Consider the following 53,255-nt stretch of genomic DNA (forward strand, 5'->3'; position numbering starts at 1 on the left):
TTATCGGAGAAACAAGAGAAGAATCGGCAAGCCCGTGCCGATGGTGCATGCCCCGAAGAGGCAGTAGCCGATCCGCGCGATCCGGCTGGTATTTAACGTTTGCTTCTCTTCTTGTCTGTGTTCGCAGGGAAGTTGAGACAAAATCAACATCACACTCACATCCTTCCTGGCGGGATAATCAGCCAGGTGGCATGCCCGCACAACACCGGAGCCAAGCAGGCGACTTGCTGATGACCCGAAACTCAGCCGGTCGCGAGCCGCCCACAGGAGGAGCGGTCCGTCGGCCCACATACACCTCCCGGCTCTCATTGTGTTGGCCGCAGGGGTACGATCAACCGCATCCCAGCGACAACACCACCCTTTGAATCTTTAGCTTGTGGCTAGTTAACTTAATTTTTGTTTTTAGATAATCACAATCACACCTTTTCCACCTTGCATTTGCTACCATTCATGTTGCTAATTTCATGCATAAACCACCTTTTGCATTTAAATTAGATCACATATTTGCATTATAATTGGCTTGGTTGTTTATTTAACTTCATGATGTATGCTTTCATGTTTATGTTAACATATCTATAGAATGTTTTCCTTAGCAATTTTGTGTAAGCATGGTGCTTAAATTAAATTGTTGATCATCATGATGAAGTTAATTAACCTTGCTAGTTATCCATAATTTCATTTGATTAGTTTATAAGCTTTGCATGTGCTTTGCTTTTCTTGTGCTGTTATGAGTTAATGATCTTGATAAAAACATAGTGTTTTAATCTTGGTTAATTATAATCTTGATGGCTATAGAGAGACTTAGCAATCATATTGTAAACATGGTGTTTAGAACTTGATTTAATCATTGTCTTTGTTTATATGCTTATCTCTTGCATAATTATACACTTGCATTCACATACACCCTTTAGTTTTGTTTTTCTTTTAAGATTAATTAGGCCACAAGTTAAAAGTCTTTGGGAATATTATTAGGTCACGGTAAAATTGCTTCTACTCTCGACCGTTACCCCGAGAGTAGTATGTACACTTGAATTATTTTGCAAGCAAATATTTAATGACAAGAAAATTGAAGGAATTTCTAGTAACATATTTCTAACACCTTCCCTTTTCATTTTGAGTTCTGCAATTATTTACCTATATCTATCAATTTGGTGTTCTCTTTGTGTTTCTCTTGTTTTTAGTGTGCTAGTTTAGATTTATTGTGTGATTAATGCTACAACCATGATCTATGCTTAATTGATTAATGATAACAATATTTTAAAGAAATGATGAAAGTTGCCGCTTTATCTTTATTGTGCTTTAATTTTGATTAGTCATATTAGCAGGCTCTCATAATACATGTTTAATTGGAACTAGCCAGCAAATTTGTGATTGATTATGATTTTTCATAAAGACCCATATGATTTTTCATAAAGACCCATATGATTTAAGTTTTGCAAGGTTTAATCCTTATCATGATCATCTCCTTGTTTGTTTTTACTACTTATAAATGTCATGATCAACTTTATGAGATTATCTTGCAATAGCCATTCCTACCAAAGCCATATATATTTTGAACTTTAGATTTATCAAATTTGTTTTTTAAATGAGTTGGATCAAGACTGTGATATAGGGCATGAGACTAAGAAGTTGGTCATTCATTCACGTATCTTATCTTTGGTAGCCTTTTCTATCCATGCATTGTGTCTCTCTACATTGAAGAGGTTGCAAACTTCGCTGGATATCCATCGTTAAACCAAGATTATCTTTTTGTGTATCTTCCTTGACCACAACCTATTATTTTCTTGAGTATTTAAAGGATTAATCATTATTCTTTCTATTAGACAGCTCCATCCCCTAAGTTAATTGTTTTAGAAATATATACTCTAGGGTGAGGGCACTACAAGAGATTTGGCCTTCTGTGACAAATATCTTGTGACAATGGAGCAATTCGTCACTAAATTGCTCCATTTATGACGTTTTCTAGAGGGAAGCATCTGTTTGCGATGAAAAAAAATACGTGTGTCACTAAATTCGTCACAAATAATAATGTTGCTAGCTTAGTGACGATTGCTATTTTGCACAATGACGAATGTGATTTGTCATAGATCGATTCTATAAGATTATGACATTATTTTTGTCATAAGTGTTTTAAGAAACATCCTAGCCACATGTTAGGTGGGTCCTACTTGCGACCTGATTAAATAATTATCAGTCTTAAGAAACGCTCAAAAAATTTAATGAGCTGGTTCGGTTTTTTCTTGATTTATTTGACCGAGTTAGAATGTAATTCAAATTGGTTTTCAGTTTTAAGGAATGAAATAAATAGATAAATCTTTTTTCTAATATGAATTATGTAACATCCTGTAATTTTACGAAATGTTATGATCTTCAAAAATACGAAATTTCAAAAACTTTTTGCGTGGAAGTGTTAGTAGCTAGGAACTTAAGGGATAATGCTATTCTTTCCCAAATTCTTAGAATTTAAACTATAATTCTAACACAAGGACCTAAATGTTAGTATGCCACATTTGGATTTGGAGTTTATTCGCCTCTACTTGTTTCAAATTCGTTTGAATGAACTTTGATTGAATTGGGTGGTTTTTAATTTGAATTAGCCATTCAAATTAAAAACAAAAGCTAACCTAACCTACTAACTACGCCGGGCCTCAACCCACCAAGCCAGCTAAACCCACCGGCCCGACCAGCCTGCTCCGCCCGGCCCGAAGCCGTGCCGCAGCCCAACCCACCGCGCGCGCCCACACGCGCGGGCGAGCCCGAGACGGCCCAGCTGGCCCAGTCCGCGCCGAGCCACACCCCGCCGGCCTGCCTTAGCCCGCGTCGCCCGTCCGCCGCCTTGGGTCGCTGACAGGCGGGCCCCGCCTGTCAGCTTTACCTTTCTCCTCCCGCAGCCGCGCCTCCCCTGCTTTTTCCCCCGCGGCGCAACGCGATAACGCGCGGAGTGCCTCGCCGCGAGACGCACTGCCGCGCTGACGCCACCACCTATCGCAGCTGTCGGCTTGACCACCTGCGCGCGCGCGATCCTGCCTGATCCCGCGCCCAAAACCCTAGCGCGGAGCCCTCCTGATGTCGCCACGCTTCCACCTGCCGCGGCCATCACATCCGCGCCGTTCCTCGATGTCCGGGTCACCCAAACCCTAGAGCATCGCCTATAAAACCCCCACGGCCCCGACGCCTAAACCCTAGCCGCCGCCAAGAGAGAGGAAAATAGAGGAGGCAAGGGTGAGAGGAAGGAAGAAGGGAGAAGGAGGTGACGTCGTCACCGCCGGAGCTTCCCCACGCTGGTGACCCGTACCTCGACATCACCGTAGCCGCGCTGCACGGCACTGCCTCGGCCCGCCTGCACCGAATCGCCACCGCTCCGAGCCCTTCGTCCACGAGCCCGCTAGGTGAGCGCCGCCGATCCGCCTCGCCTACCCTCCCCTTGTGCCGGCGATGCCTTGGCACTGCTGAGCCGACCCTAGACAGCCCTAAGGAGCCCCTTTTCCCCTTGTGTGTGCATGCCTGCAGGAGCCCGACGAGCCGCGCCGCCGTTCACCCCGCAACCCGCCGAACCCTTAGCGCCGTTGTGCGAAGCGCGGCCATGCCGCGGCCCTGGGACCTCAGGTGCCCGCGCGCGTGCGTTTTCCCACGCCTGGACCGCCAAGGTCGAGCCCCGGCCCTCTTATCGCCTGTACCTCGCCGCCGTAGCCTTTTTGTGGAGGATCGCGTCGCCGCCGGTGCGCCATGGCCTTGCCGGCGAGCGTGCCTGCGTGCTGGCCTAAGGCCGCGCCTTTGGCCCTAGCTGGCGCTCGCGCGTGCGTGCCAACACCCAAGGATGGACCTTTACCCGCTAGAACGCTGAGCCAAGCCGCCATCACCGTGGAACGTCGCCGCCGCCTCGCCGTTGCGCCATGGTGACCTCGCCCGTGCCGCAACGTCGTGTTCGCGGCGTGACCGGGCGCGCACCCTGTGCACTGGCAGCCAACACACACACACGCACACACACGCGCTGGAGTTCGCATCGGATCAAGAAGGAGCCGCACGGGATCCAAGAGTCGCCAACAAGTGGGCCGGAGACGTCAGCCGTAGAAGAGAAAAGAAGAAAAAGAAAAGAAGGGAGATGGGCCGGATCTGGACCAAGAAGCCCAAGAGGAGGAGGAGTCCGGCGTCTCTTTCGGCCTGTTAACACGTTTTCCTTTTTCTTTTTCCTTTACACGGCACTGACACGCGGGTCCCACCTGTCGGTGAGACCAGTGGACCCCCGCGACCGTTGACCGGGTCAGCATTGACCGGGTCAACGCTGACGTCAGCATGGGCCATGCTGACGTCAGCACAGCCGGCCTCCGGGGTGATGTCATACTGATGTCAGCATGCCACGTGGCACGCCCAGAGGCTGCCACGTGTCACTGATTTTCTTTTATGTTTTCCGATAACCTTTTATTAATTCCAAAAATGCTTTTAGGCTTAGAAAATTGATAATAAATCAACCTTAGCTCCGAAAATTATGAAACCAGTTTCATAATTCTTCTAAAATCATGACCTACGCGTTAGAGTAGGAGTTGCTGTGATTTGGATCTTCTTTTGGGGAGTTTTGTGCATTTTTGCACCTGGACCCTTATGCTTTCCCGTAATTACGAATAGGACCTGACGCCGAGGAGCAGACCGGAGGCTACGACTACCCCGACTTCCAGGAGCACTACGAGGAGGCCCCAGGTTCACGCCCATCCATGTTTTGAATACCTATTAGGCATTGCTTGCTAGACACGCTACGCCCCCAAATTGAGTGTTGAGAGGAGCTTGCATAGCCATTTACTACCGTATTCCTTGTTTCCCATGTTTATCATTGATGATGTATGCTATTGCTACTATGTGTGTGAGATTGGGGGTATGGGAATACATACATGATATAGTCCTTGCTTGCTGGAAGGTGCCTCCACATATATAGGAGTTGGGGATAGGTTACAGCGGGGCGAGCGGACCTTTTCTCCGACCTTAGGGTCGGGAGTTGGGGGTTGTGTGTTGGGCACGACCCTGTGAGCACCTGTGATGGGTGACGAGCACCTGTGGCGGGTGCAAGGCTGTTCGCGTGGGAACATGAGTTGAGGAGTTGAGGTGGCGATACCTGTAATGGGTGCCGATCGCGAACCGTGTTTACGGAACGTAAATTGTGGACGAAGACGCTCGCCTTTGCTGGGTTAAGGACTTGACTTTGTGGCCCTAGTGACGGAACTATGTCAAACGTGCACACCGCTTATCCTTTATGAGGGGGGGCCAGCCCGAGCTAGCTATGCGCAGCACCATTACTGCAGGAGGATAGTGTTTCAGTGTCAGGAGGAGAGGGCAGGACCCTATCGCTCCCGATCGCAGGATCCATGGAGATTCCATTCTAGATAGCTTCATAGCCCCGGGCGACCTACTGCGGGAGGACACGCCCCAGACCGGGAGTAGGATGATGCCATAGCCGTTAATTTCGTTGACTGGTGCCTCGGAGATAGTCGAAGTTGCTTGCCGGCTGGATTCGGGGCGAGTGGGTACAGGTGTACAACCCCTGCAGGGTGAAAACTATACGTATAGCCGCATACTCGATCATGTACAACTCTTGACCTGGCACCACACTGTAGGTAGATCCACATATATACTCTTCTACCTTGCTCTAGTCCACTTTCCTGCTCGGATAGCAGCTGAGGCGCGGGGAGAGGGAGTTCCCGCACCGAACTTGAGTAGTTGTTGTAGTGGAAGTTAGTTGACCGGGAGTCCGGAGTGCCGGAGCTGCCCGCGTCTGGAGGAGACTGGATGGCTTTATCTATAAATGCTTGCATAGGAAACCATAGCCTTTCCTTGGCATTATTTTTACCTTACTGCATCCACATATTGCTTCATGTGGATGGTGACGTGGACCTATCACATCCTTGGGGATAGATTGGGTAGATGCAGGGTATGACTCGGAGTACGATAACAACGACGACGGGTGTTACGATTGAAGGCGTGCTACACTCAAGGATGCCTGTGGAGAAGAAGATTCCTGGAGGAGGACCAGCATGAAGTCTTAGTTACCGTTACGCTTTCTATTTGCACCTCATTTAGCCCATCGGGCTTGTACTCGGAGATTATTGCTGTTATCCCGAATGCTGTAATAAGTTAAACTCATGAATGTTCTGTAATCGCTGGTATGACTGTGATTTCTGTCTGAAATGAGTTCTGTATGTGATAGCGACTGATTCAGTGACTATCACGACGATACAGAGAGTCGGGTTGGGAACCCGATTTGTTTCAAATTATCTTTGAGTCATATCCTCTCCCGGTCAGCCCACCACTACCTCGTTCCCGAGATGGGCCATGGCCCAAGATCTCCCTGCAGGAATCAGTATCTAAGAAAAAAAAATTAGAAATAGAAAAAACCACCAACAGCAATTGAAGGGAATCGAACCCGTGACGCATGGAATCAAGCAACAATGCTTAAACCACCACGCTACAGCCATGCTACTACCAGGTTATATAAGCCTCTATAATCTTATATTTTCATCTACATTGAAAAATTCCAAAAGCCGAAGCAAGTGCAAATATAACTTTTTGTTATTACTCGAAGTTTGAAGCTGTTGACACATAAAATTTGGATTTTTAAACACTAATGCAATATTTTATGACTTCACAAGTGACCCACGCTACGAGTGTAAGCTATATACAAGAAAAACCGGCACCAGGTGGAGTTTTTTGTTCAAGCTTTTTTGAGGAGGCTACGTGGACATATGTTAACCCTCCGCCAAATATCTTCAATTTTTTAGGCTATTTGTGTATTATTAATTTTTTTTGTAGTGAATCATCAAAATGCAATTAAATTCATAAATTATTGTAGTGTGACAAAAATGTCAAATAAGTTACCTAGACTAACAAACATGTTGTGCAAATGTAACCTCAAGCTCCCACATGAAAAAGATAATGTGAACTATCGATCGTGTTGAAACTTGGATGGTTAGAGTAACTACACATGTAACCCACACTATGGGCTGAATCCATATGAAGAAACACCGACACCAAGTGGAGTTTTTTGTTCAAACTTTTTTTCAGGAGGCTACATGGACATATGTTGCCCCTATGCCAAATATCATGAATTTTTTAGGTTATTTGTGTATTATTAATTTTTTTATGTAGTAAATCATCAAAATGCAATTAAATTCATAAAATATTGTAGTGCTGACCAAAAATTTCAAATAAGTTATCTAGACTAACAAACATGTGTACAAATGTAACCTCAAGCTTCCACATGAAAAATATAATGTGAACTATCGATCGTGTTGAAATTTGGATGGTTAGAGTGACTTCACAGGTAACCCACACTACTTGTGAAAGCCATATGAAAGAAACACCGGCACCAAGTGGAGTTTTTTGTCCAAATTTTTTTGAGGAGGCTATATGGACATATGTTTCCCCTCCGCCAAATACCTTAATTTTTTTTAGGCTATTTGTTCATTATTAATTTCTTTCTGCAGTAAATCATCAAAATAGTGCAGACCAAAAAATTCAAATAAGTTATCTAGACTAACAAACATGTTGTACAAATGTAACCTCAAGCTTCCACATGAAAAAGATAATGTGAACTATCGATCGTGTTGAAACTTGGATGGTTAGAGTGACTTCACGAGTAACCCACACTGCTTGCGAAAGCCATATGAAAGAAACACCGGCACCAAGTGGAGTTTTTTGTCCAAACTGTTTTGAGGAGGCTATATGGACATATGTTGCCCCTCCGCCAAATACCTTGAATTTTTTAGGATATTTGTGTATTATTAATTTCTTTTTTCAGTAAATCATCAAAATGCAATTAAATTCATAAAATGTTGTAGTGCGTACCAAAAATTGCAAATAAGTTATCTAGGCTAACAGACATGTTGTACAAATGTAACCTCAAGCTCGCACATGAAAATGATAATGTGACCTATCGATCGTGTTGAAACTTGGATAGTTAGAGTGGCTTCACATGTAACCCACGCTACGGGTGGAAGCCATATGAAAGAAACACCGCCACCAAGTGGAATTTTTTGTCCAAACTTTTTTGAAGAGGATACAAAGACATATGTTGCCCCTCCGCCAAATATCTTGAATTTCTGAGACTATTTGTGTATTTTTAATTTCTTTCTACAGTATATCATCAAAATGGAACTAAATCATATAAATAATATAGTGTTGTTTAATAAATTGGGGGAACTTGAGGTGACCTTGATATATTTCTTAATAGTCTTTGAATTTTTTTTATAATTTTTATTAGGTAGCCATGCATCATTTTTAGTATTTTACTATAGTTTTGATGACTTTCTAATATACAAAATCCGCAATACCTAGACATTCTATGAAAATCTGCGGATCTTGTAGGGAAAATATAATAAAAAAATATATAAAATTACCTAAAAGGTTTCAATGTATTACTCTTGTTTTTTAAAATGTAATTATATTTAATTATCAATAGAAAAAGACTATGGAATGAAGTCAGCCCAACAGCGGCCCAAATATAGGTCAATCTCAGCCATTGGTTGGAGATTGGGTGGCTAGGGACCACCGATGCCCTTGTTAAATTCGGTGAGCGCGGAGCAAACCCTATCCATCCCTTTCTCACTCTTCCTCCCCTCCTGCGCCGCCTCGTCCTGTCCTCTCCGGCCTGCCACTTCAAGCCGCCGCAGGGGCCTCTCCACCTCCCGCGTTGACGGCCGCCGGCCTTCTCCACAAAGCGCCAGATCCGCGCCGCCGCGGGCTTCTTGCCGGTGCAGCTACTCGCGCCCTCCCGTTCGGCGTCCATGGAGGAAGAGCACTTGGAGCCCCGCAAGCATGCTAGATCCGGCAGTCGGGCATGGCGGCCGCGCCGGCCACCACCCGCCGACGGCCTCCTCTCTCTCCCCACATGCCGCGGTCGGTCATTCGCCCACCCGCCCCGAGGCCACTAGTTGGCCAGGCTCCTGTTGGGGGTCCCACTGCCCCGGATCCATGGAGGAGGATGACCACAGCTGGGGGTGGAAGGCAACTCTGGCTCCACCTTTACTTGCAGGGGCGACGCGGATCTAGGGGGTCCTTCTTCCTTCTTGGCTCTCCTTCTTTTTCCTTGGTTCTTGGTGTCCGGCTAACTGCTGTTCCTTTGGGCGCAGGAAACGCTTGTCTGGAAGGAGACCAAGGAGGACGCAGTGCCATCCTTCGAGGTTGGGTGACTAGTCTCCTTGCTCCTTGTGTTTCTGTGTTCTTGGATTGATTCTTGGTTCCGTACTTGCTGGTGATGTGCTAATATGGTCTTTCTGTGCACCGTATCCTTCAATGCTTCCCCGACGTACTTATCTAACTGCCTGTGTTTCCATTATCTACTCAACTCCCATGTACTCCGTACATATTAAAAGGTTTAGGTTTTAAAAATCATAAGCTATAGCAGACATAGATTGTGATATATTGGCTTGGATGAATACGTTGAATGGATAAATGTCGTCCTTTAGTGAGAATTGATGCATGAGTAATTTCTTGGCTTGGATCACAGAAAATTGTTTACATTAATTTAGTTTACTGATGTTAAATTAGCCTCACATTATCGATAGTGTGCAACTGTTCTGGATGTCACATGTATGGATGTCCTCGTGTACATGAATTTATGCAATCTTGAATAAAAATCTTGGTGCAATGCCTGTCACTCTATTTAGGTAGAATCTAGTTGCTTCTTACAACTAAACACTAGGCTCCATTGGTGTGGATAATTAGGAAATATTTGATCTTTGATCCCTGCAAAGTGCTGTCAGAATTAATAACTAATGCGTGAAGTGATGAGATAGGATTAATTACTATCATAACGCTGCTCTTCTTTGGTCCAATTATCTACTGCAGTAAAATCAGCATCACTTCTGGTTGGTAGCTTAACCCTAGAGCGATTGTGAAAATCAAAATTACATGTCATCTCATTCATTAAATTGTTGTCTTGCATTATAGGAAATCAGAAAACACTAACTGCTTCCAATTTTCTTTGTGCAGGACTTTGAAAATTCGAAGAACTATTGCACTTATGGCCTGCGAAGGGTTATTCTTGCTTCTGTTTTGAGATACTTATTCTCGTATTTCGATGTATATATGGCTCATGTAATATTTTATATGTATGAGATTGGTTTAAAATGTGGTGTGCTATTTCTTTAAGAAATTTGTTTTAACTCTGATGATTGGTGAAATGGGCTTGGGCCATCAGTAATTGGGCCTCATTTTATGCATGCAATAAGATAGGCCCAAAAGGGTGAAAAATATGGGCTAGGCCAAATATTTGGGCTGTGAAAAATCAGCCCGGAATAAGTTTATGACTGATTAAATTCGTCACAAAATTTGTTCATGTCAACTGCCACGTCATTTTCCATGTCAGCATTAGACACTAGGTAGCCTAATGCAAACAAATGAGTGGTCAATCATAGGTAAATTACTTGACTCATACATGCATTAAGTCTCCCATCTGGCGGTTCATATTCATACTAACAAGCTTGCAAACTAGCTATTACTACAAATTTATAAAATGACAACTAGCAGAGGAAGAAGTACTAGGTATACTAGTAGCTGCTGGTTGGAGCTCTGGATCGCAGACGCCATCGAGATCGATTCAGATAGCAAATTTAAGCCAGAGTATGAACTCGAGTGTAGGAGACTAGGAGTTAATTAGGACGTACAGTACTTGCTTAGTTTAGGGTTTTTTTTCGCAGTCCTAGGATTGGTACCGTACCATAGAAGACCCCATAGTGAAGTTGACTATCAGTAGGTATATGTTTAATAAACACACAATCAGATTACTCAATTTATCTGTATGTGTGTTTATATTTACGAAAATTAATTAGCATGGTGTTATCAAAATTGTCTTTAGAACAACAAAGGACAGTTTCACTAGAACACTCAAGCTTATAAAGCTGTAAAGGTGAGTAGCAGCAGGTCCAGTTGATGCCATCCTGAAAACGGTTAAAGAAGATCGACCAATAATGAAGGAAAAAGAAGGAAAGCTGAATAGCTGATGGCAACAGTGTGTTGAGGCTAGATGATTCAGACTCAACTATGTAAAAGAAGGAAAGCGCCTAGAAGGAAAGCGCCTAGCAGCTTAGGCCATGTTTGGATAAAACCATCAAAACTTTTGCACAAAAAGACGAATGCATGCATGAAGTACTAAACGAAGTTTATTTGCAAAACCCTTTTAGGAATGGGTGTAATTTTTCGAGACGAATCTAATGAGCCAAGTTTCATCATTATTGGCTACAGTGATGCTACAGTAACCGCGCTCAATCATCCTCTAATCATGCGGTCAAAGACCTCATTAGTTAGAGCAACTGCTACAGTACCACAGTTGTGGAGGTAATTTTATAATTAGACTTTATTTAATACCATTAATTAGTAGTCAAAGCATCGTTTCTCTCTCATCAAAACTTTTCCACCCTTCATCCAAACACGGCCTTAACTGGTTGGAGGCGAGAGATGTGACGTGCGGTGCATCCTGATTAGGGGTGGTAATGGGCCATGGCCCTAATGGTCTCTTCACAAATAAAGCCCTTAAAATTTTTAGTTCAAAAATACATATGTTTAGAGCCCGGCCCTTTTAGGGCCCGATCCTTAGATTTTCTAGTTCAAAATGTTGGCCCCTTTACCACCCCTAATCCTGATCAGCATATATATGGTTCGTGCAAGCCCCTTTCAACTTGGATTTGGTGTCCATTTTTTTCTAATAAAATGGGAAACTGCATATATATAGTTGCAAGCATGGAGATACACACATACGCGCCTGATACAGTATACATCATCAGACTTTATGTCAGTTCCCCTCTGATATATACAGCACATCACAGGACCCTGTTTGTTGGTTTCTAATTTGCAGCTTGCTAGCCAGCACAGCATGCATACAAGTATACTCTAGTATCCTCTTCTATACATCTTATTACAGAGATCTAGCTGGCTACAAACCTACAAGCACATCCGATCCGATCCATGGTGATGGCGGCGAAGAAGGCTTACCTGATCGCCGTCGTCATCCTGCTCATCTACACAGGCATGTTCGTCTTCTCCAAGGCGGCCTTCGACCATGGCATCAACACCTACGTCTTCATCTTCTACCGAATGGCCGCCGCGTCGCTGTTCCTCCTGCCTATTGCCATTGCCCTCCAAAGGTAGGTACTATATATACTGCAGACTGCAGACACACCTGAAACTTTATCATCTGATCATGATCTCATTTCAATAGAGGCCAAGCTAAGGGATTACTCATCAGCTGCAGAGAGATACGTATTATTATTTGCACGTACGCGCAGGAAGAATGTGCGGTCCATGTCCGTGGTGCTCCTTCTCCGGCTCTTCTTCTACGCCTTGGTCGGGAACACGTTCAGCCTGAACCTGTACAACGTCAGCATGAAGATGACAACGGCGACCGTGGCGTCGGCGTCGAGCAACTCCATGCCCGTCATCACCTTCTGCCTGGCGCTGCTGCTGAGGATGGAGGCCGTCAGGCTGAGGACCACCCCCGGCGTGGCCAAGGCCACCGGCGTCGCGCTCTGCCTCGCCGGAGTCTTGGTGCTCGCGTTCTACGCCGGGCCGGCGCTGAGCCCCGTCAACCACCACCGCGCCTTCGCCGTCTCCGGCGAGACAACGACTCCGAGCAGGGTGACGTGGATCAAGGGCACGTTGCTCATGGTCCTCGTCAACGCCACATGGGCCCTCTGGATCGTCGTGCAGGTAAAGGTCGGTACCATCTCGGATCGATTCACTGGAATAGTACAGGACTTAGTTTACTCTAGCTCGTCGATACACATCATCAGGACGACGATCGTCGAGCTACTACGTACTATATATATATATGAGTAAATTTCACTGGCGGTCCCCAAACTTGTCCCGAGATTTCAAGTAGGTCCCAGTATTTTGAAAATGCACAAGCGCAGCACTAAACTTGGTTTATTGTGTCAATCCAATCCAAAGTTGATTCGTGAGCGCTAGAACGCCGATGTGGCATGTCCAGCTGGACTAGGCGTTACTGTAGCCACGTTCCCCCTCCTGGTCCCTTGGAAATATGCAGAAAACCCCCTCCTCTTCCCACTCTCGTTCACTCATTTTCTTACCGTCTCTTCTTGCTGGCTTTCTCTCAAATGTTACACAAAATTGACATGAAAATGTATTCACATAATTTCATAGATAATTTTATAGACAAAGATGTCATCTAGTAGACTAATATTACGACATAATGCAATCACAGTAGCTGAAACTGCATTTGAAACTGCACATATCTTACATCATTTAGTGAGGTGCTGAGCTGATTTCTAGTTCTGCCTACAGCTCAAAGCACAAAAGATGTATGCATCCATATTATTTTTGGTGCAAATTACATCACAAAAGTTGCCTTTCTATCATTCACAAAAGAGGTCAGACAGATCTTAAGTTCACAAAAGCGGTCAGCCTACATCCAAAAGCTTCCTTTCACATCATCCATCAAGTCACTGTTTGTTCCCAGATGTCTTGGTCTTCTTTACTGTTTTGTTCCTTGCTGTTCCTTGCAGCTGGTGTACGTTTGGCAGTAGCCTTGCCCTTCTTAGTTGCAGTTGTGAGAGGAGCAGGTCTTGGTACAGGTTGGTTGCTTGCAATGAAGGAGCAGTCAGGTAAAGGTCCATGATTGGTGTCACAAGCAGTACTAGCAATTGATACCTATATGTTGGTGTTACAATTATTATTAAACACATAAACACATGTAAAAGAAATTGTTGATGCTATTAAATTGAGTTGAACATGAGTCACCTCATCAAGCATTTGTGACCACATAAGGTCCCCAAAATCTTCAGCCTGCATGCCTTCTGCTGCACCATGTTCCTGCATGACTATCCATTAGTAAATTGTAATACAAGACATAGTTTGCTTGTATTAGTGAAGACGGGATTCCACCTGGGTAATCACAGGTTCTTGTACTGGGCTATCATCGACATTGTAGACTTCAACAGGTGGAGCTGGATTGGTTCTGATACCTGGCCTCAAACCGAGCTTCCTAAATGGACAGCGTGCCCTATTGTGATTCTCACCCTTGCACCAACTGCAAGTGATTATGGTGCATGTCTGGAGAGTTTGGGCCCATGTTTCCCTTGCACTTCCTGAGGTTGCTTCCTCCTAGACTTGGGTGGCCTGCCAACCTTCTTCTCATAAATAGGTGGCAAAACAGTTGGTCCATTGGTCTTCTCATATATATATATATATATATCTCAAATCTCTGCATCTGCAGTCTACATTGTTGAAGGAGTACCCGAACAAGATGCTTGTGACGGTGACACAGTGCGTGTTTAGCACCGTACAATGCTTCGTTGTGGCAGTGGTGGCTGAGAGGGACTTCTCCAAGTGGAAGCTCCGACTCGACGTCAGCTTGCTCGGCATCGTTTACACGGTAAGGTAATTATTTAGTACTTACATAATCATCTGAATGCTCTGTTCTTTTACCTGACGTCGCTACGAGCAAAGCTAAAGCTTATACCGTGGAGATGTGTGGAGATGAAGGCTTTTGCCAATTACTCCGTGGAGTATTTGTTAACAGTATAATAATGAAATGGTTTTTGCATATATGGTGCATGCACTGATGGACGAAATCTGTTGTCGCCTGACAGGGGTTTGTGGTGACGGGGGTGTCCTACTATCTTCAAGCATGGTGTATGGAGATGAAGGGCCCTGTGTTTCTAGCAATGTCGAACCCGCTCTGTTTCGTCTTCACTATCTTCTGCTCCTCTTTCTTTCTCGGAGAGATTGTCCACCTCGGCAGGTACTAACTAGTAACTGTTATTAATTGCATAGATGTATCTATGTATGTATGTTCAGTCTTATTGGTCTTCGTTTACAAGAGTTCTTGTTTTCCATGTCTGTATTATTGCATTTGATTTGATGATGGCAGCATTCTGGGTGGAGCCCTGTTGGTTGCCGGCCTTTACAGCGTCCTCTGGGCTAAAAGCAGGGAGGCTATAAAATTGGAGGAATCACAGGAGGAGGGAAATAAAGAAGAGAACAAGGAAGCAGCAGCAGCAGCACCGTTCGCGGTTGAACAAGTGTGATCATCGTGCGCTTGTATATTCTGAGTAGGCTGGGTTTGGGCTTTCAAGTAGGTGTAAGATAGTAAATGGCTAGCATCAATCAACCTTGTGACTTGGACTAAAACAGAGAATCAGAGATTAGGATGGTGATAGATCTCCATGAATAACGGGATTTCATTGCTATGCAAAATCACAGAAGAGTAGCAGGTGGACTGCCATTGTTTCTACACATCTGTAGTCACCAAGAGCCAAGTTCTTTTTCCCTCAAAACATTTCGTGTGCTAATAAATTGGTCACCGCCAATATGAAGACCTTGCGCTTTGGTTGGCAACAAGAAGAGTTGCAGTTCCACAAAGAGCCAACTGAATGATTTCTGAATATTGTAGTGCCGCTAGTCAAGAAGGCAAGATAGATTGGCATACAAAAGTCTAGCTGTGCAGCGCAAGTACGTGTTTTGAATGATATGATCCTTTAAATACAATGTTAATTAGGACTGACTAGACTAGACTAGACCAAACAACAGTGTGGTCAAGCATAGGCAAATTAATTACTTGACTCGTATATGCATCGAGGTCGTCGGTCCTGGGCGGTGGTTCATATTATATTCATAATTAATACTACTAAGCTTGCAAACTATAGCAGTTACTAGTACGTAGCAGTTAGTACAAAATAACTAGAATGACAACTATAACAGGTAGCAGTGAATATACTAGTAGTAGGTAGCTGCTGGTTGGATCGCAGACGCCATCGATCGAGATCGATTCAGACAGCAAATTTAAGTCAGAGTAAGTAGTACTGCTTGAGTGTAGGATCCATGGAGATTGGGGCGAAGAAGGCTTACCCGATCGCCGTCGTCATCCAGCTCATCTACACCGGCATGTTCGTCTTCTCCAAGGCGGCCTTCGACCATGGCATCAACACCTACGTTTACATCTTCTTGTAAGGATCGGGTGCTCTAGCCTAAGAGGGGGAAGGGGTGAATTAGGCACTAATAAAAACTTAGACTTATGCTCCAACTAAATTGCACAAAACTTAAACTAAAACATTCTATCTAGATGTGCAACTAGGTTGTTCTAGTGTAAAAACCTCTATCCCAAAAGAGTTTAGCAACCTATAGTCTTTCCTATCAAGAAACTATTCTATGAAAGTAAAGGCACACAAATTGTTAGAATGAAATGCGGAAGCTTAAAGAGCGGGATAGGAGATAGCAAACTCTTGACACGGGTGTTTATCCCGTGGTTCGGTTAGTCACAAAGGCACACCTACATCCACGTTGTTGTACCACTCACTAAGAGTATTGCTACTCGGCCACCAAGTCTCTTCCGTGAACACAATCACGGTCACCTTGGCCCCGGGTTCCACTAAGAAGCTTCTCCACAAAGGATGTGGGTCTCCACGTCCCCCGCACAAAGATATCGTCGCCGCTCCACACCAAGTCGGAGGGTCGATGACGTTGCCGGCGAGCTTCACGCTTCAAGGTGCCGGCGCACCAAGCTCTTGTTTTGGTTCGCTAATGAACCACATCACAAAGGCTTGAAGCCTTGCAAACTCACTCACTAAGAGCTAATCCTTTACACAACACTCTCAAAGTGTGCTAAGGGCTAAGGATATGATCTTGACGCTTTTGTATGGTTTGGAGATGTTCTTGGGTGTGTGTGGGATGTCCAGCAACTCCAGCAATCTTCAAATGGCCGGGGTGAGGCGTATATATAGGCCACCAAGTCTTGTAGCCGTTGCTCCAACGGTCAGCAGAAATCTGCGTATCATCGGATGAACCAATGCCTCTGCCTGGGGTAGCGTCGGTTCATCCGGTCACTCTTAGACCCGAAGTAGCCGTTGAGTTTCTGACAGCTGACACAGTGACCACCGGTTGAACCGATGCTTTCCCGTCGGTTAAACCGGTCACTCATAGTATTTTCCTCTTCTGCTGACGTCATTACACCGATGGTATGCACCGATACTTCACCGGTTCAACCGGTGCTGAAGACTTGGCACTTGCGCGACTTGCATCGTCTCTGGAACACAGTACGCCCAATGTACCGATGCCCTTTCTTGGACTGTCGGTTCAACCGGTGCCTATAGGCTGACTTGGCTTCGATTTCCTTCAGCACCAAACTTAGGGCGGCCCTTCGGGCCTTACTACGCCTATCTTCTCTTTCTCTTTGTCATTACTTGAACCTAAAAGACTGAGAATGGTCATCTTAACAAATATATTAGTCCAAGTGTTGTCATTCGATCACCAAAATCACTCGAAATGACATAAATGATGCCATATTCGTTTCACTTCTACCGAATGGCCGCCACGTTGCTGTTCCTCCTGCCTATCGCCATTGCCCACCAAAGGTACGTAGGTACTATACTGCAGACAGCAGACAGCACCTTACCTGAAATTTTTTATCATCGGATCGGAGGGTCATGACGTAACTGCATGCAGGAAGAATGTGCGGTCCATGTCTTGGTGCTTCTTCTCAAGCTCTTCTTCTACGCCTTGGTCGGGTGGGTGTGTGTGTGTATATATATATATATATATATATATATATATATATATATATATATATATATATATAGTACCTACCAATACCAATTCCATGCATGCTCCATTCCGCATTCATCTTCAGAGATCAGCAGCATATAACATAATAATAATAATAATAATCGATCTCGATTCGATGTATGACCAACAATCAGGAATACGTTTAGCGTGAACGCTTACAATGTAAGCATCAAGCTGACAACGGCGACCTTGGCGTCGGCGTCGAGCAACTCCCTGCCCGTCATCACCTTCTGCCTGGCGCTGCTGCTGAGGATGGAGGCCGTCAGGCTGAGGACCACCGTCGGCGTGGCCAAGGTCGCCGGCGTCGCGCTCTGCCTCGCCGGTGTCTTGGTCCTTGCGTTCTACGCTGGACCGGCGCTGAGCCCCGTCAACCACCACCGAGCCTTCGCTGTCACCGCCGGCGGGACGACTCCGAGCAGGGTGACGTGGATCAAGGGCACGTTGCTCATGGTCCTCGCCAACGTCACATGGGCTCTATGGATCGTCATGCAGGTAAGATATTATATATGCTGTATATGTATATATTCTGATGATTGATGATAAAACAATGGAACAACGCAGACATAAACCCCAAAATTAAGTATTCACCTTTGTATATATGTATATGATATATATATCTTTGCAGTCTGCATTGCTCGAGGAGTACCCGAATAAGATGCTTGTGACGGTGACACAGTGCGTGTTTAGCACTGTACAATGCTTCGTTGTGGCAGTGGTGGCTGAGAGGGACTTCTCCAAGTGGAAGCTCCGACTTGACATCAGCTTGCTCGGCGTCGTTTACACGGTAATTAGTTAATACAAGTACGTCAACCCGTGCACAACACGTGCTAGTATAATTATAAAACATAAATGTTACAAATTTATATAATTTTGAGACACACAATTAAATAAAATTATTATCACTCAATATCTCTTTTAATAGAAAATCTATATTTATTTATTTATTTATTGACCATATCTATATAACATATAAAAGCATGCTCTAGTTAATCTTTGTATTTCATAGTGGTATATTAGATACATCATATACACATTTAGAGATTTACTTTAAATCATACAAAATTTGGGGATATATTCATCAATCATAATGGCATGGTGGGTAATTTATATGCAAATTTAGAGGTTATTTTAATTTATCTTTCATAAGACATGGTGCATAATTTCCATGCAAATTTAATAGGTTAGTTATTTTAATTCATCTTTTAATAAGAGCATCTAATTATGTTAATTATATAGAAAACAGACCTAATGTCTATTAAGATTTCAATCTGCAATTGATGATAGGATGTTTCTGATTATCATAAGAATTTCTATGATTTTATCTTCATTTAGCACATCTTGTGAGGATTAATAAGGATGCTGCAAAAGGAGTCTTCAATTAATAATAGCAAGATTAATCATAAAATATCTGCTTCATAAAAAGGTTTCTAGCATCTTTATGAAAAAAAGTTCAGGATCATTTAGTAGTGTAAATTTGTAAATGGGAAAGTTTGACAAAAAAAAACTATGAGTAAATTTGAAAATGTGAAACATTTGCCCAAAAAAGAAGAAATTTTCTTTTTTGGAGAGTTGAACTCAAAACTTTTATAATGACAGAGGTGGGTAATTACTTAGAAAATAAATTGAAAACGAAAAAATCTGCCAAAAAAGATGAAATTTGTTTCCGTTGAGAGTTGGACTCAAAACCTTTTATAACGATAGAGGTGGGTAATTACTAAGAAAATAAATTGAAAATAGAAAAATTTGCATAAAAGAGAAGAAATTTGCTTTTGTTGAGAGTTGAACTCAAAACCTTTCATAATGGCAGCGGTGGGTGGCATGGTGGGTAATTTTTTAGAAAAATATAATAGATCTAATGACTATTATTATTAGTTGAGTCACCTGATGGATGGCCAGGTGTTTCTTTTTTTTAGAATGTCTAGGATTTCTCTTTTTTTCTTCTAGCGTATCCGGTGAGAATTAACGTGGAGCCTCTAAAAAGAACCTCCAATTAGTAATAGTAAGTATGCCAGAGTACATCTAATCATATGTCTACTCTGTTTTTTTTTGTTATTACCTGATGTACGACTACTCGCTAAGCTAGTAAGATCAAAGCTGAAGCTTACGCTGTGGTGATAGATGAAGGCTAGCCTTTTGCATCTGTTTATCGTCTGACAGGGGTTTGTGGTGAGCGGGGTGTCCTACTATCTTCAAGCATGGTGTATGATGAAGGGCCCTGTGTTTCTAGCAATGTCCAACCCGCTCTGTTTCGTCTTCACCATCTTCTGCTCCTCCTTCTTCCTCGGAGAGATTGTCCACCTCGGCAGGTACTAACTGCTAATTGCATACATGTATGTTCAGTTTATTAGAACAGCTTCCTATATCTGTATTATTCCATTTTGATGGCAGCATTCTGGGTGGAGCTCTGTTGGTTGCCGGCCTTTACAGCATCCTCTGGACTAAAAGCAGGGAGGCTATAAAACCGGAGTCAGAGGAACAACCGGGAAATAAAGAGCACAAGAAGGCGGCGGTGGCAGAGGCAGCAACAGCAGCACCGTTCGCCTTTGAACAAGTGTGATCATCAAGGTTAGTTGTGGCGCGTGCTTGTATATATGTTGTGCACGTCCCAACATTTGCTCAAACTGATTCAGTAATTTATATATCAAATTCAGATTTGAGTAGACTGGGTTTGAGTTATCAAGTAGGTGTAAGATAGTAAATGGCGAGCATCAATCAACCTTGTGACTTGGACTAAAATGCTTAGCATCAGCCTTTGAAACGGCTGATTAGCCCAAGGCTGGTTGAATGATTTTATTTCCTTTTTCACTTAAAAATAATTTCTAAAAATAATATTTATGTTATTAAAGTTACTTATTAGGTACGAAACTTTTCAAGAAAACTCCAAAGCGTATTTTAAGGAGCAAGACATATAAATTGCAATGAAAATATCTTCAAACATAATTTGGGAACTATTATTACTTTTGCTTCATAATACTTTGCATTTGCATTGCATGCATTATAAAAATATCTTTGATTTACAAACAAGTAAATATGTGAGTACAATCATGCATTTTGAGATGACACATGCGGATTTTTAGATGTTTCTATTCTTTACACTCTAGTTTCTTAGTCATTTTTGTAGTTTAACAACTTAGACAACCATTTGTTGAATAGATTTTTTTCTTGTAAATCTAGGTTATGCATGACCAATTGTTATTGATCTTTTGGTTGAAAAAATATCTCTTGTTTGGCAATGTAATATTTCTTCTTGTGTTGGTCTTTTTGTTAAAAGTAAATCTTTATTAAACTATTCTATCTTCTAGAGCACTCTAGACCTTATATAAGGACATAATGAACAATAGCACACTAGTCAATCTTGATTTATTTATACCAATCTAACACCTACAGAGAGTAACTTCTTTTTCACCCCCTTGATCTCTTTTCCAACATTTCTTTATCCATATTTCAATAAGTATTACTCATCAGCTTTCTAAAATGCATAGGGATTCCTATATATATACAAGGAAATGAGACTAGCTCGCCGCCCTCTCGGTTTTCGCTAGTTGCTCTAGAATGTATGTCATGTGTCTGTTGATGCCCACAAGATCTGTGTTGATGGTGGATGGGTCGGATAATGAGTAGAAAGATTGAGCAATCACATGAGCCGCCACATACGAGACTTGCTGCCTAGATTATTGTATAATCATTAACATTTCTTTAGCCATATTTCAGTAAGTATTACTCATCATCTTTCTAAAATGCATATGGATTCCTAGATATGTACAAGGAAATGAGACTAGCTCGCCGCCCTCTCGGCTTTCGCTAGCTGCTCCAGAATGTATCTCATGTGTCTATTGATGCCCACAAGATCTGTGTTGATGGTGGATGGGGCGGATACCAGGTAAGAAGATTGAGCAGTCACATGAGCCGCCACAGGCGAGGCCTGCTGCCTAGGTTGTTGTAGAATCATTAAGTTTTGGAGCGATAACTATGATTATGTGAGCCTTGGCATTTAAAAAATGTGCATATTTGCTGCAACTAAGACATTTGAAGAAATCATATCATATTGTTGTAATATTTCCATCTAAGATACAAACATTAAGATTCTTAAAAACATTAGAAATAAAAGATGTAGAAGTGTCAATTGTTTCCATTGATATTTTTTTATCTCTTAGGCTTGTTGCGAGTATTCCAAATGGATCAAAGCTACCCGTTAGAATTGGGTGCATGTTTTGACTTACGCAACAACTCAAAAGACTTGATGAGCTAAAAAATTTGCAGAATCTTCATATCACCTGTTTCTTTGCTCTATCTGATCATTATGTAAAGAGGAAACTAGTTGTTTTATCCTCTTTTCTTGAGAAGCTTTCTAACCTCATCTCTTATGATGTAGATCTTTTGTGGTAAGGAGATACATACACATTGATCCAATCCAAGTGATATGTGCAATCCTCTCCTACATCTTCAGAGGCTTGAGCCGTCGGTGACTAGTTTTATCTTTTCCAGGCTCCAATGTAGATCGGAGAGCTCCAAAAGCTCCAAATTTTGAAAATTGCCATCAAAGTATTGTTGAGCAGAGACATTGACGACTAAAACAAAAATAACATACTAAACGAATATATGAGTCTATATATGCATATACAATTATTATATATGTAGTCCATATATAGTACATGTGTTTGAGCGTTTTGAGCGTGCGTTCAGCATGGGTGCCCATCTAAGTTCTTACATGATGTACCAGTGCTCCCGGTGTAAATTTTTTAAAAAGTACATGTGTCGAATATGAAAATTAACATCTTTGCTGGCTACGGCACACCGTTGGATCAAAATTGTGGGGCCCGCTATGCACCCTCCTTTTCTCTCCTCTCTGTACTGTACAACTCTCTTCCTCTTCTCCCTAGGGTTTACTTTTTCATTTTGAAACAATTTCCCGTATCCCGCTTTCAACTAGAATTTTGTTCTGAATTTTCTGACCGGAAGGAGAATTCAAATTCAATTTTGGATTTTCCGGTCGGAATTCTGAACTTTCCGGTCCGAATTCCAGATTTCCTACCGAAAAATGACATTTTTTGACTGAAAAATGCTTCAAATATATGAAAAAATCAAAGAATTTGATAGAACATTGTTTGTATATCTTGTATATTGCAATTACAATGCATATTAAATATATTACATAAATTATCCATAACAAATGCATATTGTCACATGACATCACAAATAAATGTATGAAAACTAAATTTATCACAATAACACGAGTACATAGTTACAATCCATAGACCATAATACATGTTTATTGTAAATAAATTGCATAGTCCACATGAAAAGCCCAATTAAGTTCAATCTAATAACCAATGTCTATAGATATCATGCAGTACTATAAGTAATGAAGATAGTATGAAAGTGCAAGGAGAAAGAAAGGAGACATCTCATTCCATTCAAAAGGTAGGTTCTTTCAACCCCTTGCTAGTGCGGATACTAAAAAGCTATAAACCGAATACTAAAAAGCTATAAACCCTAACTCATTAGACTACAAATAATTTTGTCTTTTAAAAATGTAATTTTAACCAAGTAAATGGTCTTAGATTTGAACGTATTCTAATCCTAACGGCTTAGGAAAACATCTGGTTTTTATCATATTTTCCCAATTTTTTTACATTTTTTTGAATTTCGTACCAAAAAAAATCCCAAAAAAAGGTCGAAATTCTTGTTCCATGTACTACCAGAAACGAAAAGTTTCACCGAAATTCACTAATTTCGTTAGGAATTTGAAAGCCTTCTCCCGCGAGCCGGTGCGCCGCTGGCGCTGCCGGGCAAGGGAAGGCTTGAGGGGCGGAGATGCGCCCAGGCTTGGGGGCCCGGGTCGTGGCCCAATAACCTATTTATACCCTATGTATTTTGCAGCCCAACAATCAAACATTTAGCCCAACAAAAGCAGCCCAATAAGCCCCCAGTTGCCCTCACGCACGGTCGGTCTGTCTCTCCCTGGCGGCCTGCTCTATCTCGGCTTCTCGACCTCTCCTTCTCGCCGTTTAGCCGGCCTCCTCTCCGGCTCTCCCGACGACCGGACTCCGGAGCCCCAGCGGCCAGCGCGGCGCTCAAGCCACCCAGCCGGCAGGATCTAGGAGGCTGAGGCCGGCAGGCAGCCCGCCCGTGCGGCCGCGAGCCGGCTCTCCCTCAGTCCCTCTCGCTGAGTCTCCGCCGGCCGCCGCATCCGTCTCTCCCTCTCGCTCGCTGCTCAAGGTATGTTGCTAGGAGACTATTATGAGTTGTTCCTTTTCATACATTTGCTAAATGAACCCTATAGTTTTATACTAGAAACTACCAACTGAATTTGATTTCTAGGCCTTTGTTATCATCAGCCCCCTTTGATCCATTTCTGGCTCCGCCACTGCAGGGAAACGATGCGGCGAGCAGCAGCGGCCGCCTGTTGGGGCGCCGCCGTGTGGGCGGCATCTTCCTTCCACTCCTCCGCCGCAGCGCTCTCCAAATCCACGGTAACCGCACTTCCCACCGCTCTCTCTCTCTCTCTCTCTCTCTCTCTCTCTCTCTCTCTCTCAACCTTTGCACGATCTGGCCCTTCCTTCCATCGCACTAGATGGCAAGTGAGTGGGATTTGACCTACCAGCACACCATCCCGTCCCCGGGATTTCAGACTTCTTTTCTGCTATAAGGCTGCACGCTACCACTCCGCAAGCTGCTGGTTCAGATAAAATTTTGCAACTTCTTGTCAACAGAGCAGTTGAATTTGAATACATTTCGCCTTGTGCACCAGAAAATAGAATTGTTGTTCCACGAGACCCAATGCAGCAACCCAAAGCTAAAAACATTGCTCCTGAGCCACTTGCAGCGCACCATAGCATCGGTGTCTCTTAAACCATTTGGAATCTAACACTTGTTTCGGGCAGCCTCGTATCCGGTTCTCCGTCCATGAAAAGCGTGGGGATGCAAAGAGCGCCCTTAAAAGCCTTCTGCTCAATGGCACCCCATATCAGGTATTGGTACTGACCATTTCCCTACTCCTGGATTCTCTCTAGTCTCTACTTCCTAATTTGTGACCTTGTCGCTAAACAGTACCCAAAAATGACCTGGCTTTTGGAGGCACATTTTCCCTCCCATTTTCAATGTGTTAGCTTGGTCAAAAAATAACTGCACCATGTGAATTCTTCTGACTCTTATAGTTGTACAAGATGCTTTTTGGTGCTCATGGGTAAAATAGATGAGCACTTCACAGTTCAGTCCATACATGTCACTGGAATTTTCTTTTAAATTCATTCAGAAACATACTTCCCTGTGAAAAAAAAGGTTCCTTGAAAATATGTTTCCATGTTCTCTACAGGAAAGCAGCAACAAACAATTGAGAAATCAGAAAGGTAGTGGTAGATCAAAGGTCCAGGGCTCTTCTCCTGGAAAAAGTCCATATGGGAAAAATAAGCGTAAGCTCTTTCAAATCACTTATCTTGAATGGTGTTTGAATTGAGCTACTTGGATTCTTTTGTACAATTCTACAATCATCTAGAGCACTAGACTGATGAATGAATTTTTGAATATACAAACATCAGTACTCTGCCAAACCTATTGACATGGTTGCATTTATTCAGTGTAGATATGCCCTGAGATTCTGAGGACATTGGCTTCTAATAATTTTTGCTCCATTATTTCCTTCAAATCTGAATTTTACATGTCACAATGACATTAATACACGTCACAATGGCATTTCAAATGTAAATGTGAATTTCTAGCTTCCTCACTGTGTAATCATTGCATTGTGTATAAGTTTACGATTCACAATCAGATGTTACCTCCAGATTTTATTTTCTGTATGAGTGTTTGGATGACAAGGGTGCACATTGATGTTTAACACACTACACAGGTGGACATAAGTGGAAAGGCTTTGATGATGATGAATGCGCAGACACACCATATGGTACCTTCGGTGGCAAGAGATCTTTTACATGGTACTGGCCCGGGGAGAATGACGGCCTTGGTAGTTCACCCAGTGGTTTTCAATGGAGGGATGAATCTCAGTCTTCCAAATCAAGGGAAAAGTTCTGGAATGAAAGTGATATTGATGAGGAAGAGGAGTTGGGCCATGATGATCTGCGAAGCTATAGGGCCTCTCTTGGATTGCCGGTTTTAGGCCCCTTACAGTTAGATCAAATTAAGGCTGCGTGAGTCATCTGAACACTTCTTGCAATGCCATGTTAGATTTGAGGGCTTCAATGCCATAATGTTACTAATTGGTTGTTTTCCTGAACGGTATTTTTGTAGTTTTCGTGCATCTGCACTCAAGTGGCACCCGGATAAGCATCAAGGACCTTCACAGGTTAGTGTCATAGGATGTATTGTTCTTGCATTGTATCTTCTGTTTCACATGCGCCTCTTTCAAGGATTTCGTGATATGGTGTCTGGTGGCTGGCACTGAAGCTTGCTGGACGTTTCGATAGTTTTCGATTCTTACACCCACCAGTGAATTATCACCATGTTTTGCATCTAGCTATTCTCAAGGAATTGTTTAGCCATGCATAACCAAGTCGAAGCGCACAGTCGTTATAGATAGGTTGCATTGATTTGTTGAAATTTTGTGGATTGACATGAAAAATAATAGCCAAAATGACAACTCAGTTTCTTTTGTTGATTTGTCTGAGTATATGCCGTGTTTATTGAGGTGTCAAATCTGAAACATCTGTATTCTCCAGGGTCAAGCAGAGGAAAAATTCAGACGCTGTGTGGAAGCGTATAATGCATTAAGTCGTGCCTTCAAGTCAAGTGACTAGTGAATTTTTGGAAGGTTATTTTTTCTGGACTTCTAACGATTGCGTCGAGCTGTTGAAGTTTCAGAAAACAGAGAAACTATTAGAAGAAAGTGAAGCTGAGTTTTGGCTTCATGTTCATAACGAAATGTAAAGAATAATATGCATCAAAAAACAGAGATTGGGTCGGTCCTGTCAAACCAACTGAGGCAAAGCAAATGCAAAATTTCAGGGACCATTTCTATGTTTGCTTCCATCGTCACTGTAGGAGTAAATACTGCTCCACAGATAGTTTGTTGTAACAAAAAAATAACGTTGCAAGCTGTGGTAGTGTCGGCAAATACGTTGCTTGACCTCAAAGAGAGCAGATCATACTGACATTGTAAAAATCAGAGGAGTTTAGTGGTGAAACAGATGAACAGAAATCAAGATTCACTGGCTGTATTATCTTCAGTTTGTTGGTTTAATATATCTACGTTATCCTAATTTATAATTAAAGTCTTGAGTCTTGACAAAATGAAGTTTGCAAATGGGACTAGACATGGCTCCAACCCAAGCATATTGTAGCAGATTTTGTTGATCTTGCCAACGCAAAAGCTACTTGCAGTTCATACTTGCACGGATGCTCACAGCACAATGGTTTCAGATACGAGTTCAGGCTATAGATAGCAGCAGCATAGTCCACGCAATTTTTATAACTATCAGCTCTTCTTGACCATCAGGTAGCTCATGGCTCTTTTCAACTGGAGCTGTTCTTGGCAGTTTCCAACTCGTGTTAGCTCATAGTCAAGGGTAATATACGCAAGCTTCTCCTTGATGTCCCTTAACGATTTCTCTCTCAGCAGAGGTTATTGTGAAGGAGTAACCCGGGCCCGGCCGTCTCACTGAGGATTTCCATGAGGGAGTCTGAGGCTGAGGTCCCAAGTCCCGACCAGCACGATCGAAACGAATAACGGTATGAGGAGACTCAAGAACAGTACCGCCTGTAGGTTCAGCAAAACAGAAACTTCGGCCACGCACTAAGCAAACCAACAGTCTGTTCCAACTTCCAACCTCCACTCTCTGTTCTCGTTTACTTTATTAGCTGCTGATACTTATTTTGTCTGAATTCATACGACCGTACAGACAGTAGCTATGCGGTAAAATCGCATACAGTGTATCTGAATTATGCAATCTCAGAAGCATGCATACAGAAGACAAAGATGTCCAATAGATTAATTATGAAAATTTTCAGATAAACGCTGGATAACCGAATCAACACTGAATGTCCTCACCATCAGCCATTTCTACAGAATTGCTAGCTGCAGGTGGCATAGTTAGAGAATGAATTAGCGATGAAAGGTTTTTAGTTCAAAACATGATTGAAAGGAACATTGGATTCTACAGGTCCGCGCACTAGAGAGTCCCAAGTGACAACGAACAAATCGGTGACTTCTCCTCTGGGTAAGGCACAGAGAACCCACCTCTGAGCCATTCAATACTGTCAGTGCCAAGAAAGAGGCATACCCTAGAGATGCTGAAGCAGTTCCTGGATCGGCACAAGTGCCTACTCAATCACCAAAGGGACCAAACAGTAACCTACTAACTAGAGCTAGCAGATCACAGCATGCATGAAGTGCCTGGAGGGAAATGAAGCACAGAAAGACACGATTTTTGGTTTCCCCTGCACGTTCTCAAAAAAATTATATGTTCTCGATCAGGGCGGGAATGCCGTCCTGATTCGTCTTCAACCTCACTCATTCAGACACCTATAAGCATGATACAGCACAAGCATCCTTCTCTTTTCTCTTGGCGTTTTCTTGCCAATGGAATAATCACATGGGATCGACAGATCGGATATATGTATGCATGGGCATCGTCAAATTATTGTGTGCGAAGCCCGATCCTTGGTTAACTAACTACGACACAAAGTAAGTTCGCGTCAGAAACTACGTACCACATACCAAGCCAGCTGGCACAACTAATAATAATCTCTCCTGTTCATCGTCACACATCATATGGTTCAATCGACGTGACCAAGAAAATGACACTTGTATAGGTCAGCTGTATATATCGATGATCTCAAAGAAATGAACCCCGCCAATTGATTAATTCTCAAAAAAGATCGCGATCAGTCGATCACTTTTCCCCAATTCCCATACTTGCTCCGTCGACGTCGCTGCCCATGCATGAACACATCTCTCTCTCTCTCTCTCTCTGCATGCATAACTTTTCTCTTTTTTATATAGGTATACATGCACTACTCAAATAATAACATGTGAATTTTCATCGTGACATGTGGTAAACATTAACATATTTTTTGGCGCACCACTGCTGCCAGTGCACTACTGTAACTAAGACGGCGCCCTTGCTTCTCACCATTTTACAAGCAGATACAATTTCTTGTCCTTCCACACAATTTTTCCACCTTAGGCCTTGTCCGATTGTACATGTATCAGAGGGAATTGGAGGAGATCCAATCCTTTGCTAGGTAAATTTGAATATGAAAGGATTTAATCTTGTGCCGACGGAAATTACCTAATTTCAATTTGCGTACGTGTTTCTTGTAGTGAATCCGCCTCAAACTGATCAATAAGCCCTTAGTGAGATCCGACCGCCTCTACTCCATCACCGGGTGCATCGAGGACTTTAGAGATTAGGGAGAGAAAGAGAAAGAGACTTTGATCATTTGAAGGTGCTATAGCCTTTACGACACACCCACGACAATCGTGTGGACTTGCAGCTTACGACTGTGTGTACATTCAAGATTATCCCAACATGTGTTCGTTCTAGGCAAGATTATCCCAAGATTTGTTCAAGATTATCGAAAGAGGAAGAGAGCAATGCTTACAAAGAAACTAATAGGTGGCATGACGTGTTTTGGCAGTTAGGCACGTGAATAGCTGTTTCAATAACTTCTATATATCCAAAAACAACTCTCTCTATATGTTCTCATTTCAAGTTCACCTTGATTTGCAATTATTGTCACATCTTAATTAAGATGTCCTATATGTACTGGTGCATCTAGAGGTCTCCCTATATGTACTGGTGCATCTAGAGGTCTCCATTACGTGCGGGTGTTATACAAGTTAGTCTTAGACTAAGTGTGATATAAAAGTAACTTCAATAGTGGCCACCTGAAACTCCCTCAACCTTCTATCTTCTCATATGAACCATTTATAAATAAATGACCTCGAGAACTACTGTGTACCTCGCTTGGACTTCACTCCTATCCCTTTCACGCGTGATATATCAAATACCTTGGCACATTGTGTTTGCGGATTTGGCAATCAACATTCAGTCTCACGTGCCAAGACAATAAATCCATAAAATGGCAGAAAGAGTGTGTCCCAGCTTTGCCCATTTTCCCTTAGCATCACCTGAGGTCGACCTATAATCCTACATTGAGGCCACTAGCTACTCCTTCCGTCCCAGAAAACAAGTCATTATGTATTTGTCCTAAGTCAAACTTTGTAAAGTTTGACCAAATTTATAGAGAAAAGTATCAACATTTTACAACACCAAATTGGTACCTAATGAAAATATATGTGACAAGGAATCTAACAATACTCATTTGATACTATAAACATTTATACCTTTTTATATAAATTTGGTCGAACTATAGAAAGTTTGACTTAGAATAAAACTAGAATGACCTGTATTCTGGGATGGAGGGAGTACTTCGGAAGACCAAAAGTTAGTCGCGATATATACTTTTATGGAAGCTGACGGCTAGTACATTATTCTTTCCGATATCTCCGTTTTTAATGTATGATATTGTTAACTTTTAGACACAATGACCATTCGTATTGTTTTAAAAATTACCCCCATTCGTTTCAAAGTATAGGTTGTTTGATTTTTTTAACACCAAATTTGATTCTCTCGTCTTATTCAAAACATTAAAAATGAAATTCAAGTCATGCTCAAAGTATATTATATGGTAAACTAAATCATAGCAGAAATAAATTATAACTATAATTTTTTGAAAGGATCAAATTTAATGTTAAAAAATCAATAGACTTTTAGTTTGAAACAGAAGGTGTTTATACATATTATTTATTTTGGTGTGACTTGGTTTATCAACTAAAGGTACTTTAAGTATGAATTATATTTTTTATATTATACTGAATGTTTTAATAAAAGGAAATGTCAAATTTCATGTTAAAAAAACTAACGATGTAAAATGTTTTAAAACAACAGGCAAGTACTAAATTTACTTACTTATAGGCCAACAACCGAAGCTACCCAACTCTATGAATATAAGTAGGGTTGCATGCATGCCGTCATCAAATACCCGCCATGTCTCATGTGAGCACCAACAACACCTATTCAATGTTGAGTGGTCAGACAAGGCATTGTACATTGCTAGCACCAAAATTGGACCTGGGCGTGTCGTCTTGCATGTTTCATCTACATCTTGTCCTCTCTGTACGTTGGCCCACTTTAATATATATATGCCGCAATTTCTTGTAATACCAATGGTATATAAATGTGTACCGAAATGCTCGGTTCTCTCTGTCAGTTTTAAGGTGTATTTAAGAGGGAAAAAAGTCCATTTTAAAAAAAATAAACTTAGGCCTTTAATTTGTTTTACATTCACTGAAAAATGAAACGTCCAAACATTTTTTACTCTCTTGGCCACGTAGTATATATCGAGAGTAAGCATGCATGAGCAAACAAGGGGTAACTACATATTATATATTACAAGAACCAGAGTAAATCATTCTCAACAAACAACAAAAAGGAAAAGAAGTTATAAAAAAGAAAAAGAAAAACAAGTAGCCCTACATGGTTGCCAACTTGCCACCATTACTACATCGCCTAGAGGCGCGCCAGCTTATCTCTAAAGCTCAAACAAACCATAAATCAAACTGATTCCGGCTTTATTAGCTCCAGCATCAATTATCAAACTATTTAATTATCTCACAGATCGATCTGCAATATAAGTTCCAAACTGGTCTCATAAATCAAACATCAAGTACACAATGTTTCTCAGCAATAGAAGTAAGGAATCAATTAACAAAATTCTCATAAATAAAAAGTAGATACGACCAAACTAGATCAAATTCAACGATTTATGACAGAGTTTGTCTCCCATTATAGGGGGGGGGGGGGGGCTCATCTCCGCCATCACTGGCCATAGAGAAGTACTCCATGACATAAGGGATTCTGAATTTGTTAGAAGTCAGATAATTATAATTCCAGCTGAGTTTATAATAATAATATTTATATAAAATGAGAATGATTATATCTACTATATAGTGTATTGTTAGGGCTTACTTCATTAACGTGGTAGATATCAATACTTTTCTTTACAAAGTTAGTCAAACTTAAGAAAAAAAAAAGATTGACTTAGAACAAACTCCGAATCTGTGGGCCTATCACTAGACTATATGACCAAGGCCGACCGCGCCAAGCTCGATGGCGCATGTACGAGTGCATCCTCTCGCCTGCTGCTCAACCTCGTGTCCATCGTACTGGGAGTACCTCGGTCCAGTAGCGCTGCTCCACGCCAACAGGTATATCGATCACTAATCCCTTGATAGTGTGGTTTTAGATAAATCTATTCTCTGATAAAATTTGTGGGCATACGTAAGGTTCTAAGCCTACACCTTTTTTTTCTAAACATTCCTACCTATCTGTTGCACAGCGAATGGAAGAGCAGCCAATCCAAGTCTTTACGAGATCTATCTATGCAATTCTTTAGTTTTATTTTCAGTTGAGTATGAAATCGCTTATTGCATATGCTCATGAAACATACTCTGAAGAAGCTGCATATCATGTGTTCGGTGGAATGCCTATGAGAGATGTTCAGGCCCTGCTATTGTTTTACAAACCTGCATTTCGACGGCAAACGCAGCTGCAAGCTCTGCAGGAAACATGTATATTTTTTATTTCGGTTTGCAAATCTATACTTGGATTTCCTGGGAATTATTACTTGCTTAAATGTTCGTCTCTATCAGTAGATGATACCGGAGATGTATATTCTGTTGTTAAATTTCACTGACAGGAAAAACCATCTAAGTGGATGTTTGATCAGAACAGCAAAGGAAAAGCTGTAAAAGCCATCAAAGTGGACGTTTGATCAGAATAGCAACACGGAAAAGCCGTGTAAGTAAACCTCTACTGCATCCTTAGACGGGTTATTTTCTTTTTTCAAATCTTTAATTGTTGATGTGCAGTTATTATTATTTTGGTTCCCTAGAAGGACCAATAATGATCTCCCTCATGTTATGCAAGATGGTTTCCTAATTGGGGATTGAAGAGGATGGAATTGGTTCTTCTTTAGAAGGCACAAACAATGATGTTGCAAGTACTGCAGCCTATGGGTAGCCAAATGCCCCTTCATAAATAATAACATCATCTCATCAACTCAGCATAATGAAGAGTATTTATCAGGTAATTTTGTAAAAGAGAAAGATTACTTTCCAATGATGGTTTCCTAAAGAAAATATTATATTTCTAAATGGTTGATCAGCTAACATGCCATATATTTTGCCATGTACTTTATTTTGCAATCAGTTCATGCAGTTAAATTAGATGGGTAAATCACGTATATTTGGCAAAGTCTTAAAATTCTGACTCACACTGCATCTATAAAGAAGAGTTCCGTGTTGTCTGATTGTACTGCACTGAATAAAGAATTACTTAGTATGTTCCTTCAGATTTTAGTAAATATCTTGCTCTCAACTGTTTTCATTTTACTTTCAGCTTGGAATAGTCTCAAAATCTGCTAATTCACAACTTAGCATGCAGTCTCTAATCTTTTGCCCATTACAACCATGTTTTTCCCCTCCTCGAAAAATTGGAGATCTACCCAGAATTATAGTATTCCTTTTTTTAAAAAAATGGTTGGTGCTTTCTGTGCATAAAATGGAGACAACTTGGAGATTGCAGCAGCAAACCTTTATCAGTTTAGCTCATGTTCTTTATAAGTTACTTCTAAAAATGAGAAGTACCTTTAACGAAATGTAGAATCATAACATTTCATTTCTTGTGCAGGTTTTTCGTTGATATGGACTATCGGAATATAACTAGCTGATTGGAATCTTGTTAAGTTGGCGAAATTTGTCCTTCATATCACAGATGGTCAAGCAGATAAGTTTCCCCCCTCCCATCTTTTCATTGCATTTAAAGCAGGCTGATATGATCTGATCTAAAACTAAAAGGCACTGCAACAACTTTTTTTCTAAAAATGGTTGCAGCTGTTATTGATATTATACTTGGATTGAAAAATGAACTACCCTATATTATAAGCCACATATATTCTTTACCATACATATGCAAGACTATTGTTCAGTGGAGGAAATGCCCTGTCAGCTCAGCATTTTTATGGACACCATATGACCAATATTCCTTCTCATATATGTGAATGACCAATATTCCTTCTCAGCATTTTGATTACTACGAATTGATGCACTGCTTTGCAAATTCCTGTCTGCTAATTCATTTTTCCATCCCACTATCGTTAGTCTATTCTTCAGTTCCCATTCATTTTATTTTTGCCTCTTGTGTGAGATGTGTTCTGCAAACTGATGTCGTCTTTCATAGGCAAGTTTAGTGTATTCTTTAGAACTGGCATAGATCCTAGATATTTTTAAATGTAGGATATTACAACAATTATTTTATTATTTGACTTACAATAAGCACTCAAACAATATTACAACATTGAAACGATTTTGATACTATCTCTTTATTTACTTGAGTTGCGCTACCAATGATACATCCATGAAAATCACTATGTGACTCACACAATAACTGATGTCATTGTATTTTAATTCACAGAACTGAAGCACCTCAATTAACAGACTATAAACAAATTTAGATTTAGTTGCATTCCTAAATGTGATTTTCTGTGTCAAAATGTTTTGGCACCTTTTGAATTTATTCACATACTTCGGTGCGTCACTTAGTTGCTTTATCATAATTTGCATATCTGCTGCCCACTGCAGGTAGCTTAAATACAACTTATATTTTATATTTTAATTAAGCCATAGCAGCTTCAGTCCTGATGCACGAGATGCCTTGATGCACGAGCAGGCCATCTGAATAGCAGGCCATGTGAGCATCACTGCAAGCCATCTCTTTTGACTTCTTTTCATCTCACCCTGCCATGGCTCCTGCTTATTTTGACTTCTTTGTGTGAACACCAGGAAAGAAGACAGGGACGTACAGATTTCATCAGGTTCGTGCGCAAGCAGGGAGCGAGCAGTTACTTCATCCAAAAAAAAAACACAAGGAATCTTAGTGCAAATTATTTGTACCGTTTTAATTCCTGGTTGATCTCTTCATCAGTGAAAAACATTGTGTCAATATTCGCGACTGCCAAACAATTACTGTTTCTATGATTTCAGCTATATTCCAATCACGATTATTCACTACTAAATACAAATTGTGTTATTAGAAGTGTTACAAGTTGTCGTGGTGTGCAAACCCACAGTCGGGTGGCGTAGTGCACCCGCCTAAACCCAGAGGGTGAGTACTCGGGGGTTTGCTGGGATTAGCCCAATCTCGGTGGAAGAATACGATGAACACAGCAGGTTTAGAGTGGTTCGGGCCGCCGGAGCGTAATACCCTACGTCCACTGTGTGTTGTATTGCTTGCGCTCTCAAGAGGTTGAGAGTAGGGTTGTTCGGAGTGAAACCGAGCTTGTGTCGTGAGAGTCTTGGCCTTCGCTGAAGTGTGCACCTGGAAAAAAATAGAAATTTATAAGACTTTAACTCTGACCTTCCTTTATCCATTTTCTTATCAGATCTTATAAAATTTACATACTATTTTTAATTTCTTTGCACTTCAAAACATCTACTACTACCATAATAATTACCAGTAAGATTATAAAAGAATTATGCGCGCGCAACGCACGCGCAATCCACTAGTTTGCTTCTATATCAAGTTTGACAGGGAGGAGTATTATACACTCAACTTGGTGAAAGTTCATTTGTGCGTTTGCTCTGCATTTCCAACCTAGAATCCAGTAATCTGTAAACCTGTTCCCCAACTTGATCTTCTCAAAAGCAACACCACCTCATCAGTTTGCTAATTAATTAACTCTTTACTAATCCTTCTGCGTTTCAACAGAGTTATCCAATCACGAACTAATGCCGCAGGTAGTAGTACATGTCAAAAGCCAAATAGTAGTACTACATGTTAACAACATTTGTGTGTGTGCTTTCACCTTCACTACGGATCGTATCGTCATACTCTTATTACTATGCGCCCTCGAGGGAGAGCCACGGGAGCATTCGGGCGCTCCCTGGGCGACACGTGTCGGGGAGAGGACGCCCGACGCGGCTCCTCGATTCCTCGTTTGCCCGTTTCGCGGAAGCCGCGCGGTGCCTTCTGCGTGTGGGCCTCGCTGCTCATGCCCTACACGGCTCATCGATTCGGCGTTCGACTGCGTGTGGGCCTCGCTGCTGCTGCCACGCCTCTCCTGCGCGCCGGCCCCCCGCCTCGCCCTCTGCGTGCGAGCCTGCCTGCTGCCGCACAACCTCCCACTGTGTGCGGGCCCCGCCGGGCTCTCTTTTCCCTGCCTCCGCGGGACAGCGCCCGTTCCCACTGCGTCTCCTCGTTTTCGTTTTCCTCTCGTGCAGCTTATAGATCCTTGGTTCTTTAGAATTTGCTCTTATGTGCATATGTGCACTGCGTCTGTCATTGCAATGTTGTCTGTGCTTCCACCTGCTCTGGCTATTGTTTAGTTTCAGGGTATGTAGATTGTAAATCTTTGCTGCACTAGGCTTCCTGCTTTTTTGTGTAGAAGCATGGGTTGTGCTGAGAAGAGCTTCAACGACTTAGAATCATCACATTTTGCGGGTTTACCAAGCGCAAAATGTTGATATGTTTGTGTAGAAGCATGAGCTCTCCCTCTCCACGGTGTATGTTGATCCAATGATCCTTAAGATTCTAAAATCAGTTTCCCTTTTTACAGCAATTTTAAAATCAGTTGAGAATATAGCAGTTCTGAAATGAGTTGAGAAGTATCATGCTTGAATAAATATTAAGGTATCTGGCAGATGGACCTGGGACAAGCAACATATACATAGGACAAAGTTGCAATTATATCTGTAGCTTAAGCTTTATGAGAAAATCCACTTACTCTTTTCTTTACTACAAGAAAATATTGCAAAGTTTGCTTGGATATATCTTGCTGCCCTCTGATACATGGTGTTCTAGGTTTGCCAGGATAGGAATAAGAATGACATTCAATTTAGTTGCTACTAGACATGCTGACCACATGCCATGGAATGAACAATTCGCTTGCAGGGACCTTGCTTGTGTTAAATACCACTTTATTTCAAAAGTGTGTTACAAAACAATAGTTTTTTTATAAAAAGGATTACAAATCCGGCCTCTATGTTCGTGAACGTATAAAACAATAGTTAATACATCATATAAATATGTAGCTGTTGGTCTGGATAGTTCTACTATGATCATCTTATAGTGTTGTACAGTATCCTGAATTGTTGTATAGGATACCCCTTTCAAACCAACGTGGAGCCTTCCATTTTCTCTTTTTCCCTTCTCTCTATTTTCGTCCAAAAGAACACTCATGTGCATATACTTCCAATATTACTCACTGATGTACAACTGAGTCAAAAATGTATTGTCGATGCACTTAGAAAAAAAAAACAGAGACAAGAACAAAAGAATTTTCAGCAGGAAATAATCATGATTCAGCAATGCTTGCAAGCATGTCTACATATGCACTCAAAAAACAAAATTAGCAGCAAAACTACTGGGTGATTATTGCTAACTCATTATATCATAATATGTCAAGATATTATCCTTCTTTCATTTCTTTTACATGTTGAAGGGAGCATCAGTTGGAACTATTTTCGGAAATTGTAGCTTTCATGACAGATCAGGTAGTAGAAATTATGTACTTGCTTTGTCAATAACTTATTTCTCAATACTTCTCTCATTTTACTCAAACCTGATCACCTGGGTCAAGATGGGATGTCAATTGGTCACTACACCTTTAGGGACTCCATAATTTGAACTACAAAACTGTAGAGCCCCAATATGGGTTTCTATCACAAGTTAATAGTTATGTTCTACATCTTCTCTTGATATACTTGAGATGGAGATCCTATCCAATATTGATTTGCATACATCTCAAACCTGTGCTGCTGTGCACATTCAGATATATGGGTTCCAATATGTGTCGTGTCTCAGATTAATACGACTTTTTTTTGCGAGGAGATTAATACGACTTATTTTAGTACAATAGTAGAATTTTAGAAGATATGAAGGTGAAGTCACTTCAGCCTAAGCATAATAGATCTCTCATTTTAAGCCATAATAAGTTTGGTCTATTTTTATTTCCTCTTTTTTTTGCAGCATTTTCTTCCCCTGCCAATAGCGGATTATTTGTTCCATTGGATTTTGAATCGATTCCTGCTTACTTACAGTTATGTTGTTTCTAATGTGCATTGCCAATCACAGATTGTCTGATTAGGCACATACTAATATCCTTTGTTCATTGACAGCTTCAGCTAGGGAAGTAAGCACGCAACTTTGTACTAATGGACTTTGAGATGATCAGTATAAAGAGGAGACAATAATATATCATCGCAGCTGGCATCATTTTTGCTTAAGTGAACCTCCAGTGTAGATGTACTTTTACTTCATGCCTATAGTGCCGTTCCTGCTTATGTTTATTTTTTTCCTTCAATTATTTTGGTTGGCATTCCTCATAGGATATTCATGATCTGTGTACAAGAATCCATGATCTTAATGCCAAAATGTAGATATGGAAATCATGTTTCCTTACAGTTAATTGATATGACGATGATACACTGATTCGCTCGCCCAAATTAATCAGCATACTACCAATCATTTGTTTGCACAGCGGAGCATTTAGCATCATCTCGACGGGCGCGGCGAAGCGCGCTGATCGTCCGAGTACTCTTATTACTATGCACCGTGGAGGGGGGCAACCAGAGCGGTCGTCTATTCCCTGTGCGACACGTGCCTGGGAGAGGCCGCGCGACGCGGGCCGTGGAATCATCGTTCGGTCTTGCTGCCGCGCGGACTCTGCTGCCGCACCGCCTCCACTGCCGTGAGTCATCGATCTGCGTGTGGGCCTGCTTGGTGCCGTGTCGCCTCCGACTCACGTGCGCTGCCTCTGTCTCCGTTCCCCCTCTCCCCCTTTTGCGCTTTCCTTTTCCTCTTTGCGGCGGCCTAGGATTTGGGGGCGACGGGGTCTCGCCGCCGCCGCAGGAGAGGGCCGGTGCAGGAGTCTTCAACCGTCGCGTGCACGGCGGCAGGCGGCGTGGCGGCCAGCTGGGGGGGGGGCGCCGGTGGGGGCTATCCCTGTGCGTTGCGGCGGCCGATGCGAGATCCGCGCACGGCGGGGCTACCGCCAGATGGTCTGCCCCACCGGCCGGATCTGGCGCGGCGGAGCAGCCCCCGCGCGGCGCCCCCGGCTCCCTCCTCCTCCTCCACTCCGGCGAGCTCGACCTTGGCTTCTCCAGCGGGTAGGCGGCCATGGCACGGCGGAGGACCCCAGCGCGAGCCCCTCCTCTCTCCGGCGGGGAGGCGGCCATGGTGACGGCCGAGCACGCGGCGCCGCGGCGCACGGCCGCTAGCTCCGCGAGCACCGCGGCGGCACAGCGCATGGCGGCGAGCACCGCGGCGGCGGCGCGGCTGCCCTCTCCCTTCCCTCGGCGTTCGCGCAGGCTATCCCTCTCCGGCGGCGGATCGGGAGCTCTAGCTCCGCGGCGGCTCGATAGTGACGGCGAGCTTCCCCTACCTCCCTCCTCCCTCTTCCGTCCTCCTCACGGCGCCTCCGCCCACGACCGCCACCTCCCGCCACGGCCGCGCAGCGGGGTGGAGACAGGCGCGCGGAGCTGGTCGCGGTGAACGCGCGGCGGGCCGGCAGGGTGGAGGCGCAGCGGACGCGGGGTGAAGGCGCGACGGACGCGGGGCAGGCCTGCGGGGCGGAGGCGCCCCTGCTCTCCTCGGTCTCGCGGGGCGGAGCTCTTCGTCCTCAATCCTGGCCGGCACGGCGTAGCGCGCGGTCCATCTAGTTACTGGCATCAAGCCAAATAATAGTAGGACAAATAATAGGACAAGTGTGCAACAGTTCTTGAGAAGCAAAAGAAGCATATCTGTCTGTCTGTCAGCCAGAGAGCAAGGGAAGAACAAGACTATTCATTCAGATCTGAGCAACAGTAACCAAACCCATAATCTAGTGCCATCAGGGGAAGGAATTAAAAAAAAATTAACTATTCCCTGGACTAGACCCAAGACTAGCTGGCTGGCTATTTCTGAGGAGAAGCCAGCAGATACGGTCAAGTAACTCCCTTTGAAAACAAGTAAGCACAGTGAAGAGTCCAAAGCAAGAGCAAGATGGCCATGTGGGGGAGATGAGTACTACAGACATCGCCGGGTGAGCCGGCCGGAGTGCCCAAAAAGAGAAAGAAAGCAGCAGCAGCGAGGTGAAGTGAAGTGAGTAATGGAGGCGGCGTAGAGTAGAGAGAGAAAGAGAGAGCTGAGTGAGGGGAAAAGAACAAACAAGGGGAGCCCATCCCTCGTGATCACCAGCACAGGACAGGAGGTGAGAGAGCGAGCGGGACTGCGGGAGAGGAAAGAGAGGGGAGCTCGCGCATTGGCTCCACGCTCCGGCACACGCCAGCCGGCGACCTTCTGGCTTCCGGCGGCGCTCCAACCGGGTGGATCCGGTCTTGTAGGGAGCGCAACAGGGGGCAGAGGAGGAGGGGTTTCTTGGGCGCATGGAGATTTGATGCTTCGTTCCCCCAGGCGCCGCGGTACGCGAATCTTTCTCATTCCTGCGCAATTTTTGATTCTTTCTGGCCCTTCTCTGCGCACCCAAGCTGTTGGTGCCGGTGCTGCTAGAAAGGGGGTTCCTTAGCGCATTTCTGAGCGAATCTAGTGTATCTGTGTTCTTATTTCCTGACGAAACGATGGACTGTGTATTTTTTTTTTTGGTTTTGGTGTTGATGATTCTTGGTAATTCGAGCACTCCTAGGTAGTTTAATTACAGACACCCCTGATACCGATTTGGTTTGGTGATTTTGGAGGAAAGTTGCCTGAATGCAGTTCGGGTCTGCATTTCTCTGTCTCCGCGACCTGATGGTTTTTGGCTGTGCTGGTAATGTAATGCTAAGCTAGTTGTCTGAGCAATGCTTTCTCTGTGTACATCACCGTGTTTGTAAAATCGTCATCTGGTGGTGTGGATTTACATGTCAATAAACAATCCTAACAAAGCAGACAAACACAGGCTATTCTTGGTGTGCTGATTATGGTTATCTTGTGGGGAGTAAAAGGTTAAAGTGGAGGATTTCAAGTTGCCAGCATTAATTCACTCTTGTCAGACATTGTGGGGTTCACTTCACAAACTGTTTGTATATATGCAAAATGTGGAACCTATATAGCTGCCTGATGCTAGTTAATGTGTCATACAAGGACTCAATTTCAGTGAAATATCAGAGAAGCTATGTTCATAATGACGTACGTCCCATTTTCTTGTAAACCTTTACATCATGAGTCTGGACCAAGGTTTCAAATTCTAGTTTTGCAAAAATCTTGGTCCACAGGCAGTTGTGGTTTCTGGCCATTAACTGTTTTGTTGGTAACCTTAATATTCTGGTGGCTTTGACCGTCCATTTTGAGTGTAATGTGACCTGTTCATGATAGGTTCTTGCAGTGAATGGTGTGAACCTAGTCATGGTCAACTTCTACATGGAATCATTGTTCATCCATAACGTTTCAATTTATATTTAATTGCTTTGGATTTGTTCTCCTAGGCTCCTAGCATTGCCAGGAAAATGGGTTATTCTTCTTTCTGTCCAGTAGCATGTGGTGTAATAACCTGCAGTCTGCACATGCCTTGCTGCCTCTCTTTTTTTAATAAAATTTTATATATTCGCCACCTTGACCGTGATTTTTATGCCTTGCTGTCAAATAAATGCAGGTATTTGGCATGTCCACATTCTTGTAGCATATACCTCTCTCATCAATTCAGTGTTGTTGTTGTTTGCAACAGTCCTGTGGCAGTAGTAATTTAGAGTGCTCATTAATACTATTATCCTAGCTTTATGGTTGCATTGTGATCAGATGCAAAAAAATATGCTCATGAAGGGGCCATCTTCAGATGTTCTCAGAGCAAGCATTTCTAGTGCCCCCAGCACATCTAGCCATGGTTCTGGACAAGATGAATGTGATTCTTTAGGGGATGTGTATGTGTGGGGTGAGGTTGTCTCTGATAATTCCATACGATCTGGTTCCGATACTGTAATTAGATCAACTGGCAGGATTGACGTCCTCCTTCCGAAGCCATTGGAGTCCAGTTAAGTTCTTGATGTATATCATGTAGATTGTGGAGTCAAGCATGCTGCATTGGTCACAAAAAATGGTGAGGTTTTTACATGGGGTGAAGATTCTGGAGGTCGCCTTGGCCATGGAACACGGGAAGATTCTGCTCACCCTCGTCTGGTCGAGTCTTTGACAGTTTCCAATGTAGATTTTGTTGCCTGTGGGGAATTTCATACCTGTGCTGTTACAACAACAGGTGAGCTTTATACCTGGGGAGATGGAACTCACAATGTTGGACTTCTAGGGCACGGCAATGATGTAGGACACTGGATACCTAAGAGGATTTCTGGAGCATTGGAAGGTCTTCAAGTTGCATATGTTTCTTGTGGGACCTGGCATACAGCCTTCATTACATCCATGGGTCAATTATTTACCTTTGGGGATGGTTCATTTGGTGTATTAGGACATGGAGATCTGAAAAGCGTTTCTTACCCAAAGGAGGTAGAGTCACTATCAGGATTGAAAACAATTGCTGTAGCATGTGGTGTGTGGCACACTGTAGCTATTGTGGAAGTTATTGTCACTCGGTCCAGTTCAAGTCTGAAGCTATCCGCTGGAAAACTGTTCACGTGGGGTGATGGTGACAAACATCGACTTGGTCACGGTGACAAAGAAGCTCGACTTAAGCCGTCTTGCGTGGCTACCCTTATTGATCATGATTTTTACAGGGTAGCATGTGGTCACAATCTTACTGTAGCCTTGACAACTTCTGGACAAGTCTTGAGTATGGGTAATGCTGTTTATGGTCAGCTTGGAAATCCTTAATCAGATGGAAGGATTCCATGCTTAGTTGAAGACAAGATTGCAGGTGAACATGTTCTCCAAATTGCTTGTGGGTCCTACCATGTTGTGGTTTTGACAAGTAGGAGTGAAGTTTTTACATGGGGAAAGGGAGCTAATGGAAGATTGGACCATGGAGATATAGAGGATAGGAAGGTGCCTACACTTGTTGAAGCCTTGAAAGATAGAGCTGTTAGGTACATAGCATGTGGTGCAAACTTCACTGCTGCTATTTGCCAACATAAATGGGTCTCTGGAGCTGACCAATCACAGTGCTCCTCATGTCGACAACCATTTGGGTTTACATGAAAGAGGCGTAACTGCTATAACTGTGGACTTGTCCATTGTAATGCCTGCACCTCACGGAAGGCTTTGAGAGCAGCATTGGCTCCTAATCCAGGGAAACCTTACCGTGTTTGTGATTCATGTTTCTTGAAGTTGAATAATGCCTCAGACCCTAATTCAGCTAACCGGAAGAAAGATCCTGTTTCCTACCAACTTGCTGAAAGCAATGGTGATGCTAAAGTTGTGAAATCTAGTTTGCATAGTAATATGGATATGATTAGAAGTTTGGATATCAAGGCAGCACGGCAAGGGAAGAAAACTGATGGATTGTCATTTCTCCGGAATCCTCAAGTCAGTTCGCTTCTGCAGCTGAGTGATATTGCTTTGTCTGGTGGCTTCGATATGAACAGATCAGGTCCAAGAGCAGTACGCATATCTGCAGCTCGCTCAGTAACTACTTCAAGAGCTGTATCCCCTTTCTCTCGCAAGCCCAGTCCTCCACGCTCGACCACTCCAGTTCCAACGGCCCATGGTCTCTCTCTCAAAAAGTGCTACTGATAATATTGTTAAAGCAAATGAGCTCTTAAATCAGGAAAGTTGAAAGACTCCGTGCTCAGGTATGTATTCCTCATTATTCAGCAGAATGGTTGCCTTTTATGTTTATTATGTAGCATCAATTAATATTTTTACCCATATAGGTTGATAACCTGAGAAATCGTTGTGACCTTCAAGAACTTGAGCTGCAAAAATCAGCCAAGAAAGTACAAGAGGCCATGACACTGGTGGCAGAAGAATCTGCAAAATCCAAAGCTGCCAAAGAAGTTATAAAGTCTTTAACTGCTCAGGTAATCCTTAATCTCTTACTTCTATGGTTTCTGAGATGTTTTACTGAGTCAACTAACAAAAATACTCAACATTTAAAGTTTTTCATTATTCGAAATCACTTTCTAGATAATACAATATTGCCTTGTGGTTGTCCTTTTTTTCCTGGGGTAAACTCTGTAAAATGTGTGGTTTCTGTTGTTTCTTTATATTAGCGTCACAATTATATTTGCTTATTTCCTATATAGAACCTGCCAAAATATTTACTGGACTCATTTGTACATTTGAGAAAAATTAAAGATAGGAGTAGGCATATTATTTTAATCAGAAACAATGTAGCTTTACTTGTGTGTACCTTTGTGACTTGTCTAGCTGAAGGATATGGCTGAGAGATTGCCACCAGATCACGGGGCCTATAATGCCAATGAGATAAAGCAAGTGCATATTCCAAATGGCATCGAGTCACATGTTGCTAGCTACTCTAGCATGAATGGAATTCACCAGCCACGGACTGAGTCTCTCAATGCTTCAACTGCACATAGTCCCAACTCTGGACGATCATCACATTGCAATGGAATCTCAGGCCAACATAAATTACTGGGTAATGTCAGTGAAAATAGTGATTGCAGCACTCACAGCCTAAGAATTACCAGTCCTCATGATTCGGAGCTTCCCAATCGAAGAGCACGCAGCAGCAGTGATGAGATGCTGACTGCAGGCAGTAGAGTGGATGATAATGCGAGCATGGATGCTATGTCCCTTCAAAATGGTGAGGATGGCTACAAGCCTCGAGCCACAATATCGTTACCAAACAACCAAGTTCAGGCTGAATGGATCGAACAGTATGAACCTGGTGTATACATAACACTCACAACCCTCCGTGATGGGACCCGGGATCTAAAGAGGGTTCGCTTCAGGTGACTTACACTATAATTTACCTCTGTTTTCTGGACCTTTTCAGTTTCATTTCTCATATGCAGCCTTGTGTGTGTGCGTGTCTTTCATTCATTTAAATTCTAGGACACAAAAATGTTCTCCTCTGCACATGTTTATAGAAATGAAGGCTGCACTAGTCTGAGCGGGCAGACCAGAACTTTGCCCGTTATGTGTAGCAGTGAGTAATACTGTATATAGCTATCCTGGATTGCTGCATTGACTGACATTGAGAAACCAGTAGTATTTTATTTTTGAACTCTTGCCTTTTTCCAAAATGTACCTTTCGCAGTTGAAGACGATTCGGTGAGCATCAGGCAGAAAACTGGTGGAATGAGAACCGTGAAAAAGTGTATGAACGGTACAATGTGAAGAGCTCTGAACGCGTGTCATCGGCAGCCTCAACCCGGTCTGCATATTGACTTGGAGAATGGCCTGTGTCATTCGCTATAGAAGAACTGCTAGACTCCAGCATCACCAGCAGCAAATTATGAAACGAAGAACATATTGAAGGTGATATAAATATCATGGGAGATGCCAAAAGGACTGCAGCTATTATTTTGACGGCATATGGTAATGCAGGATATTAGAATGGTAGTCAGCTTTTGTTTTGTATTCAGTCACCCAAGGCTATATGTATGTCATTAGCCTGTTTTGGCGTAATGTACATAGACGATGAAACAAGTACATCAGGAAATGCGAAAACTTTTTGTTCTAAGGTCACCATTCATCAGTTGGCAAAGTAGGTTAGGTTCTTTGGTCACTGTGCCTATTTTCCTCTTTCCTTTTTCACCCATATGCTTAAGCGTGTTCCACTAACATTTATATATGATAAAGCTGCGCGACAATCGTATATTTCTGTGCCAGGGCAACAAAATGAAATATATAGTCAGATTTATATCGTATATAAACTCGTGCAAGAACTGTTATGGTTTCTTTTATTGAAAAGAACTGTTATGGTTTGGTGGCAAGACAAACTCCAATATAATACTCAGCTTCCATTACCTACTGCCGTTCACAAATCACAACATTTGATCATTCTTTCCAGGCGGAGCAGCAACACACCCCATGTCAAAAAAGAGGTGCTACTTTACTTCCAAGTTGTCACTGCCACGTCATTTTCAATCGACATTTAAAATGCAAAATAAGTTATGGCTGCCTGCAAAGTAACATATTTCAACACTCTGATAGTAATCAGTTGTTATTACACTAGACAACTAGTACACTGCAAGCCGTTCTAATATAATAATTGGCAATGCTCCAGGAAAAGGCCGACCTAGAAGCATTAGATGGGACTAGTCCATCAACCCGTGCTCTCGCACGGGTTAGAGTTTTAGGAGATATAAATTTAATCCGTAATAATATTAGAGCTGATTGTTTTAATTCATCTTTTGTAATTTCATTGTGGGTAATGTTTATGCAAATTTAGAAATTATTTTAATTTATATTTTATGATGGCATATTGGGTAATTTATATGTAGATTTAGGGCTTCTTTAAATTCATATTTTATAATGGCATGTTGAGTAATTTATATGTACATTTAAGGGGTTATTTCAATTCGTATTTAAAATTCTCCCTAGACTAACCACGTCGATGGATTAAAACCAGCTCTGAGACTGGGAAACAAGTAAATTTACACGTGATATGCTGCCAAAGAAATGACCCTCCTGAAAGCTACTGTGGTGATTGTAAATTCATTCTGGTATGCAATATGTTACAGAATACAGCACGTTGTCCCTCCCTTTTTATGTTGCGAGAGCAGGACAAGAAAAGCCAGATGCTTGTATACAAAAATGTCAGGCAGTAGGCAAATGCTGCTGCCGCATTTTTCAGCTCACTCAACATGGAAGAACGGATAAGCTGCCAAACCCTTTGCATACGAGCAATGTGTTAGGCTTAGGTGAGCTTCTTGTGAATATTATGGGCCTACTGACAAGATGCAGGAAATGGTCACTGCTTACTTGAAGGGAGACAGGGATGGTTATGTTATGCATCATGGAAATGAACAGCAATCCTGTCTTCTGGAATTAACAAATGGCCGTGACAGCTTCAAGCATAGGAACTAGACTACCTCAAGTGGATGAAGCAGATATGCTCCAATGAGTAGTCATTGGTCAGTCTCCACATATCGTTAGTAAACCGAAAACAGGAAAGGTTTAGCCACAGGCATGAACGAAGAATCGGTACCTGGAGTCCCAATTAACTCCAATTGTACGTCGACATGCAAGTGAAATCTCCGTGTTAAAGCTCGTTAGCTACAGATGTATCAGACTAGCATTCAGCCAAAAAGATGCAGTGAGCCGACCCTTCACTTTTGCACCTATCGAATTCACCCGAACAAGCTGAGTTGGCAGTCAGCACGGGTCAGCAGCCCTGAAAATTAAAACGGCACAAGAAGGCGCATGCAGTGACACTGGCCTCCCTCCCATCCTAGACTGAGCAAGCCGTGGCTGCCCCGAGTGAGCACGGTTCAACCTCCAGCGCGCGCCTGCTCGATCAGGCCGGCCGCTTCACCTTCACGTACCCGTCGTTGATCATGGCGTTAATTCCATCATGTTGCGCCGCGCGCATTTCTCAGATGCATGCCATGCCGTCGAACGTACAGCTGGCGCAGGGCATCAATGCCGCCGGCAAATGCTGCCATCAGGAAGAGTGAGGACGTATTGGAGGTGCGTGTGGAGGAGTGGACTGTACGTGGAGGGCGAACGCAGATGCGTCGTGGAAGGAGAAGTGGTGGTCGATCGCGGAAGAGCGGGTGGTGGGATCGATCGGAAGAAGCAGACCTAATAACTCTATGGATTTTGCATTCAGCCCCCTTTTTTTTAACGGGTGGGATGCACTAAGAGGCCCCAAAAAAAAAAAAAAAATGAATGCCATGGCTTCATATCAGTATCTTCATATTTCTTTTTGTCCTGGGTAAAGTCTATTTAAACTTGTCATGGTTGTCTAGCTCACAACCTCGAACCGCAAAACCCCAAACTTACGAAACCGCCTAAAAAATAAACAACCCGGTTTTTGGCCAACTCAGCATTGCCACGGTAGCTTGTAGTGCCAAGTCAGATCCCTGGGCCCGCGAGGAGCCTTATGACGCGACTGACGGTCGTTGGTTCCTGTGCTGATTGGATCAAAGTATATATGAGTTTGGGGGAGAGACTCATGACCGGATGGTGGTTACCAACACTGAAACTGATTTGGTATTAGGTTGTGTGTGTTGGTCGATCGACATGTATTGCAAGTGCAGGCATTTGGACTCTGCTCGGCGCTCCGTGTCTATATATGATGGATTGATAAGGCATGCTGGTGCATTCTTTCTGTCTGCTCTGGGCTCTGTCTATGGATATTCATCTTGTAGACAGTCCTTCCATTTTGACAAGGTGGAGAACCTGACCACTGCGGGCTCTATATATGGAATCCTCTCATCAGTGGCTGTGTGCCTGCCTGCCTGCCTGCCTGCCATCAAGATGATGTGTTTCTTCTTCTTCTTCTTCTTCTTCTTCTTCTTCTTCTTCTTCTTCTTCTTCTTCTTCTTCTTCTTCTTCTTCTTCTTCTTCTTCTTCTTCTTCTTCTTCTTCTTCTTCTTCTTCTTCTTCTTCTTCTTCTTCTTCTTCTTTATAGCAGTATTCTGAATATGTCTGGCATTTTAGGCATTGTGAGGCCTGGGCGACAGGTGCATGGATGTGCTTCCAAGGGCGGGGTTATCACTGACTTGATAAAACAGCAAGTGTTCTCATTGACTTCTACTGAAAATGTAACCTCTAGGAAGATGACTACCAAGCTTTAAGAGAGCTTAATTTCGCATTATGACACCATTGATGTACCTAGCTCGATAATTACTGTGTACTTAGACTATGGCCGAACAGATTGTGCATGTCACAGAAGAATTCCAAGGTCAAGAGCATGCCCGTTTTGACTGAACCCAATGATCATAGAATTTCCATGGGATGACACATTTACTGGTATGGTATGGTCTGTGACTAGGGTGCAGCAGGATAGTTTTAGCCTGCGCATTAATAGAAGAAGAGAAAACTGCTATAAAACTGCAGCAAGGACGTATCCAATATGTAAGTAAAATATGAAAAGGAGGAAAATATTGGAAGATGACTGCTGCGACATATGTGGATTGGCAGCTGAAACTACATCCCACAATATCTTCCAATGCCCCTTTGCACAGCAGTTCTGGGCAGCTATAAGAGCACAGATATACACCCCAACATTCAGGCTCGGGGCCTGCACACCATCGAGCGACCACCACACATCCCCGTTCAAGAATTCAACTCCATCTTGTTGTGTTGCTGGGAGCTTTGGAAGAAGCGAAACAACTTCATGTTCGGGCAAGATCATGCAACCATCTCGCAAACCCTGAGCGCTTGTGCAGTGGAAGCGCGGTCATGGGCGTTTCGACGTAAGAGCAAAGATACATCCGTCAGAGAAGCATGGCAAATGGTGTTCTCAAACTCTCTGACTCTGATGTAATAATCTTAGTTATCTAATTATTTCTGTTCTTTTTTTTTCCACATTGGGCCGGGCTGACACTCGTCGAGAAAAAAAGAAGAAGGCCGTCCAATGGGCTCTGATCCATTTGTCTAATATATAAATAAATATAAGATGGAGAAGAAAGAAGCCAAGTCGACGCTCCTGTCACCGTCCCAGATACGATCGGCGGCGGCGGCGGCGGCGGCGGTTGTTATCCCACCATGCCGGAGGCGGAGGAGAAGGCAAAGGCACCCAAGTTGCGTCTGTGGGCGGAGGTGCAAGAGGTCGAGGCCCGCTTGCGCGTGGTCCATGAGAAGATCCGGGACCTCGTCCTGGGGATGAAGGACAAGGATTTCTCAGCGGGCCTGAGGGAGGAGCAGCTGGCGGCGAAGCAGGCCATGGTCAAGGAAGAGAAATCGGTGTGGATCCAGGAGTACATGCGGCTCAGCAAGCTGAAGCTTCCGGATTTCTCAGGCATCACCGAGGAGGAGCGAGCGGCGGAGGCGGAGCGGCTCAGGCAGGAAGCCTTGGAGGAGGGGCGCCGCCTCATCAAGGCCGGGGACGACCGCGGCTTCCGGTTGGAAGGATTGGCTCGCAGTCGCGTAATCGACTTCGATCCCAAACAGGGGGGCTACTACCACAACCGATTCTGCGCCGTTGACTTCACATCGTTCGACCTCGACGAGGAGTGTGAGTCGCTCACCCTCTGCAATCTGCATATTCCCAAGGGTATCATGGATATCAAGAAGAAGAAATTTCTGAATCTCACTCAAGGAAGTCGTGATGTGATGGCCTATGTCAATGCCTTCAACACTCTCTCACAATATGCACCTGAAGAAGTGGCTACCGATGCCAAGAAGCAAGAACGCCTGTATGATGGGCTTTCTGAAGAATTGCAAGACAAGCTCTCCATTACCAAGTTTGAAGACTTCAATGACTTGGTGAATATTGCCATCAGAGCCGAGCACAAGATGAAGAATCTTGAAGCAAAGAACAAGCGTCCTGCTCCTACCTCTGCGGGCGGTAGCTCCTCACGTTAACGTCTGGGGCCTTCTCCTTTTCCACCTCGGGCGCCGGGAGCTCAACCTCCCCGTCCTATGTGGATTGTGTGTCACCCTCAATCTCCTCAAGGACAAGCTCCTAGGCCGATCAATGCCTATTGGAGCAATCCAAATGTTGCTGCAAAGAGTCCATACTACAATTGTGGCGGTATAGGCCATTTCTCCAGGGATTGCCCCTCTCCGAGGCGTGGCAGTGCCTTCAATGCACCCAGGCCTAATAACCCTCTATCTCAAGCATCACACCAAGAAGTAAAGCCACAACAAGCTCCTAAACGTGGCCGCCTCAACTACACTACCGCTGAAGAAATTCCGGAGAATGTCGAAGTTCTCATGGGTACGCTCCTAATCAATTCTCACCCTGCGATGGTTCTTTTTGAATCTGGAGCAACTTTATCATCCATCAGTAAGAAATTTATACTGCATAGTAAGCTTGAGATGCAAAACCTACAAGTGCCATACCATATAGAATCACCGGATTGGGAAATCATTGCCAGACACTTTGTTAATGAGGTTCCAATTCTCATTGAGGGAGTTACTTTTCGAGCCAATTTTCTCATTCTAGACAAGCTGGGGTTAGATGTGATTCTTGGGATGAATTGGTTGGGTAAGCATGATGGAGTTATCAAATGTGGGCCCCGCACCATCGATCTTTTGCATCCCTTAGGGAATAGAGTTCTACTCTCTTTTGCCAAGATGGAATGTTGTTTATATGCTTTGCCGAATACTAAAGTTACTGCTTTGGAAGATATTCCCGTGGTGTGTGAGTATCCAGATGTCTTTCCGGAAAAATTACCGGGTATGCCTCCTGATCGTGAGGTGGAATTCATTATAGAGCTCATGCCCGGGACTGCTCCTATCTCTAAACAGCCTTACCGAATGCCTCCCAGTGAGTTGAAGGAATTGAAGAGACAACTCAAAACTTTATTGGACAAGGGTTTTATTCGTCCGAGCTCCTCTCCTTGGGGATGCCCGGCTCTTTTTGTAAAGAAGAAAGATGATAGTTTGCGGATGTGTGTTGATTACCGTCCGTTAAATGAAGTCACTGTCAAGAACAAATATCCTCTTCCTCGGATTGATATCTTATTTGATCAACTCTCGGGAGCTCGATATTTCTCCAAGATTGATTTAAGGTTAGGATATCACCAAATCAAGATCAGGAATGAAGATATTCCAAAAACGGCTTTTTCTACTAGATATGGTCTCTATGAATTCACTGTCATGTCCTTTGGCCTCACCAATGCGCCAGCTTATTTTATGTATCTGATGAATAGCATCTTCATGGAGGACTTGATGTCTTTGTGATCATCTTCATTGATGATATTCTCATTTATTCCAAGACCCAGGAAGATCATGCTCGTCATATTCATATTGTCCTTCAAAAGCTGAGAGAACATCGTCTTTATGCCAAGTTTAGCAAATGTGAGTTTTGGCTTGAAGAAGTATCTTTTCTGGGTCATATTTTCTCCAAGGATGGTATTGCTGTAGATCCTAGTAAGGTGCAAGATGTTCTTGATTGGAAGCTACCTCAGAATGTCCATGATGTTCGGAGTTTTCTAGGACTTGCGGGATATTACCGCCGGTTCATAGAGAATTTTTCTAAAATTACGAAGTCTATGACCGAGTTACTGAAGAATGGGATTAAGTTTGAGTGGTCCCCAGCCTGTGAAGAAGTTTTTCAAACCCTTAAGGATCGTCTCACTACCGCTCCTGTTCTTGCTCAGCCAAATATTTCCAAGAGTTTTGATATTTATTGCGATGCTTCTCGCATCGGTCTGGGTTGTGTCCTTATGCAAGAAGACCGAGTAGTGGCCTATGATTCTCGACAACTCAAGCGACATGAAGAAAATTATCCTACCCATGATTTAGAGCTTGCGGCTGTTGTCCATGCTCTCAAAATATGGCGTCACTATTTGCTTGGTAATCATTGCAACATCTATACTGATCACAAGAGTCTCAAGTATATTTTCACTCAATCTGATCTCAACATGAGGCAACGTCGATGGCTTGAACTAATCAAGGATTATGATCTTGAAGTGCATTATCATCCTGGTAAGGCAAATGTCGTCGCTGATGCACTAAGCCGGAAGGCTCAATGCAATTGCCTGACCATAGCTCCTCCTGTACATACTCTTTGTGATGATCTCCGGAAACTTGGAATTTCCATAATTTAAAAAGGCTATCTTGTTACTCTTACGGTCAAATTTGACCCTTATGATCAAATTAAGGAAGCCCAAAAGAAGAATAAGGGTATGGCTCGAATTCGGAAATTAATGAAAGAGGGCAAAGCTCGATGCTTCTCCACTGATAAGGAAGGAGTTCTATTCTTTTGGAAGCGTATTGTGGTGCCTAAGGATCATAGCCTCAAACGAATTATCCTGGATGAAGCTCATAGTTCTCAATTCTCCATTCATCCGGGCAGTACCAAAATGTATCAAGATCTCAAGCAAAAATTTTGGTGGACTCGCATGAAGTGAGAAATTGCTCGATATGTCGCTGAGTGCGATGTTTGCCAAAAGGTTAAAGCCGAGCATCTCAAACCAGCTTGTACCCTTCAGCCCTTACCCATTCCATCATGGAAGTGGGAAGAAATTGGAATGGATTTTATCTCTAGATTACCCAAGTCTTCTCAAGGGTATGATTCTATATGGGTAATCGTGGATCGTTTGACAAAGTCGGCTCATTTTCTTCCGGTCAAGACTACTTATCTTGTCAAGCAATATGCGGAGTTGTTTCTCACTCGCATTGTCTGTCTTCATGGTGTTCCTAAGAAAATTGTTTCTGACCGCGGTCCTTAGTTTGTTGCTCACTTTTGGAGAAGTCTTCATGAAGCTATGGGAACCGATCTCACTTACAGTACTGCTTATCATCCTCAAATCGACGGTCAAGCCGAGAGAGTCAATCAAATTTTAGAAGACATGCTGTGAGTCTGTGCTCTCATATATGAAAAGAAATGGGTTACTTGCTTACCATTTGCAGAGTTCTCTTATAACAATAGTTATCAAGCAAGTATCAAAATGTCACCTTTTGAAGCTCTCTATGGAAGACGGTGCAGAACTCCGATCAATTGGTCCGAATCTGGAGAAAGGCCTTTCTTTGGTCCAGATTTGGTGAAAGATGCCGAAGATCAAGTCAGGATTATTCATGAGAATCTTCGCATTGCTCAATCTCGTCAAAAGACTTATGCTGATCGTCGTCGCCGAGAATTCCATCTCAAAATTGGTGATTATGTTTATCTCAAGGTTTCCCCATTTAAGGGAACTCGCCATTTTCAAGTCAGAGGAAAGTTAGCGCCACGCT

General features: G+C 43.0%; 3 protein-coding genes, 4 long non-coding RNA genes and 1 pseudogene across 16 annotated transcripts; 7 read left to right on the top strand and 1 right to left on the bottom strand.

Annotated features, from left to right (window-relative positions):
• Nucleotides 1-8,565: 8,565 nt before the first annotated feature.
• Nucleotides 8,566-10,186, top strand: LOC120682515. The gene is made up of 2 exons (XR_005678482.1): nt 8,566-9,164; nt 9,976-10,186. It is a non-coding gene; the product is annotated as an uncharacterized LOC120682515 (long non-coding RNA).
• A 1,447-nt stretch (nt 10,187-11,633) lies between these two features.
• On the top strand, nt 11,634-15,234 carry LOC120681639 (WAT1-related protein At5g64700-like). 5 transcript variants are annotated; one of them, XM_039963228.1, is made up of 5 exons: nt 11,634-12,125; nt 12,200-12,687; nt 14,213-14,371; nt 14,589-14,740; nt 14,870-15,234. In XM_039963228.1, the coding sequence occupies exons 1-5, from the start codon at nt 12,041-12,043 to the stop codon at nt 15,024-15,026; spliced, it is 1,041 nt and encodes a 346-aa protein (XP_039819162.1). In that variant the 5' UTR covers nt 11,634-12,040; the 3' UTR covers nt 15,027-15,234. The 5 variants fall into 5 exon arrangements, with proteins under 5 accessions (XP_039819162.1, XP_039819163.1, XP_039819164.1 ...); XM_039963229.1 differs by having other exon boundaries at nt 11,635-12,125; nt 12,227-12,687; XM_039963230.1 differs by having other exon boundaries at nt 11,639-12,125; nt 12,363-12,687.
• On the bottom strand, nt 14,570-15,943 carry LOC120681640. Its single transcript, XR_005677978.1, has 2 exons — nt 15,847-15,943; nt 14,570-15,378 (listed from the first exon to the last, which is right to left on the bottom strand). It is a non-coding gene; the product is annotated as an uncharacterized LOC120681640 (long non-coding RNA).
• Nucleotides 15,944-17,682: 1,739 nt separating this feature from the next.
• LOC120680927 (WAT1-related protein At5g64700-like) lies at nt 17,683-20,116 on the top strand (the record flags this gene model as incomplete). The annotated part of the gene is made up of 4 exons (XM_039962502.1): nt 17,683-18,051; nt 18,185-18,343; nt 19,717-19,865; nt 19,948-20,116. Coding segments are annotated over 4 exons (846 nt in total), but the record flags the coding sequence as incomplete, so codon positions are not given.
• A 3,404-nt stretch (nt 20,117-23,520) lies between these two features.
• On the top strand, nt 23,521-26,781 carry LOC120683853. Of its 2 annotated transcripts, XM_039965953.1 has the most exons (7): nt 23,522-23,778; nt 23,933-24,032; nt 24,444-24,530; nt 24,875-24,971; nt 25,409-25,706; nt 25,807-25,861; nt 26,235-26,781. In XM_039965953.1, exons 2-7 carry the CDS (start codon nt 23,940-23,942, stop codon nt 26,310-26,312), a joined length of 708 nt encoding a protein of 235 aa, XP_039821887.1. In that variant the 5' UTR covers nt 23,522-23,778; nt 23,933-23,939; the 3' UTR covers nt 26,313-26,781. The 2 variants fall into 2 exon arrangements, with proteins under 2 accessions (XP_039821888.1, XP_039821887.1); XM_039965954.1 differs by lacking the exon at nt 24,444-24,530 and having other exon boundaries at nt 23,521-23,778.
• A 4,881-nt stretch (nt 26,782-31,662) lies between these two features.
• Nucleotides 31,663-34,673, top strand: LOC120682736. Of its 5 annotated transcripts, XR_005678588.1 has the most exons (6): nt 31,663-31,786; nt 31,918-32,149; nt 32,278-32,378; nt 32,508-32,666; nt 33,270-34,328; nt 34,421-34,673. It is a non-coding gene; the product is annotated as an uncharacterized LOC120682736 (long non-coding RNA). The 5 variants fall into 5 exon arrangements; XR_005678589.1 differs by lacking the exon at nt 31,918-32,149 and having other exon boundaries at nt 32,450-32,666; XR_005678586.1 differs by lacking the exon at nt 31,918-32,149.
• Nucleotides 34,674-36,725: 2,052 nt separating this feature from the next.
• Nucleotides 36,726-38,066, top strand: LOC120683451. The gene is made up of 2 exons (XR_005678802.1): nt 36,726-37,674; nt 37,754-38,066. It is a non-coding gene; the product is annotated as an uncharacterized LOC120683451 (long non-coding RNA).
• A 1,353-nt stretch (nt 38,067-39,419) lies between these two features.
• Nucleotides 39,420-45,146, top strand: LOC120683660 (annotated as a pseudogene).
• The last annotated feature ends 8,109 nt before the right edge of the window (nt 45,147-53,255 follow it).

This window comes from Panicum virgatum, chromosome 7N (genome assembly GCF_016808335.1).
Source record: "Panicum virgatum strain AP13 chromosome 7N, P.virgatum_v5, whole genome shotgun sequence".
In the NCBI taxonomy this organism is placed as follows: Eukaryota; Viridiplantae; Streptophyta; class Magnoliopsida; order Poales; family Poaceae; genus Panicum; species Panicum virgatum.

Bases quoted from the DNA above. Each gene is read 5' to 3' on its own strand.
- LOC120681639 (XM_039963227.1), top strand. From the start codon at position 11,947: ATGGTGATGGCGGCGAAGAAGGCTTACCTGATCGCCGTCGTCATCCTG. The intron at 12,126-12,266 runs GTAGGTACTATA...ACGTACGCGCAG, and splicing joins ATTGCCATTGCCCTCCAAAG to GAAGAATGTGCGGTCCATGT. The intron at 14,372-14,588 runs GTAAGGTAATTA...GTCGCCTGACAG, and splicing joins TGCTCGGCATCGTTTACACG to GGGTTTGTGGTGACGGGGGT.
- LOC120683853 (XM_039965953.1), top strand. From the start codon at position 23,940: ATGCGGCGAGCAGCAGCGGCCGCCTGTTGGGGCGCCGCCGTGTGGGCG. The intron at 24,972-25,408 runs GTAAGCTCTTTC...CACACTACACAG, and splicing joins TCCATATGGGAAAAATAAGC to GTGGACATAAGTGGAAAGGC. The intron at 25,862-26,234 runs GTTAGTGTCATA...TGTATTCTCCAG, and splicing joins AGCATCAAGGACCTTCACAG to GGTCAAGCAGAGGAAAAATT.